Source organism: Cyprinus carpio, chromosome B2 (assembly GCF_018340385.1).
Source record: "Cyprinus carpio isolate SPL01 chromosome B2, ASM1834038v1, whole genome shotgun sequence".
Classification (NCBI taxonomy): Eukaryota; Metazoa; Chordata; class Actinopteri; order Cypriniformes; family Cyprinidae; genus Cyprinus; species Cyprinus carpio.
Window position 1 is genome coordinate 14,407,606 of NC_056598.1, and position 72,089 is coordinate 14,479,694.

A 72,089-nucleotide genomic window follows, 5' to 3' on the forward strand; every position below is an offset into this window, starting at 1 on the left:
TGGTAATATAAGGTAATTTCATGGGTAGGGTTAGGTTTAGGTGTAGGTTCAGGGTTAGTACCTAGTTTTTACCTAGTTATTGTAATTACTATAATAAGTACATAGTATAATCATGAGTAACAGGACTGTAAAATAAAGTGCTACCACAATTTTTTTTTTTTATTTTTGTATTAGGTACGTGATATAATTTGTAAGTACCCTTTATTAGACACTACTGTGGCATTTTTAGTATTACTAGTAAAACTTTTAATTGAAGTAAAAAGTAACCATTCTGAGTCATTAGTAAAAAGGCAACTGTGAGATGTTAAAAAATGTTACTGTTAACTACTGGGAAAGATATTATGTAGCCTCTCATAAATAGACACTAAAATAAGCACTAAAATTATTAATAATATTATAGAGCATTATATACCTAGCCTGTGCATGGCTCCAGACAAAATATTCTCCTATGGTATTTACTGGTTTGGCGTCCTGTAGGCGTATTTGCAGTCCTTTGAAGCACGCCTGAGGTCACTGATCTCTCAGGAGCAAAACACCACATTCTTTTTGTGTGTGCCCAGCAGAGCTGCTCTTTGACTTCTTTGCCCATATAAGGCAGGGGATACCATGGCAACCGTGGACTTGAATAGCTGTGTCAAATCCCTCCGCACCCCCCTCACACGCACACTCTCCCTCACAGGCACGCGGCGCGCGCGCTCTACTGGACACTGGCTCGCGCTATCTCTTGTCCTCTTCAAGCCAGCGCGACTTTTGCACTTCCAAAAGCAGGTAGGGACACTGAAACACTCCCGGGGTTTCGCCGCGGTTATCGGTACGCTAGTTTGTCATTCGGGGCGTCAAAGGTAAGCGAGAATATATATAGTGTTCGCCGAAGTCAGGAGTGAGGTATGTCGCTAAAGCTATGGCTCCACCCCTCCCCCTGCCCGAGGATCGCTGGAGGTTAGGCCGCATGACTGTTACTGGCGCTCATAAAAATACACGAAAGGGGACGTTTAGCTCCGGATCACGGCGAAACCATTAACACGACCTTACGTTATGGTTTCACCCGTTCCGTTTTTGATTCAGCCGTTTTTAATCAGCGCTACAGTAACTGTTAGAGGGACTCCAAAAGTCTGCCCTCATTTCACAACAAACAAGCGCAGCACTTCCTTGAACAATCAATGTTAGTGCAGGAAGGCGCTGATTTTTATACCGATATGTTCTGATTAGTATGTGATTATTGCTTGTTATGGTATGCTTTAAGACGTTTATATTTTGAAATATCAGTGGGTGTGTTTCTGTTTTGTTCCTCGTTACTGGATCTTCGCAAGGAGTTTTGAAAGGTTAGACATTTTAGTCAAATTCTTTGGTGATCTCTGGCTACTAGACTTAAGTGAAATTGTAATTTAAAATATATTGATAATTGATATATTATAAAAGCCACAGAATGTAGAGCAAATCTTGTGAAACCGTCAGGGATCCTGCTCTCTTAGTAAAGAATTATCCAGGCCTGGAAAAGTCATGGAAATATTTTTAGGTGACATATGTTATTAGTTTTGCTCCATTAATTATTAAGTGCTTATTAGGCTAGAAATAACTTTTTTTAGTGCTATGTACATTTAATTCAGGCATCACAAAAGACTGAAATCCTGTAGTCAGAAGGTGTAGAAACCTGTTTCTGTTACTTTGGTTTTGAGTAACTTTTTCCTTTTACAGGCTGACATCTAGATTGGAAACTGACATCTAAACGACACGTTATTCGAGGGGCGACTTACAAAGTTGGAGGACAAAGTGAATATGGTCAGTCTAGGAGGAAGAACAACATGCAAAGCTCACTTTCCGAAGACCAAAGTTGACTGACTCGTGACTCGTGTCTGAGCCTAAATGTGTGAGACGAAGCTGTGGACAGTTACTAGATATAGAGGTTTTCATATCTTCTCATTTTAGAACACACAGCTATCAAAAAAAGGGGGTCAGCTGAAACCGTCTGTGCCGACAGCACGTTTGGGAGTATTTTTCCTTCTCGGTTGTGCTGAGAACTAAGCGATGGCCATGGTGAGAGGGGGGTGGGGAGATCCCAATGGGGAGACTAATGGACTTGGTGACAAGGGGTACCTGAGGGGAGATGAGGACGATGGGTCACCGCAAGGAGGCGGCAGCGACATGGAGGCCGGGGAGGATGATAAAGGATGTGTGGTGGACTGTGTGGTCTGCGGTGACAAATCCAGTGGGAAACACTACGGTGTGTTTACTTGTGAGGGCTGCAAGAGCTTCTTCAAACGGAGTGTCCGACGAAACCTTAACTATACCTGCAGGTAATGGAGGGAAAGTCGACGATATTTATGTATGTGTTAGTTGATGTTCTCTGCATGTTAATTTCAGTCTCACCATTAAGCCATTTTTTTTTTTCTCTTTCAGATCAAACCGAGACTGCCAGATTGACCAACATCATCGCAACCAGTGTCAATACTGCCGCTTAAAGAAGTGTTTCCGGGTGGGAATGCGCAAAGAAGGTAACTGTCTATCCCTCTCATCTAATCAGTGGGAATGGCTTTCTGTCGTTGTTCAGTGCACACAGACTCAGTCAACTGATCCACTTTTTTGATGAATTAAGTTCAAAAGAACATTTATTTGAAACTGAAATCTTTTGAATAAGAGTATTAACAAGAATATTAAAGCTGAATAAGATTATAAATGTTTTTTTTTTTTTTTACACAAATTGCGAGTTGGCTGTCTGAATTGAATGTTACTGGGTACCTAATTTTTTTTTACTGCTTTGTTTTCGCTGACTGCATACAAAAACAAGCATACAATGTAATCAGTGTGGTCCAGTTCACAAACATGACTCTTAGAAACAGGTTGTTTTAATAATTTTTCAAAAAAACTCACAGATTACTGGTTTGAAGCAGTCTGACAAACAAAATGGGTTGCTAAAGCAGAAAGCTGTGGAGATCACTGTTTAATATTTGATAGTTAGAGTGACGCGAGTCTCTAAGAGCTGTATTTTATTTTAAGCTGACCCAGATGGTGTTTGTTTACCACAATTGCCAGTGCACATGATGAAACTTACATTAGGGCGTGATGACCTATATACGTCACTGTTTCAATGTCAACAGTTTTGCTTTTAAAACAGTGATGATTAGAATGTTAAGCTTTTTATTGAACATTTTCATTCCTCATTTATAAAGTCTCTGAAGGTTCAACCAGAACGGTGTTTGCAGGTTCCTTTTTCATTTTTTGAGTGCTTGTGTAATCAGGAATTAGACGTTTCTAATCCCTTAGGTCAGTGCTCTGACTCTCTGCCAGATGTTGCATGTTAGCAAAAGAAAGGAGCGTTGAAATTTAGTAGTGTCATCTATCAAGCATTTCAGCTCCATCACGACTCTCCCCTTCTCTCTTCCCTTTCCCCGTTTAGCAGTTCAGCGTGGACGCATCCCACCTTCGCATTCAAGCCTCAGCCCATCCACGACTCCAGTGGGCGGTAATGCCGGCAGCGGCGTGAGCGAGTTCTACAATGGGCAGCCGGGGTCTGAGCTCATCTCCCAGCTCCTGCGGGCAGAGCCTTACCCTAACAGCCGCTATAGCCATCAGTACAACCAGCAGGTGCAGGGGGGCGGAGGATCCATGGGCATCGACAGCATCTGCGAGCTAGCCGCCAGACTCCTGTTTAGCATCATCGAATGGGCCCGAAACATTCCTTACTTCCCTGAGCTGCCTGTATCTGAGCAGGTGGCCTTGCTGCGGCTCAGCTGGAGCGAACTGTTTATTCTCAACGTTGCCCAATCTGCCCTGCCCCTGCACATGGCCCCACTGCTCGCCGCCGCAGGCTTTCACTCCTCTCCCATGTCTGCTGAGAGGGTGGTGTCCTTCATGGACCAGGTACGCATCTTCCAGGACCAAGTGGAGAAGCTGACCCGCCTGCAAGTGGATTCAGCAGAGTACAGCTGTCTGAAGGCCATTGCGCTTTTCTCACCAGGTATGCCAGACACATTACTGCGATTAAACTGCATTTAACTGAACATAATCGGTTTGAAGATGTAATATATTTGTGTTCTGTACAGAATGGTAGAGAATAGTGAGTATTGTACTGGCGACCTATTTCTAGCATAATGCTAGCACCCTCTACTGGAGAAGACAAAATCCTTTTCAGTGTTTCCTAAGTGATTTATGAAGCACCTTTATACCTAACATATTGTTAAGAATAAGGCAAATTATAGATCAATTACCTTCAGTATGCAGATATTCTGCCCACTAGCATTACACCTTTAGTTAGAGTTTACATTAATTCATATAGCACTTGAATCCAAATGACTCAATGTGCATTCCCAGGGAATTCAACTTATTCAGGGATCACTGTTTTTTTTTTTTTTTCTTTCAATATGTTTGTTTTTCTTAGTCCAACCACAGATTGATCAGAATTTAGGTTCATTACATACTTTATATATAATCATTAAATATAGTCATTATCATCAGCATTAAATGTTTAATTTATCATTTCTATTTGAAAACATGTACATTTTAAAAATGATTTAAACTTACTAATTTGTGTTTATTTTACAAAGAAGAAATTTGCTATAATAAGTTATTGCTGAAAATGATACTGTTATAATGTAAGCTGTTCATTTTTAAACTCTTTAAGTGCTGGCATACATGGCTAAGCATTACTAATAAGTTTTTACTAAATTTGTAATGCATTCTTGCCATTTCTACAAAACCTGCTAGCATGCTAGATAATTTTATTTTGTGACAAGTTTAAATTGGTATAATGTGCAACTTAATGTTTAAGTTATCAAGGTGTAATAACAAATAACAGTGCAGTACTGGCCATCAGTTGAACTCAAACTCATACAGTGAAGCCAGCTTTCCACTATCTCTGACATTCACATACTTTTTTCACATTTTGTCCCTAAGAGGCGGATGCACTGAACCTTCAAATTGGTTGTGAAGCAGCCATTACCTTCCGTTTATTCACTATGGTTAAATAAATGAACAGTACATGTATGAATATACCCACATAAAACAAATGACCAGCGAAAAGTTTAAAAGAAAAACATAGAATGTTGTTTTCTAGGGCTAATGAATGTAAATTATTATGTAATTATAAAATAATTACTTTGGGTATAAGTATGGTTTACACTTTATATTGATAATTTGCAACTTGTCAACTAACTTTAGACTGTTAGGTTAAGATTAGGGTTAGTAGAAGAAGTTACTAGTCAGTAGAATGTGTGTTGATGAATGGTAGTTGACATGTAGTTGCAAAGTTACTTGTAGTTAGGAGAACATTGGAGTGGACTCTCAAAATAGCGTGTTGCCATAATTATTCATTACCACACATTTTACAGAAATAGTATTTAAAGATCAAATGTTTAGTCCAAAAATGGCAGTTCTCGCCTCACAATCCCAGTTTTGTTTAGATTTGATTTTTTTCATTGTAGCCAAAACCAAATCCAATCTGAAAATTCCACATAACTCTATGTACCTCTCATACTACTTTCCATTGGAAATAAGTGACTTGTTGGCAACTTGACTCAGGCCAGCGTTTCTCTATATTGTTGAGCTCTACCATGACCTTGTCCTTGCTAGCATCATGCTTTACCAGTTGAGTTAGAGGGTGTCTAGCTTCATACCTGAATATCTGGTGTTCTTTGTGTTTAGATGCGTGTGGGCTGACAGACCCGGTTCATGTGGAAAGCCTGCAGGAAAAAGCTCAGGTGGCCCTGACCGAGTACGAGCGCATGCAGTACCCCGGGCAGCCCCAGCGCTTCGGACGGCTCCTACTGCGATTGCCCGCTCTGAGGGCCGTGCCCGCCAACCTCATCTCTCAGCTCTTCTTCATGCGCCTGGTGGGCAAAACGCCCATCGAGACGCTCATCCGTGACATGCAGCTGTCTGGCAGCTCCATCAGTTGGCCGTACGCACCCGGACAATAACCATTATCAGATGTGACCATGAAACCAGTCTGAACTGCAAACTATCTCAGTGTGATTTTGTTTTTTCAACCACACATTCACATCTGATATTCACCAGATCACCTAGTGCAACAGGGTCTTGCTGTGGGAGTGGTGGATTCAGTAGTACATGGCAGAAGGCATGGTGTATGCTCTGTGTGAACTGTTTTATGAGGCCCAGAAGCATTCTTAAAAAATGACTTGAGAAATATTGGTTATCTGCTAGCCAAAGGTAAGATGTTAGGTACAGATTCATAGCGAGTTATTAAGTGGAAATTGGGTAAGACCCTAAACACCAAGCTCTGTCAGTTGGGTGTAAACATGAAAGTCACTTTGGACTGTCCCTGGAGGCAGCAGGAAATCAAGTCCACCTCATATTCTGCTCTGCCCTGTCCTTGTGTACCAGAATGCCTGAAGGAGGAGGAAGTAGACATGATGACATCCAAAAACCCAAACAAACCAAACCCAAACAGTCAGAATTGGGACTCAGGCATTTGTTTTGGCAATGATAACTACTTGGCTTGTATTTTTAGCTCTTTTTCCATATTAATGCTAATGCATTTCTATGAGGAGAGACTGAAATTTGCAAAAGCTAGTAGATCATGTTTGGTGCAACCATCTGACAAATGAACTGCAGGCTGTATTTGTACTTTGAGTTAAGGTACAGACTTGTCTCTTCATGAAAGATGCATTTTTAAAAGGGTCATCGGATGCCCATTTTCCACAAGTTGATATGATTCTTTAGGGTCTTAATGAAAATCTGTAACATAGTTTGGTTAAATTTCTCAATGGTAGTGTAAAACAACACCCTTTTCACTTTGTCAAAAACAGCTCTTTTCAGAGCAAGCTGTTTTGTAGCATTTTCTTTTAAATGCTAATGAGCTCTGCTGACCCTGCCCCTCTCTTCCAAGCTGCTCTCTGAGGGACTGTTTACTTGAGCCGCATTCATCATGAAACTTGCTAATTAGCTCATTATTAGGAAAGGCGATTTGCAAAGATTCATAAAAAATTATACTTATACTCACTTCTTCTGTTGGTGAAGCTGGATCACAAATGATTTGCACGAACATAAACACATTTACGAAGATCGGGGATCGCATTCCCTTTAAAAAAAAAACGAATGTAATCCACTGCATCTTCAGCGGCTCAGATGTTGGGATCTGATGACTGTTATGTTCATTATTACATCCAACAACAAAACACCTCAATCACTCAGGAGACATTCTTGTCTACATCTGCTCTGGCGGTGAAACAATGACGGACTGATGACAGCTCACTCAGGGCGGGTCTAAGGTAAGACACCAGTCCAGTCTGTTCTGAAACGCTACTGTCAATCAAACTATCATGCGAGGGGCCTGTCTGTGTGACATCATCCGAGATGATAGGGGAAATTATTTAACGAGATTAAAAAGACACTGGGTGGATTTTTATCATTTTAGGGTGGTTGTGTACACACTGCGTGCCTACACGCATTTCAGTTCAAAAAACTTGTAAAAGTGCATGTAGCATCCGATGACCCCTTTAATGCACACTGCATTTGAGATAGATGATAAATGAAGTAGTCATGCTTTTTTTTTTTCAGATGAAAAACCAGTGAACTTTTTTCATTCAAGTTGTTCATCGACATACTACTGGTTTCTATTTTGCTTTTCTGCTTCTCTTTTTTGCTATTCTTACTAGTTAATGCTAAACTGGTAATAAAGTCACATTATGTATGTTGACCAAAAGAAATACCTCTACAGTCTGTTGTGACTCAAACGGACTTTGTCATTCACAGCTGGGTCAGTTTTTAAATTTATCAGCACACTTGAGCTGCTCACTTTACACTAAAGAGGAGTGATTGGATCTGTCTATGTTTGGCCGTTTTCGGTAAGAAACTGGCATTGCCTGTTTTGTCTTTCGTGGAGCAGTGCTCTGGTGTGGCGTTTCACAGGTGACCGCATGTTGTATTTGGCTCTTGTTGTGAGATGTACGTTTTCTAGCCTTATCATACATGTGAATGACTAATATTACCTCACATTTAGGCCTTGAAATGTATCAGGCGGTCTAATAGACATTAATGCATCAAAACAGCAACATGTACAGTTTTCATTTTATTATCTTTGTCTTTTTAAATACTTGTGTATGACAGCTTGATTAAACAAAAGTATCATACGTTGAATTGTGTGCTGGTGAGTGCTTTTTTTGTCAGTTACCTATCAAATTACAAAGGAAACATTTTCTTTAGGAGTTTTACTTACAAATTGTAAAGAGATAATTTTACAGAAAAATTTAAAATATTTACCTTTCCTGCAACTTTACAGACACAACTCAATCAGCACAGCTCGTAAAAGTCTAGATGTATGCATTCATGTGTACAGTTTTAGACAAAGAAATCCTGGTGATCAGTAATATTAGTCTTCTCTCTCCTTGCAAAGCTTCTGTCATAATTTTTCACCAGTTGTTTGATATGACACAGCTCCTGCCTCAGTTTTTTACACCGGAGCTTCATAGCCTGGTATTCTGGAGACTAGAGAAAGGAAATGGTGCATTAGGGATTGACAGACAAAAATATGAAATGACTGTAATGACTGATTTAGACCATTAGGGCCAATCAGTCTCCTAATACTGATGGACAAAAATCAAGTCTCCATCAAGAATTTTTTTCTTACCCGCTTCAGATCCTTGAGTCGATTATATTCATCAGCTACAGCCTGTGATGCAATATATATATATATATATATGGGTTGTATTAAGTTTATATCATATAAAATATATGTTGTAATTGATGTCTGATAAACTTTCTCAACTTTATTTTACTTTATTGGTTTTTGATGCCTACCTGAAACTTGGTGGATTCCTCGTGGAGGGTGTCCAGTTCTCGGCTCAGTTTATTCATTTGATCACTGATATCATCCATTTCTGCACAGAGGTTCTTGTATTCAGTGAGGGAGATATCAAACTGTTTCTTGTACTGTCTGCGCTCTTCATCGGTTGTAATTTCTGAATGAGAGCTGTAGCAGGAAAAAAAACATGTGACTATCCTGCAAAACAATCTGCTATTAGAACAGTAATAGAAAAACAGATTCTTAACTGAATCAGCTCTTTTAAACAGCACAGCATTAATTGGGTGTGGGGGCATTCTAAATTAGTTACACTGTTAAAGAGTTGGATTCTCATGCTAAACATCGCCAACAAGTTTCAAAAAATTATTTGGACGTATGATGGAGTATTTATGTGCCAAATACACTCCTTAAAGGCTATGTTGCAGGTTAAACACTACTTTCGATTAATGGGTACGTAAAGCAGTCAAAATATGTATATAAAGTTAGAAATGTCTCCAAAATGGTGTTAAAGTCCAGTTTTTGTAGTTTTTGGTTAGTAACGGTTATTTTTTACGCAATTCGGCGATGACGTCACATGAGGTAGACGCGCTGGAAGGTAGCCTCAGCCTTGCAGCTCAGCTACTAGAACTAGTTCTAGCACTCAGTGACTATGGCGTCTAACTGGGATGAGGAAGAGGTGGAAAGACCGACAGTTAACATTTATGATGGCCCACAGCCATATAATTTCGAACCGTTTAGACGTGACAGGGCGAATGAGGAAATACCGAGAGCCGATGGCAATCAAAGACAAATAAATGCATGGTCAGAGGAGAATGACTGGAGAGTTGGTGAAGTGTCCTGGTGAGTTGCTACCATTTAGAAACGCAGCAATGACCGCTGGAGCTAGTAGTCTGTGAACAGCAGTGCATAAAATAACTTTTTTTTTTGTTTCAGTTTATAGCACCCGAATAAAAGTCAACGTTTTCTTTATATCTAGTGACAGTAATTAGCTATGGGCTAGCTTGACAGTCCCACCTGTGAACCCCTAGTGTTTATTTCTAAGCTTTTACCTCCTTCTCCGGTGAAAATGTTGTTTGCAAACGTAGCCAGTGTGATTATTATTGATAGTGCCAACTAGTTTTCCTCGTGATTAATTGTCATTGACACCGTCAGGCTTACCGGTAGAGGGAGTGAGTAGTATGCGTCTGTGTCGCTGTGTTTGGCAGGTGTCTGTGTGGGCGGGGGTGTCGTCCCATGGAAACTGTGGTGGAGAGCTTGTGTTGTAGGGAGGTGAGCGCGTTTTGGTCGCTGGTCGAGGACCTCACCCCGCGGCCAGCAGATGTAACGTGCCTAACGCAGCATCCTGGATTTGAGGCATGCTGCCTGAATCCGTTTGTGCTACACATAGCATACTCACACTTCAGGCAGGATCATGGTCCCCTTCAAGCCAGCACGCACGAGTATGTTCATGGTTTATGTTTACTTTACCAATCTTTTTACACTGAGTCTTTTGAACAACAGCTATAGGTGACAGGAGATGTGTTGCATACACAATAAACATGCATAAGAGACAGGCGTAAAATGACGTTTTCCAACCTACTTACAGTTTTAAACTTAAGAATCTTTCCTACTTATCCCTAGGCAATACCGGTACACTGCGTACAGGCAGGCTATACGCTGGGCTTATGGAGTTTTAGGCAGGAGTATAAGGAAGCCTCTACCCTCTTGTGTGGTTTCAACCATCAGACAACAATTTCAAAGTGGTGACCAGACCTATCAGGGCTTTCAATGGCCTCGTTTGGATGAAAATTAATAAAAATAATTGCTTATTCTGTTGTGATCCCCCAATTGCCCTTAAAATGTTATAAAGTACACAGAACACATGAATTTTGATAAGAAAAAACACAGTTTATTGGCATTGCTTGTAACGGTTACTGAACATTTACTGAACAAGGACGAAGATTACTGACCTGAAACGTTTGCAGTTTCTTTTGTTTCTCTCACTCACACACACACACACGCAAAAGCACATCAAGCAGACACACAGTGAGCCCAGACAACACCGCACACAGAGGTTGACAAGGCACAGGTAAAATGATTGGTAAATTATTTTGAATTACATGCAACAAATTTCATGCAAATAACAGACAGAGGAGCAGACATGCAGCATGCAGGACCCCTTGAATGGGGTACAGCGACAATTATTGCCACTTACAAAGACGGAAAAAAAAAAGTAATAATTTTGTGCAAAGTAAAACCAAAGCAACAGCACACAAAGAAAAAACAAACCATGCAGCATGCAGGAAACCACCACCAAATGAGATGACAGGGACAGAGGGAAAGAAGATAACTAACAACTAAAATAAATACTTACAACTAAATCATTGGGCTTGTCTGTGGAAAAAAAATAATAATGTGAAATTAGGTTTTTTTGTAACGTGACTCCCGGGCTAGGTAGAGGCTGACGGCCTTCTCCTTAGGAACCTGTTCGAAGGATTTGGCGATGGGGGCGGGTGCATCGGAGGACAAATTGTCGCTAACCTCTCGAAGAGCTGCAGGTGAATTGGTGTAGCTTTCCCGAAGGGCCTTCATTAATGATGTTGCATAACCTGCAGACATAATAATAATAATAATACTGTATAAAGATCATTGCCACTGATCACAGATGTCTCGTGCACCATCTCAAAATATGATAGAACTGCATGACACTGCTTACCGTATGAGGCTGCCTCTTTGATGGGAAGCACCACATGGGCACCTTTTCTGAAGCGCGGATACCGCACGCAGTACTTCTCCGTCCCATCACTTCTCCGTGCTGTCTCGCGGTTGGCATTGTGATTATAATGCAGCGCCGCTAAGAGAAGCCTACAAAATAACACATTTGAGAATTTTTTTTACTTGGTGTATGCATGACAAAATACTACAATAGCATGATAATAGGTACTATTATTACTATAAACGGCATAATAATTGGCAGTATTATTCCATTGGATAGCACTGACCTGCTATACATCCCAAGATATGAAAACCCTGTGTGCTTGGGCGCGAAGTGAGGGAGGGAGTGGTAAGCCTCAAGGGAGAAGGTCTGGTGCTGTGGAGACAGCTGTTGAACATCTTTCAGTAAGGCAGTCCTCATTATTATGTTCTCCAACTTTACTGCTGCCAATGAGCCTGCAAAGACCAAGACAGGGAGGCAGACAGACACACATATGAATTATAGCAAACAAACAGTAAACAAAATGTTATGACATTGCCAGTGAATGAAAACATTTCATCACAAAGGTCACATGTCAAAGCATCCAAACAATCACTCAGACAGCAAATACAACAAAACTGTAGAGCGTGCATAATACCACATACTGTGTGTACTGTACCTGGGTCCAACCACTCTTTGTTGCGCTGATCCCCGTCTAGAGGGCCATGGGCACAACTGGAGAAGGCAGGGGTGTCATGGTCATGAATGTCCTGGATGTGGTTGACTAAACTTCTCCATTTGGCCTCCATGACCGCTGGGTTCCCATCTGGGGTTGAGGCTGCAGTCCAATAGAGGTGATTCACTATAGCAGGCCTCCACAACTGTAGTTGGTCACACTCTTTTGAAGCTGCATCCAATGCCTTCCCCAGACCTGTTTTAGAACAAATGGTATTAATTGATATGCACTAACAAAAACTGCTTCAAGGTTCCAACAATGGATACATACTTTTGGCAATGTGCCACACATCGAAATAATGCCGTGTCCCTTCAGGGCTCAGCTCCTCTCTCACCCATTTGGCAACCTAAGGAGAAATAAACAAACTTTTGTGGATGATTGACCTGTGTGGCCCTCAGTGCATCAGCAAACCACAAACATCCAGCTTCAATGCAATTCAGATATTTACATTCTATACTGCATTTTTATTGTAAATACCTGGCGATGACGGTCCGTGATCAGCGTTGCCAAATGCAGGTCCTTTCCCCTCAGCAGGTCAACACTGCGCTTGAGCCCTTCAAGCTCACACCATGAGCTGTTGGGGACCTCTGAGCTCTGCAACATGACATAACAGTGTAAGTGTAGAATCCTGGTGTTGTTGAAGGAGGCGTGAATGACCCGAAGCGTTGCTGGTTCAGGTATTATGATACACTGTACTCTAGTTAGGCAATACACAATAAAGCTCTATGCATCGTTGTACTAGTGGAAAGATGTTATATTAAGATACAATCAGTTTACCAAATTGCAGAGTTCATTTCTTTGTCTAATAACATCAGGTTTACCTGAACAAGCTGAACATCCACCACCTTGTTCACTCTGTCCTCTATCAGAGTAGGATCCATACTTCGCGCAGTGCCCAGGAGAATCTGACCTGGAATTAATTACAAATTTGAATTATGTTTCAAGTTTTTAATAATCAAGGTCTGTAAAGACAATCCACCATGTCATCTGCAAATGCCAACTAAAGCCACCCTACATGATAACAAATAACAAAATCAAAACGTGCAACTGGTCTATGAGCTCTCACACTGGTTTACCTGCAGTCACCAGCAAGAACTAGCCCGCCATCCATTGCCCGTAGGTCACTAAAATTCTTTGCTTGATCGTTTTGCCAGGCCTGAACGATTACAGGGATAGTGTAGCGGCGCTGATGGCGAAAGAAACTGCTCGCACTGATACACTGCAGGCCAAACAGAGTCAACATTCTTAATGTCTGGGTGGCCAAACATCCAGTGAAATGAATGGCCCCACTTAACAGGAGGTTGCAGGTCGGCATGTTCCTGTGGAGCATTGGTTGGTTTTGCCAGAAACGGTGGTAGCCACATGATGCACAGACCTAGATATGTAAAAAAAAAAGAAAAAGAGTAATCAACAGTATATCAGGATTCAATATAAGTTAATTAAGTACTGTACATTACTGGTTTCATGTTTTCAATGAAACACACATGACCAATACAGTATAACACTCAAATATGATGCCATCACAAACCAACAGACTAAAGCCAGCCTGGTACATACATTGTAAAATATCTGGCAAGACAGTCAGAGCTATCAGATTGTAATTAGATATTCTGATTTTCTAATCAGATGGCCTGCTGCGCAAACAAAACCGTACCTGCTTGATCTTAACAAAAGTTCCTTCCTGCTGCACGATGCTACTATCTGACCTCTCACAACAGGCCGGACAGATGGCAAAAAGGCCCATCAGCTCCTCTTGGCAAACAATAAATTTGTCTATGCCACTACAACAACAAAAAATTAGGGAGGGAGGGAGGTGTCATTCAAACTACCAAAGCTACAGTACACAATAAAATGAGCATTCAAAATGGTCTATGTTGGTTTTAAATTATCTCACTTGTGGTGGGGGTCACACGCGTAAGGTGGCTCCTCATCAAACAAGTCCTCCTCATGCATCGGCTCTTCGGGCACCCACGATAAGTCACTAACGACAGAGGCATTATCATCATCTTCATCATCTGTCTGTTCAGGACTAGCGAGGGGAGTGGAGGTTTGTGGGCTGAAAGACGTCTGTGTGCCCACGCTGACCATCTTGGGCTTCAGGTTCACCTGCACAGCTGTGGAGAGGCAGTAAACATACCCAAACATGTGACAATCATGGCAAATCTAAGCGGCTATGTTTTGGTGTAGGCTATGTATTAATTTAATCAATGTGTATGGAAATGTCCTGCTTGCATAGATACTGGCAATGATTTAGACAGAATATCTACCCCTTAAAATATCCAAGACTTACCGCGAGACCATCGGGGGGGCTTCAAATAACACTGTGTCACAGCGTCAGAAGTGTAGGAGGGCAAGGGCTGATCCCCAGTATCGACACTCTCCACAGTGTCTACACTGTCCACGGTCTCCTGCTTTGAGGTATCTGTCATCATTTGCGAAAACAAATATAATAAGTGGTTATAAATGTCTAGAGTACATGTGGTGCATAAACTCTAGGTAGTGAATTTACTGAGAGGTAGCTAAACTTTGAAGTGAGAAGTGGATAAACTGTTTCTGAAATTTCAGAGGTGGGTAAACTATGTTTACTTGCGTTTAGCCTCCACTACATGGTCACGGTCAAATATATGTGAAAGAGAACCGTAGCAGTCTAACACAAAACGCAAACACACTATTGTGAAAGCCACTCGATTATCATCACCACTGATCCAAACATTAAACGTTAGCCATGAAGCTTTCATGACAATTCCCGATGTCCATATTATGGACATTTACTTCAGGGCAGTTTTGTTTTGGCTCATAATTGTGAATCACGAAATATGCTCTTCTAATGTCAGAGTGATCATGCTTGTAGTGGAGGCTGTGTCAAAGGGAACATGGTATGCAAAATACACACAGAGCTAGCTAAAAACGCAGCTTGTAAACATTAACGTTAGCATGATGCTTACCGTGGCAATATATCGCTTGCGGCAGACGGTGTCTCTCGACCTCGGGACAGGACAAGCAGAGAGGTTTGCATTCACAGACGGCACGGCGGTAGGAATTAACTTAGCCATCCTCATACTTTTTAAAGAAAGTGCGACCATCTTGGCATCCCCTGAGTGGTAATCCTCCTCCTTGAAATGCGCGCTGCATATTCTCGAGTAGGCGGTGACAGAGCTAGCTGAAAAATCTGCCCGCCTAATCTTGACAAATTGCACCCAGCTTCGGAAGATCCCTTTGTCCTTGGGGAAACAATGGACCCTATGTCCAGTTTTGCTGGAGTTCTTGCACCCGCCACAAACACAGTAATAAACCATGTTGTCTATTTATTATCTACTCTTTCTCTAAGCTATCTGTTATGCTATGCTATCTCTCACTATCTATTTATGCTATCTCTCACTATCTATTTATGCTATGCTATGCTATTCTATCTATCTATCTATCTATTTATCTATCTATCTATCTATCTCTTTCACTAGCTACTACTCTCACTACTCGTCTCACTCTCTCAATGGTATCAAGGCGGGCTTTCGTTTGTCGTCCAAAAGCGAGTACCTCATGTGACGTCATGCAATGCATTGTTGGAGAAACAAGATTCATCGCTAACCTGTAGCTAACCGCTAAGATATCACCTACTTTTCCTTATTATATTTCTTTTTTGTAATACCCTACAACATCAAATACAATGGATAACTGTTTAAATGTTTATTACCAGCTAGAAAATTGCCAGAAAAGAAAAAAAAAAAAAAAACCTGCAACATAGCCTTTAAGTTTCGGAAAGTTTTTTTCAACCTTTATGACATCATAAAAGGCCAAATTCCTTGTATGGGTACTTCTCCAAGAAGAGCGCATGCACACGTCAACCAGGGGTGCATTTCCCAAAAGGCCACAAGTTCCGTTGTTACCAATAGAGTTCAATGGAACTAATGACCATAGTTAGCTAACAATGCTTTTGGGAAACGCACCCCAGAGCGAGAGCAAGAGCACTCCCATCCACTTCGTCACAGGGCCTACTCGAGAAGAATGTCTCCAACGAAGTGTGTTTTAAGGGAAAGATAACCTTGTTCAGCTTCCCAAAGAACCCAGAGTTTTGTGAACAGTGGCAGCAGTTTGTTTTTTCGGGGCAGCAACGGATTTTCACAAGTGTGTTTGTCTGTTCACTTCATTTTGGTGATGAATGTTTTATAAACAAGGCCCAGTTCATTTGATACTGAAATAGGGCAGTCCCAGCAATAAAACATCCTGGTCATGATTCGGAACTGGAGGCGGTATGTAAAACGGCATCAAATTTCTGTGTTTTGTTGGTAATCGGCACACAAGTACTCCTGACTCTTTAGCTCCGCCCACGGCACTCCTCAGAAAGAATCAATAAGCTGTATCTTTTCTTTTATAAATATGATAAAAAGTAAAGACTCTTTGAAGGATGCAATACTTCTCTATACGTACTCAAGATTAACAAGAGATTGAGCGAAACTGTGTGTAATGTTAAGAATAAGAAGTATTGATGATTGAAACTCACTCCTCCAACTCATATGTGTTTAATTCAGTGGCTGAATCTCCACCAGTGATGTAGCCCGTCTCACAGAGCACATCCTCAGCCTCGTACGTTTCAGGTTTCTCCTCCACCGAGCTGCTCTGCACTTCAACCTCCTCCACAGTGTTGGAGCTCATCCACCGACTCTGGTACAACGGCTCTGGGGAGCAACCGTTCGCATTCTCAGAATACCTTTAAAACAAAGTGCAATCAGAAGGCTAGTGTGCCTTGGTACTTCTAAGAATCTCTTGTCCTGAACATGATCAGAAAGGCGGGCCGTACTCACACATTGCTTTTGTATGCACCCTCGCTGTAGACGCTCACTGTTCCCTCATTGTAGGAGGTGAAGCTGTTCTCTGCTTTCAGATGAGGGGAAGCCTTCTCTGATAAAACCACAGTGGGGGTGTACTGAGTGCTTCGCTGGAATAAACCATGTATAAGTTTTAATGGAGCCGGAAGAACCACAGAACAACATGTAATGAACCAGTTGAAGTCTGACGCTAAAGCTGCCACAGAATGACCTGATGGGAAACTAGATCAGACCGGAGGACAATCAGAGATACCATCACAGATTTCTCTGAACAATACTCTCTTAAGAGACCACTTGAGCAGTTTTATATGACACAGTACACAAAGACATTGTAAATCCATCACAACACAATTATCCCACCCTCATGCATCACTACCTCTAATGAAGCGTAATTATTTCAGCTTTCAGGAAGCACACTTGATGAGAACTGCACATGGCACTGGCTGTACAAAAATGCCTGTGTATTGTCTTAACAGACACAAACAACATCTGAGGTCACTTCCAGGAAAGTCACTGCATAGTCCACAAATTCAGAACGACCCATTTTGAAGTCTCACCTCACAGCGAACCAAATAATATACTCTTAAAGAGCAAAAGGTGAGTTTTAAAGCCTAATAAATAAAACTGTGCTGTTATTTTGATGAGTTTGTATACTAAAGCTATTTTTCTGATAATTACACCAGAAGCTATTGTTTACAAGCTGCAATAAGCAGAAACTTAGCTAAAGCAAGTTAAAGCAAAACATTTGGATGAAAAAATCAGTAATTGCAATTGCAGTAATCTTTATCTATAAAAATAACATGATACTGGAACACAAGTTATCTGTGACTGTCGGGAGGGCTCAGATTCTTAACTGACCTTTATTCTGTATCGGTCATTATGAAGAGAGCAATTCACTTCACAATCATTGTAAATCAATGAATGATTAACACAAAGGCAATTCTGATCATTTGACTGATTTCATTGTACGGCACTGGTGTCACAGGTTTAGACTACACTATATTTAAATTATGTGGCCCTAAGATTAATTTTGCAAAACCTCCTCAAAACATATTGCTACAGTCAAAATAATAATAATAATAAAAACAAATTATTTAAATTAAAAAAACAATTAAGCAGCTCAACTGTTTTCAGCACTGATAATAGTTTTTTAATTTATTTCTATTTTTTGGTGCAGTTTTCAGAAGCAAGTTGTATATTTTCAAAACTAATATCATATAGTACTAATATCACAATCGATCATTAAAATGCACTTTGCACATTTTTTAAACTTTTTAGCATCACAAAAAAAAACTAAAAAAACTTTTCGCAACACAATGTTTTGTGTTTTTCTTTAAGATATAGATTCTGTAGAACTGCATGGTTTGCAATTTCCAAAATGGATAAGTACAGTGAATTATTGTTACAGTACAACATCTAAACAAGGCCTTACCATGGTAGAGACTAGCAAATTACAGTAAGTCACCCTAAGAGGGCAAAACTACAATACAGACTTAGACATATGGTACAGTGAGAACAATTCATGTACTGGCAGAGAATGGTTTTACACAACACCTTATTGGACAGATACAGTAATACAGTACAGTAGCCTGTATTACTGTAATATCTTTAATTCAGCAACATGGCTGATTGTAAACATATATTTTGCATTGTTTGCCATTGAATTAACTGCCTGTTAAAAGTATACTAAACTAAAAGAAGATCATACTGTTGTGTTTTGGTGTTAAACCAAATGTTCTCATTACATATTACAGAAATCTTGTGTTTTGAAGCGGTTACATAACTGAAAATATATATAACTGTAATGAAAACATGAGATCTGGTTTTGAAAGATTGACTGGAAATGTTACAAGTGTGATAAGTTTTTTTTTTTAGTAGGAGTTTTGAAAATGTGCACCTTTCATCTGAAAATTGCAGTAAATGAATAAAAAGAAACTGTAATAAGAAATGTTTCTTGAGCAGCAAATCAACATATTAGATTGATTTCTGAAGTATCATGTGACACTGAAGAATGGAGTAATGTAGCTGAAAATTTTTGACTTTTTTTAAAATATATTAGAATTTTTTTTCTTTTTTTTTGTAACAATATTTCACAATGCCACTACTGTTGCTATCTATGCTTTTTAAGTAAATGTAGCCTTTGTCCTTAGTGAGTATTTATATATGTATATGCCTGAAAATTTGACTGCAAATAGCAATGACCTTAACAAATGTGAACTCACCCAGTTTTGTGAATTCTGGCTCCTGTCAATTCTGAGGATAGGTGGTTCCTCCCAGTAGATATTAGGTTTTCCATGACGCCATATTTTGCTTCGAGTCTTATAGGCAAAATAGGCTGCAACAACCAGGGCAATCATGACAAACAGTCCACATACCAGAGCCACAGCCTAAAATTAAGAAAACATTGATTTAAATCAATTAATGTTACAGTGAAACTACAGCTACAGAGCAATAAGAAGTGAGAATTACACTCTTAGAAATAAAGGTTCCAAAAGGAGGTTTTCACAGCAATGCCACCGAAGAAATATTTTAGGTTCCCCAAAGAACCTTTCAGTCATGTTTTTCTTAGTCTGAAGCACATTTTAATCATCTTAAGTGCTTTTTTTCCACTATAAAGAACAATTTGTGCAATGGAAAGGTTCTATTTATGTTAAAGGTTCTTCATGGAACCACTGATGCAAATAAAGAACCTTTTTTTGTAAGAGTGTATGTCTTGCCATACTGACCTCCTCAGGATCCATGAAGCAGTAGTGATAGAGATATCGATTAAAGGACGGATATGCACCTGGGAAGCCTGTTCCAACTCCAGCGCTGATGCTGGGAGTCCCTAATGAGGTCTGACACATCATCAGGATGGGGTTGTACATGATGCTTTGTGAACTCTGGGCCATGGGATTCACCCCAATGACGAATATGATGTCTATAATACACTGAAGAATCGCCAGAACCACATCCACCACTAAAACTGTCAAGTAAAACGTTTTTCCATGCACACACCATGTCTTTGAGAAACTAACCACTAGGATGGCCAAAGATACTACGAAATTAATGGCTGCCATGGAGATCATGGCTGATTTTGCTGAGTAGGGTGTCATATAAGAGCTCTGATAGCCATAGGTTCCTCCATAGTACCCAGACCCCATCCCATAGCCCCCAGATCCAGCAACGAAGGCCCCGATGCTTCCCTCATAGCCGTGCATGTCCCAAACTAGAGTAGAAGCAACACAGGCAAAAATAACAAAACAGAGCAGAGCAGTCAGTCCCTCCATCGTTTTCACAATGCCAGGTGGGGAGAACCATCTGTAGAAGTGCTGAGGGTTTCCTTCCGTTTGAGGAGCATCAGGCACTGAAGAGTATAAGCCATACTCGCTTCTTTGTGAGTAGAAACTTCTGGATGTGTACATATTTGATGGGGCAATGTAGTGTGGACTGTACTGCGGTGGACTGTCATACTGCTGTGTTTCATACATGATTCATGAGATAATCTGAAAAAAGAAATGAGGTCAAATTTAGATCATGAGATCATCTGGGAACAGATATAGCTTTCTGAAAACCAAAACCATGCTTCATTTTCAGACAAAGAGCTGCAGTCATTTGTTTTAATCATAAAAAAATGATATGGACGAGTATAACTCTTATAATCGTGGCGAGAAGACCATTTGTTGCTATTGTAAACAAAACATGAAAACTAAAATAATTAAATTGAAATATAGCTGTATTTATAACATTAACTGATGTTAACTATAGCTATAACTATGATGTTATTTTTAAAATTATATATATATAGTTGTGCTCATAAATTTACATACCCCTTACAGAATATGCAAATATGTTAATAATTTTAACAAAATAAGAGAGCTCATGAAAATGGCATTATTTTTTTATTTAGTACTGTCCTGAATAAGCTATTTCACATGAGAGATGTTTATATATACTCCACAAGAAAAAATAATAAATGAATTTATAAAAATGACAACGTTCAAAAGTTTACATACCCTTGAATCTTAATACTATGTGCCATTTCCTGGATGATCCACAACTGTTTTTCTGTTTTGTGATAGTTGTTCATAAGTCCTGCATTGGTCCTGAGCAGTGGTTTTGGTTTTTCTTCATTTTATTTGTATTTTTTCAAAAAGTTTTTGTATGATTTTGAGATCCATCTTTTCACACTGAGGACAACTGAGGGACTCATATGCAACTATTACATAAAGTTCAAATGCTCACTGATGCTTCAGAAGGAAAAACCATGCATTAAGAGCAGGGGGTGAAAACTTTTGAACACAATGGAGATGTGTACATTTTTCTTATTTTGCCTAAATATCATATTTTTTCATTTAGTACTGCCCTTCAGAGGCTAAAGAAGATACTTGTTTCTAAGAAGACAAAATAAGTTAAATTTACCCTGATCTTCAAATTCAAAAACTTTTCACCCCCCCGGCTCTTAATACATGGACGATTTTAACGAGTTTAACTGTTCAGAACAAACAAGGGACTCATGAACAAAAATCACAAAAAAAAAAAAAAACTCATGGATCATCCAGGTAACCACATATAGTATTAAGAACCAAGGGTTCCCAAACTTTTGAAGGGGGTTATTATAATAATTTCATCTATTTTTATTTATTTTATTTTTTTTGTCTTGTGGACTATAAACATCTTTTAGGTAAAATATCTTACTCAGGATGGTACTAAATAAAATTTTTTAAATTCATTTTGTATGATCTCTCTTATTTCGTTAAAATTATTTACATTTTCAGATTCTGCAAGGGGTTCCCAAACTTCAAACTTTTACTTGCCACTGTATATATGTACATATACATATACATATATATATATATATATATATATATATGTGTGTGTGTGTGTGTGTGTGTGTGTGTGTGTGTGTGTGTGTGTTTGTGTGTGTGTGTGTGTGTGTGTGTGTGTGTGTGTGTGTTTTTGTGACATATCAGGACACAACTTTGTATAATGACATGGGTATGACACAGGTATTGCAAGGAGAGGGTGACTTATGAGGACATAACCCATGTCCCCATTTTTCAAAATGCTTATAAACCATACAGAATGAGTTTTTTTTTGAGAAAGTAAAAATGCACAAAGTTTCCTGTAAGGGGTAGGGTTAGGTGTAGGGTTGGTGTAGGGCAATAGCACATACAGTTTGTAAAGTATAAAAACCATTATGCCTATGGAATGTCCCCACAATTCACAAAAACAAACATGTGTGTATGTGTGTGTACATCGGTCGACCCCGGGGTAGGTTATATATATTATATATATATATATATATAATATATATATATATATATATATATATATATATATATATATATATATATATATATATATATATATATATATATATATATACATATATAAAAATTAATGTTAACCAAAATAAAGTGTTAAAATTACTAAAACTAAAATATAAATAAAATATAACTAAATAGTAAAATAACAAATCTGGAGAATTAACAATGACAAAAGCACAATTACAAAATCTTACACAAATTAAGATACAACTGGAAAATCTAAAAAAGCTTATTCAAAACAATAATAAAACCTATGACAGTGTATATAAAAATTTATAATAAAACAACACTGAAACTACACATTGCCACTCAACACTTATGTGCTGCCCTCAACTATCACCAACATAATCTCAATTATACATATAATAATGATTTTTAAAATATATAGAAATACTTCTTTTGAATGGTCAATACAGCATTCTAATAAAATCCACAGTAACACAGATGGCACAACAGCGAATGATATTGTTTTTTTATATAACATTTTGTCAATTTTTTTCTATGCAGATGAAACAACTTCACGATAGGACAAAGCATAATTAATTATCACATCATCTACAGAGCAATACACAGCCTTCCTGAATCAGTCAGTGTTTCTGAACAAATTAGTTTAATGACTGATTCAATGACTCATTCATAAAAACTATTGCCCATTTTGTTCCTGAACTGATTAGTGAGTTTGAATGAATCATTTGATGACTCACTCATAAAGACAGTCACTTGTCCAATAACAAGTGTACCTATAACCTCCGTCACTAAAACACTGACAATCTCAAATGCATAAACAGCACGGTTGGCTTATCAAATTTCATAAATTGCATTTAAACTATACATTTTATCATGACATTTGTTCCCTGGGATTACAAACATACAAATGTTAAGGCACAACTCTATCCGTAGATTTACGGGAACTTTCAGAGTTCTGATCTAACAGTATAATTACGATAACACACCTCTTTATAGCACAAATAACATTCACACTCTGGAGTCCAGCTTTAAACATCATTCCCTTCATCAGGCTACTGCAATTCAGAAGAGATGCTCTGAATAATTCAGAGAAACATGAGCAGATGCAGTCATTGGGGGTTTCCATGCTGTAAGTTATCTTTCTTGCATTTCTGTTGCATCCCCCAAGTGCAATATACAGACATTACATGTGAATAAAAGAGGTGAAGAGATGCACTGCTAACAGGAATATTTCAAATACTGTATCCTCTTAGTTAATTATGCTTTAGAGAGATGGTGAGCTGCACACCTGTGGTAACTTGAAAAGAGTGAATAAATAATTCAAGAGCTGAAAATCTACCTAGCAAGCTTTATACAGACTCACAGGTGCATGTTGATGGGACAGCTATTCAAGAATAAAGATTTTTTTCCCAAAAAAAAAGGTTTAGTTTTTGTGTATTTGAATATATTTGAATATAATTGTACAACTTTTATCATTTTAGATTGGTCTGAGCATATAGCTGTCACAAAATCTCATCTGCTTTGTGACAGCTACAATCACATGAAACATTGCAATTGGTATGATTTGACAACATAAGATTAAAAAAGTACTGTGACATGTTGGTGTTTTGCACTTTTGCGTTGACTACAATCCATTCTAAAAAGGTCCATCATTTTGTGGTAAATAATTGAAACATTATGTAACTTACCGTAACACAACAGCCACTGGGCTTTTCCTTCTTCGCCCTGGTCCCGCTTTTCTAAGCTTGACACTTTTCTGTCAAGTGTTGTTTAGTGTTTGAGTTTATCCGTTTGAAGTGAACACCTGTGACAGCTGCTGCTCATGGTGATTTGTGTAAAAGACCTGGGCCTGAAACTCTAAACCCGATCCACCCCGTTGCTACTGACACAATCAGTCTTATTGGCTCTTTAGTAGGTCGAAAGTTAAGGTAAACAGGAAGCTGAGTTAATGATGGTAAGTGTTATGTATATATATATATAATTAAAATTTTAACCTGACAGTGTAAAATAAAGATATATGATTTGTGAAAGTAAAGTTTATAGATTAGTTTGAGCAAAACTGCCATCATTTCTTACAGTAAAAAAGAAAAAAAAAGTAAGCGCCATAATAGTAATTATACAATAAAAAAATTTTTTTAGTAATTGCTGTCCTTTGCAGTGAAATTTTGATCAAAATCACGAATCCTCATCTTGATGTGGCTTAGTTTTCCTTTCAGATATTCACACCGTTCCTTCTTCTCCAGAAAGTATGGGTCCGAAGAAGCACATAATAAGTTAAAATAAATAAAATGAAAATATATATATATATATCTCTTGTATTTCACTTAGTTTTTGTAGAGGTTTAAAGGGATAGTTCACCCAAAAATGAAAATTTGATGTTTATCTGCTTACCCCCAGGGCATCCAAGATGTAGGTGACTTTGTTTCTTCAGTAGAACACAAATGACGATTTTTAACTCCAGCCATTGCAGTCTGTCAGTCGGATAATGCATGGCAATGGTAACAAGATCTATGAGAGTAAAAGAAACATGCACAGACAAATCAAAATTAAACCCTGCGGCTCGTGACGACACATTGATGTCCTGAGACATGAAACGATCGGTTTGTGCGAGAAACCTGTATTTATATCATTTTTTACCTCTAATACACCACTATGTACAACTGCCTTGAGCGCACACACGGCATCCGGTGCGTGAACTGGGTACGCGCTCTGGCGTAGTTTACGCAAGCGCCGGAAGTGATCTCTTGCGTGTATACATCACTCATTGTTTACACAGTGCACAGTCATGGATTGATGGATGACGGATGCCGTGCACGCGCTCAAGGCAGTTGTACATAGTAGTGTATTAGAGGTAAAAAATGATATAAGATATAGTTTCTCACACAAACCGACCGTTTTATGTCTTAGGACATCAATGTGTTATCATGGGTTTAATTTGGATTTGTCTGTGCATGTTTTTTTTACTCTCATAAATTTTGTTACCATTGCCATGCATTATACGACTGACAGACTGCAACATAATTTGTGTTCTACTGAAGAAACAAAGTCACCTACATCTTGGATGCCAGATAAACATCACATTTTCATTTTTGGGTGAACTATCCCTTTAAGGTGGGTTAGTTCAAAAGGTGACTTACATTCTTTTTTTGATCATATTTTTTCAGTAAGCCATTGATTCTCTTACGCTCCTAAATAAAACAACCAAAAACAATTGACACAACTGGTCTGAATAGTCTAATAAAGGTAATATTGAGGGAATGTAAATGACTCCAATATCATATCTCACCTCAGGGTTTCTCTTGTTATTGATGAGTTGGCTCATCATGCTGTCTAATTCCTGAAACTTCATTAAAGTGGCTGTGATCTCCCTGTGCAGGTCCTTGTACTCCTGGTACTGGTCATTAAAAACTGCTTTGTATTGCTCTCTGTCCTCTACTGAATGAACTTCAGGATATTTTCTGCCAAAAAATAAATAAATACATAACATCTTTTAATATTGTCCCATTTCATATTTTTTCTTTAGTATTGACTCCTATTGCATTTATATTAATCCTAACCTAATTTTATTTCTCAAGCCCATCTTATGTTCATCCTATTCTTAACTAATTAACATCCATTTTTGGTATTTTTTATAGACCTACTGTGTGGTTCTTTTGTGATTTTCAACTGCCTGTTTTATGAAAAGTTGGGATAATAAGGGATTTTTCCATCAGTCAGGTTCATTTCAAAGTACACTCCCAGAAATAGCATGAATCAAAAAAACACATGGCACATTATCCATCAAGTTGTCCAAAGCCCTCTCTAAGATTGTCTATATGTAGAGCAGTTGGTTTTAAACCATCTATAGTCACCTAATAACATTTACAGATGAAAAAAAGAGCCTTTCTAGATCCTTCAATGGGTTTAAATGGGTTAATACCTACTGAATATAACCAACGCCTGTTACGTTTGTGTGGTATAAATATATCATTTATTTTTGTTAGACCAGAAATAAACCATAAAGTATACTAACATAATATAATCAGCGACGACTCTGGGTTTAGGAATATGTCCTGTTGGAATAGCTCCAGTTAAAATCTTCCTTTCTTCAGCTCTCTCTGAGACATAAGCCAGTCTGCTCTTATTCACAGAGCTTTGATCCATTTCATCTCTGAATGAAATTTTCTTGGATCTAGTCGAGGAGCTGCCCATATTGGATGTGGATTCCAGAGTTTGCTGCTGTAACTGAAAGATAACAGCCATTACATTTAGTCAAACTGGATAACAACATTGAGGATTTTGTGGAAACTAGGAATTTAATTAGTGTTGTTTGTAGTTAAAAGTGAAGCAAAAACCCTGTGATCACTATTATAACATGTTTTATGAAGTTAAGGACCAAAGTCATCCATATTCTAATGCATGAAATACACCTTTCAAACATTTGGAGTTAAGATTTTCTATTATTTTTGAAAGTCTCTTTTGTAATATTATAACAGTTATATCGCTGTTTATTTTAATTTAATCCTGTGATGGTAAGACTGGATTTTCAGCAACTTCAGTGTCACATGATCATTCAGAAATCAGTCTAATATGCTGATTTGTTGCTCAAGAAATAGTTCATCTTATCATTGTTGTAAACAGTTATACTGCTTAATATTTTTGTGGAAACTGATACTTTTGATGAATGGAAAGTTTAAAAGAGCAGCAGTTATTTGAAAAAAGAAATATTTTGTAACATTATGCATGGCTTTACCGTCAATTTTGATAAATATAATGTATCCTTGCTAAATAAAATTATTAATTTCTTAAAAAAAACAAACAAACAAAAAACTTTTGTGAGCGCATTTACCTGGCTGTTCAGCTGGCTATTCATGGCCTCCTTCTCACGGCGGGCTGCTTCATGCCTCCACATTTTAAGGCACACTAAGAAGCTTATCAAGTACATGACCATGTTAATGAATATAAACGCAGTCCCAGCCATCTGACCCCCCTCGACACGACACAGATTAGACAGGACTGGGTTGATGCCGACCGTCATGAAGCAAAGACCACCACGATTCAGATCGTTCACGTAGACGATACCCGCTGCCATGTACAGCAGCGAAATGACCAGATTCATAACAGCCTCAGTCAGAGGCCACCATTTGGAATCCAGCAGAATCGTTCTGTAATACATTGTTAATCCCAAGACCAGCAGGATAACGGTCAGTAACCATGAGAGTCCAACAATGACCAACACAAAGGCTGTCAAGGGGCCATTGTAACGGTATCCTTGTGCACCAGCCAACCCATAATTTGGCCTGTAATAGTTGGACCACTCACTGTCTCTTTGAATATACGCACATACACAGGCGAAAACCATCCCGCCAAACACCAGTTGAAGGCCAGCAAGCAGTTTTAAAAGGCCGGGCCAAGACTTCAGGTAGGAGTATTTTAACTGGTAAACCTCTAACTTCTCAGCATAGTACTCTGCCGGATGAATACTGGTCAGTTCAGATTCAAGTGTGTCATATTTGTATCCCACTGAACCTGGGGGGAAGTTTGGCTTGGGGTCACCTGTAAGCGCATCCCAATGTTTTCTGTCCAACAATGGAGAAACAGGTGGACTACATCTTGTGCCATTTGGTAGTATTTTAATTCCCCCTGATGATGAGGAATGCGTTTCAGAATCAGTTTTCTTCCGTTTCTTAAACACACCAGTCCAAGATTTCAGTGAGGCACTTTTTTTCGTCTTCTCAGCTTCCTTGTCTGAATGGCTCTGCTCATAAGGGCAGTAGCTTGAGTCCTCGGGATTGTCACCATTGTGAACTTCTGAAGGATCCTCCTCTGCACCGTTGAAATCTTCACTTTGTGAGGATGAGATGTCATCCGAATACGGTCTGGCAAGGTCTGTCATATTGCTGTAGCTGGTGAGAAAATCAGGTTCTAGTAGCTGTAGGCTACACAGTCATCTTAGAGAACAATATCAGACAAACTAAGAATTAAACATAAAAAGATATTTGTTTGTTTTATGTCATTGCCCAGTTTTCAAAAAGTATTTAAAATTCATAAGAATTGTAAATCAAAAGCCTGATGAAAAGATAACAGTAATCTTATATAAAAGATAGGCCTATCAAGATAGTTGGTTGCCAGCCTGTACTGTGTTTTGGAAGCTGGTTATTTGACAAAATGTCATTGGTTTAACTAAATCTGGTATTGACTTTTCAGCAGGTATTGTTTAAAGGTGTATTCATTTTTAAAGTTCATCAGATACAGTCATTAACATTCTTACGATCATCAGCTAAAAGGAAGCTGAACTTTGCTCTTCTGAGAGTTTGTTCTGTAAAACATATCATAATCATCAGCCCTGAATGTGAGGAGCACCATGACAAAACACTCACCTTGTTATCAGAATAGTCTGGTTTGCTGTTAGTGAGTATGGCTGTGCTAAACTGGCTTCACAAAGTAAAAACAAGACTGATAAAAGTGAGTCAGAAGCGCTGCAGCAGGAAGCCGGAGCAGAGATTAAACATTAAACCTCCAGAGGCCAAGTCTGCTGACAGGCACAGGCTGCCATTCAACATTTCACCACAGAAACTGTGTTTGATAACATCCCTCAAAACGAAACTTACCCAAAACTACTCATTTGGTTTTACTGCAATCATGTAAATACTTCAGAATTCATCAACTAAAAGTCTCTATTCCTTGTCATTTGCAGCCATCGAGCCTCATTCTGTTATTTATCACCTAATCACTAGAGGGCAGTAGAGGAGTATTGCTCATGCATCGACGTCAGGCAAGCTACCGATTCAAATGGACTTTAGTGTAAAATAATTTCACTCCTTTCTTGTAAAGAAATGTGTAAGCTGTAACAATCTTTATGAGTCAGTTTGATAGTCAGCAGGAAATACAGGACATTTTATCGCACAGTTACATAGACGCTCCATTTACTGCTGCTATGCGCATCTAGTTGTTAGTCTAGTTAAAACTTTTATCTATGGAGATGAAATGATTCATCAGTATTTTTTAGCAGAAGAGATCACGAGGCCAGTGAACAGTAAGGTCAAAATAAAGTGGAGGAACACTTATTATATGTGAATAGAGGAGTACTGATTTCACTTATCTAGTAAATTCATTAAAAATTTAAACCTAATACAATGAGAGAAATACTTATTGGATTATTAATCAAACATTATGTATTGTACATGAACATATTGCATGTTTGAATTGGTCAAATGGCCATTGTCTTTGGATAAATTCAGTTAAATTAATCAAAAGTTCTAAAAATGAAAAGATAGGCCTACTGTATTTCTTGCCACAGTGTTGAAATCCGGTTGAGCACCTCTAGTCAATCTCTTTAGGGTCCCTTAAATGTCCTATCATGTGCTTAGTGAGCTCCAATACATAAAGTGTCTCAAGCGTTCATGTAGGAACTTATGGACACCTGCCCTTTTTTGAAAGCGGGTTCAGCCAGTGTGGCGATCTGAGGAACCGCAAATCACCAGAATACTTCTGGTATTTAGCTGTGATTAAATAAATCTGTGATAAATTTCAATGGTCATCATGTGTCTGTGCTCTATCAGTGATATGTGTCTGAATTCACCTTGGAAAATGTCCTTGTGCCTGTTTTTGTCCCAAGATAGCTGCCTGTGGTTTATCTTCATTGCTCTTTAAATAAATGTTTGAGGTCTGCTCCACTGTTATTGGGCATATGTCTTACTCTCACATTCAGTCACTACCATGCAGCCTGATGTGGCCCATTTTCTTCACTCTTCTGGGATTGCCTCAGAGATGTCCCTCAGCAACGTTCTCACTCTTAAGGATCTAGGTCTGCCTCCTTCAACAGCACATCAAACACATCAAGAATATATATTTATTTCTAAAAGGATTGATGCATTGCATGTTGACTTAATTGCTAGAACAAGACATTCACACATTTGTCTCAGTTAATTAAAAACTATTGTACTGGAAGTGATTTAATCCAATATCACAATGCCACAGTGTATTCTCAAGAATTTGATATTTATTATCTGAAACATGGGCAGATTTTGTCCATACTGTAGCTTCTTGGGCTATCTCTATGTAAACAAAATAAGAGGATCTCAAAATACGAGACCATGATAACCCATGCCTTTATGTACAGTCTACCTGGGAGGATACAAAATGCAAGTTCATCTCTCTGTTTAATCATTCACAGGTATTTCTCAAAGAAAGGCAATTAGGAAAAAATCTGAAAGAAAATAAAATCATGTAGTCCAATAAAATACATTTTAGTGATTTGGTGTCCCATCTACTCGTGTATGCAGTTTGACATCAGAAGGCATCTGAGTCTTACTTTATAATTGGCACATTACAACATATAGACTTTGTTGACAGTGAAAGTGAGAGAAAGGCATGAACAAGGGTCATAGTCATGTTGTTTAAAACCATGCAATCGTACATCCAATTATTTTTAACCAGGATCTAAATTGCACTTGATTTTGGTCATCAACAGCAGCTTGAATAGTAAAGCAGCCTGTCCTTCTATTTTTGTCTACATTAGGAATTGAATGTTACGACCGGCTTTCTCAGTTCGTCTTTGATCTCTGTTTTATCAAAATGTGCTAAAAGTGTCAAGTATATTTCAACAATGAAAGCTGTGAGAATTCTCTATTTTTTAAGTTCAAATGGGGCTGTTGGTTGGCAAGGTTGCTAATTTTAGGCATCGTTTGTACACAAGAACAGAGGACTGGAAATACATAAGACCTAAACATAGTATTGACGAGACTGAAACAAGTTGGATAGGAGTTGTGATCAAGCCGCCAAATTATGGAAATCTTTTTCTCATTTAATAATATATTAACAAATGTTTTACAAGCAAATCAGAAAAAGCAAATATGCATTATTATAAGTGTTTTGGGGGGAATTTGGCTTCAATCTCACATGAAATGTGCACAAAGTCTGTATCTTTGAGTGAGTGTGCAGCTTAATTTCTATGTAGTCATAAAACATATTAGTTTTTCAGTTGATAAGGGTATAGGCTTTGGTTAGGAATCCAATGTCTTGCAAAATAAAATCATTAAAAATCATAAAAAAATCATTTATGGACATTAAATCAAGCACAAATAATTACTACCCCATGTTTTGCCTGAAATAGTAAAAAAAAAAAAAAAAAAAAGTTATTTAAATTAAGTCAAATTAATAAAAAGAAAACTTTTCTAAAGCAAGTTGCAATGAGTTGGTTCGTAGTCATTTACCATTAGCTTTAAATCTGTGAATTACACCATCAAACACATAACATTGTCGGCTGCTTTAAAGTTACATGATTATTTAAAACCATAGATGTCCAAAAAATACATGTGAACAGGAGAGACAGATTTGAGCTCTAAGCTGCCTTAACGGTATGTTCTGAAAAGTGCAAATGTGAGCCACAATTATGTCTTCCATAAGCATCTCCATCTGCTCTATCAGATGTATTTTCTCAGAGAAGGTCTTCTCATGATTACAGAATGATTTGTTTAGTATTACTCCTACTTTTCACTGATTCGTCAATCTCTTGGTCGGGGAATTCATTTATAGGTAGAACAAGGAATGCATTAAACGTACATTACCACATTACTGCACCGCTATATTTGCAACTCTAAAAATACTATCCAACATTTTAAAAACACTCTCTGTGTAAAAAATAAATGAAATAAAACAAAAAAAGAGCACACACATACATTTGAAAAACCATCCGTAATCCATTCGTCACAATTGCACTGAAACATGCAAGGTTTAAATCTCAGTCCTGTCATACATTTGTGCCTACCACAGCATTTAGCACTCTGTGCTGTCATTTCAGATTCGAAAAAACGCAGCCTCTGGGTAACGTGAAGACTTCTGGAAGCTCAGATTTCGTTAAAATGAAAGTGTTACCAGTTTGAGTAGAAACTATACCTTCTTTTATTTCTTCCTTCCTATATTTCTTTCCTTCCTTCCTTCCTTTCCTGCCTTCTTTGCCTAACTGGTGGAAGTATTGAAAGGCTTTGGAAAATAAGAGAAGACTGCGACAGAGTTAATGGCATCTGTTAAGACAGACAAGTTAAATGTCTTCAAGAGGAATGTATCTGAAAAAGGAATGCAATGCTCATGTTAACATTGTACAAAAACTTGCTCCAAAATTTGTAAATGGACATCCTTTCACAATCTATACATTCAGGCACTGAAAAAAATAACATGCCAATCTGTAACTAAAAAAGGTTAGTTGCACCCAATTTCCCTTAAAGGAGCAAGGGAACTGAATCCTTAAGGTTGGCATTCCTGCATTATTCTACTCAGTAGTAAGGTCATGTGCTCCTGCGTCTCCAGCTGAATGCTGAAGCCATCGCAGAGCACCCAGATGCGTTCGCGGTGCTCATCCTGGCACAGATGTCTTACAGGACCAGTGAATCGCTTCCATGTGGGTGATTCGCTCCTTTGTGGTCTGTGTTGGTTCACTCTGGCAGGCGTTGCTCGGGCCCACCTTCCCGTGGACCCCGTGATCTCGCAGTTTGAAGGACCAGTTTCCTGGACTCACTCCAGCTTCCTGAACTCAGTCTTGTAAATATATGAGGGCTTTACAAAAAAGCTAACTTGAACAGCCATACAATGGCTAAACATAAACCATATATCTACTGTTTTGATAATTCTTCTCTACTTATTAACACGAGTCCTCAATCTCGGCTTGATCATCTTACGTGAATAAGTCTGAGACCTTTGGAAGCGGCGAGCAGGTCCAGGCCCTGCGTTAGCCGCTGTCGGAGGAAGTGTGCGGGGCAGTGGAGGGCGAGCGCCGCCGTCTGGAGGGGGTCCAGGAGTGTTCCGAGCCCAGTGAAGCAGGGCAGAAGCGATGCACGAAGCCGTCCAGGAGGTCCTGCTGCTGCTGAGTTATGGCTTGGGAGATCAGACAGGGCAGAGCCTGCAGGCTGCTGGTGACTGCGTCCAGCTTGTCCTCCAACGTGCCAATACGCTTGTCCAGCTCCTCACTGCGTTCCTGCAGCTCTGACACCAGGTCGTACATCACATTCTGAGTCTAGAAGAGAGCACAGACAAAAATAATTAGATCTAATGAAATCACTCAATCAATAAATCCATCTATCCATTTATTCATACATCTTTTATTGTTTAAAAACCATATTTGTTTATTTATTTTTAACTTTCAGAAGCTAAATAAGATACTTATATATTTCCCAGAGAACAAAATATGTACAATTTACTTAATAGTACAATTGACCACTCTCCTTAGTTACTGTTGCTATGTCTGACAAGCCATGCCTCTCTCACATTACACATCATGTTCTCACACAGTAAAATATATTTTGAGGAGCAAAGAGAAAACTGGCAACATGTTGACAGACAAGACAGAGCAGGTTACTTCTGGTATGAAACAAGATCTCAGCTTTAAATTGTAGTCTTTCTTTTAAGAAATTCAAACAATAAATACCATTTTGTTGCTCTTTTATGTGTTGTGACAGATCATTGTACAAACACGTGAACCGATCGTCTGTTCATATTTACTTAAAGCATAAAATGAACAGAAATGAACATCAGAACATATTTTATTTAAACCATGGAAAGATGTCAATACACAATATTTTTCAAGTTTAAGAATTTAATTAACTCTCCTGTCTGATTTGTTTGTTGGGCAAGATGGCGGATTCGGCATTATGATTGGTCAAATCGCCTGTCAGTCAAGCTCTTTGTGAACTGGCAATTAAGCGTTCAAATATACCTAAGATGCTGGAAAGGCAAAAGCCTGGAGGTTTTCAGTGGGTAGTTAAACTGCTCAGGACAAACAAGAGACTCATAAACAACTATTACAAACCAAAAAAAACCCTTTTGAAAGGGGTCATTTTTAAAATAGATTCAGCTATTATTTATTTTTGTGAACTATATGAAAACATCTTAATTTGTAAAATAACATTCAGGACAGTACTAAAAAAATTAAAAAGTGATTTTTTTTTACAATCCTTCTTATTTTGTTAAAATTAACATTTTACAGAACCTGAAAAGTCTATGTAACCTTTTGACCAAAGCAACTAGCATAACCATTTTTGTTAACTGAAAAATATAATACTACCATAACTGGGGGGGGGGGGGATTAACTAAACTAAAATACTTTTTCATGACACTAAATAAAAATAAAAACCAATTATCTTAAGTCTTTTCAACAAACCTGCATTTAACATGAAAAAGCCACTAGATAGAAGCAACAATGGACTGTGCTTAGAAGTCTAACTCTGTTAAACATTTTTAATTGATTCCAGTTAGCACGTTTTGGGTGTCTCTAAAATATTAAAACAAAAATAAATAAAAAATTAAAACTCAAACCTAGAAAATGATTATAGAAGAAAACAATGAAATTTGAAAAACAAATTAAAAGTAATACTTAAAAACATAAATTATTATTATATATTTTTTAATTATTACCTTTAGGGGTACAATAGCTTGTCACTGGAGCAGTACCCTCGAAGGGACACCTTTGTACATTCTTAACCCCTAAAAGGTTGCATATTACTATCTTAGAGTAGTGATATGTACCCTTAATGTGCTCTTATGTTACTATTATGAACTCTTAAAGGGTAAAGAAGGTACAAAGGTGTCCATTTGAGAGCACCGCCCAAGTGACAAGTTGTTGTACCCTTAATTTTTATAAATTTTTTGTGTGTAATAACTCAAATCAACCTCCCATCAAATCTAAAATCTTTCAATAATAACTGATTTATTTCCCCATTTTTCAGACCATATTATTCTGCTGAAGCTGAAATGATTCTGTTGTTGGTGTAGATGGTTACATGCACAGTATGAAGCCTTTAACGTACCTTCGCCAAGTCCACCAAAGTGTTGGCCTGGTCATTGAGTTTCCTCTGCTCCATTTTCACACTGCGGAGCCTGGGAGGAGGCAGGATTATGGAGGGTTGGGGGGTTGGGAGGAGGGGGACATTAGGGAAGAGTAACAGATTCCTGTCAGGAAGACTTGATAAGGATGAGGGATAGAGAGAGAGTGGCCTGCATGCAAGCATTCACAGTCCTGTTTGCCATACCAGACATGCAAACCCAATCTATGAAATGTAAAGAAGAGAAAACTCTTAACTTAACGTTCAAACATGACACATCTCCTTTTGCCCCTGCAGGCACGCGTCAACCATTCACAAAAAAAGCCATCCGAGAGCCTCGTTTGTGGATGAGGTCAAAGGAAGTGGCAAACAGCTGAGGTAGAGGTATATGTGACACCGCTGAAAATGCTTGTGAGAATGGCATTGCTTGCTGTGGGCTTGGTTCTGAACAAAATTTTAAAAGAATGTGTTAATGAATTTTTTTTTTATTTGTGCCATAGCAACTATGAAAGAGTACAGGGATGACTCTGACCATGAGGAGACATTGTAAGAAAGGTTGCCTTAATATCCTGCCCGTTATGTGTCGTAATTAAAAGAATGCAAGTCCTCCGATCTGATTTGTCATTTGTCATCTAAAGCCAAGGTTTTTGAAAAATGTAGCATTTTTCTTTTACTTTTCAAGCTTAATGAATTTATTTTGGAGTACCCAAAATAAAAATCTGGAGATGCAGGACATGGTCAGCATTCTTTCTAATGCAAAAACTCCATATCATCTTGCATCAAAGCCCTGGATGACCCTAAATGTCGAAGGGAACACGGCATCAGCTGAATACATGTTTAATAGAGGTTAACTGCAAGGCTATTTAATAAAGGCCATGTGTGTTTATGAATGTCCTGAATATCTTGTCCAACATATTCCTCTGGACACACAAGGTGGGGCTCTCAATGCAAGTTAATACAGAGATTTACTTTTGAATAATGGATTCGGTGCAAATGAACAAATCAACAGTTCCAAAGATGCTTCTCCTTCAGAAGGTTACATAAAACCATACAGCATTAAGTAATGTTGCATCTTTTTCATTCTAGATTTAGAATGGAGAGAAGCAATATAGGTAACCAAAATCGGCATTCAGCTTCCAACTCCATGCATGTGAAACAGAGACAGGGGGATGTGGGGAGAAGAACACAGAGGACAAAACTTACTTCTGAGCTCTGCAGTGATAGAGCAGAACGAAGACAAAACACAGTTCAAGTTTAGAAACCACAACATATACACAACATGTGAGCCATTACACTGCACTAAGCATAACCACAAGGTAAGGGTTTGGGAAGGAGAGGGGAGAAGGACAATCATCACATTACAAAGAATAACATGCTGTCTGATTCTCCTCAAGAGTTCAGAACTCGTTGCTAATCTCTTCGACACTTGATTGACAAGGACTCATGATACAATATGGGGATCAGTGATTTTGGGAATTGGATTATCAAATACCTGCCCCTTCTAATTCAAAATATAAAACAGTTCCTTAAAAAAGAGACAAAACCAATAAGTTCAAACATGAAACAGGAGTTTCTTGAATTAGCGAAAACATACAGTTGAACATACACTGAAAAATGTTTGAACTTTTAATCATAATCTTCTGATTTGATAAACTTTATGATCTGATCATAACTGCAGTTTATTTTTTCGCAGTTTAAAGTGTGGAAACATTGTGCTTACTGGTGAATGGCCTGCAAGAACTTGCGCTGATGTTTGCGCACTTTGGCATGATCTATCTTCTTCACTAACTTGGTGTGTTTGTAGATGAGCCATGTTTCCCTGAGTACATTGGCAGCTGTGTTCTTTACCTGGGAGAAAAGCATGAAAATGAAACATTACTTACAGATGAAAATAATGAAACATTCAGAAAAAAGAGTGCATGACCATTAGCCAGTATTTTTTTCCAGATAAACTATAGTTTTTGCACTGAGGGAAGGTTTAAAACGTTTAAAGTTTATCACGATTGGTTAAAAATAAATACTGTACTTAACACAAATGGCTAGTTCTTTCCCAAGTTTGTACAAATAAAGTTCAGTCACTTACTCGTTTACAAAGTTGGGTGTCCATCATGAAATTGTGGACGTGTTTCTCAGCCTTTGTCAGTTCTAACTTTCTGGCTACCACTGCGACTACAAGTGCAGTGCAACCAGCTCCCTGGAAGAAGACATGGTGAATTTGATCTATTTTTTTAACATAAATATTAACATTCAAATGTGACAATCAAATTTCACAAATGTGAACTACATTCTATTTCAGATACAGGTACATTTAATTATAATTCCATTTTAAAGACATACCATGATCCCTGTGAGCAGACAGACCCCTTTCCCACAGTATGTATGAGGGACCATATCTCCATAGCCAATTGATAGGAAAGTTATGGAAATTAGCCACATAGCTCCAAGAAAGTTACTAGTGACTTCCTGTTTGTCATGATACCTAGAATAGTAAGAGCAGAATAGGCAGAGAACCTTGATGAGGCTGTGGACAACAAAGCTTAAATCATGAACCATTGGCCCAACTGACAAAACAATTTCAAACATTTCTGGTGAAATATATGTAGAATTTGGTAAAAATTAAATCAACTTAACATCAGGGTCATTACAGTTCTTCCAGTAATAAGGAAAAAACACACACACAAAGTTACAGAGAAACCTACCAAATCAGTAAATACCTTATCAGATAATATTTTATATATACTTTTTTGTATATGTATAAAATGGTAAATATATTTGATATCCTTTAAAATAATTATTATGTATTTTCAAAAGGAAATTAAACAACGAACACAAGTGGTCAAATAAAGCACCTGTTTTCACTTTGTAAATCTCAATACAATACTTGACTGTGAAATCCAGTCCACAAGTCATTAAGAAGATGATCCAATTCAGCTAAAAGCTAAAAATAAAAAAGTTTCAAACTCCTTAGAGACAAATACAAATGACCTAAATCATGGTCCCCAGACTAGACTATTGCTAGCAACTTATTCACATATCTGCAGGAGGTTGACCTTTTCAGCAGCCTGTCAAGGAAGAGCTAAGCACAGGTCAGAAGACATTTATCTGCACTTAATACAATATGGGAACACTTTTGATGAGGAATAACAGAACAAGACCCAGGCTCCTCAACAGTCATACTGATCAGCCGGACTGAACGCAAACAATTAAAAACATTTATATTGCATTAAAAAGTTAAATGCTCCTAAATGTCCCCTCTGAGACAGCATACTCAAAACACAACAGAGGTCATGCTACTATCAGTTGCGTCTGTCTATAGCACAATTCAACTCTGCAGTCATGCTCTAAGAGCAGGAGCATTGAAATTGTTTTTTTATTATTTAATGTAATGGGAGAGCCCCATTTTCACATGCGAAAAGCATAGTTACCATGCAGGCATTTTTAAGAAGAAATCCACATCCTGCATGCTGTATAAGCCAGTATATTGAGAGCAAAGATACAAACCCTATAATAAAACTGACCAACATATTGAATGAGGACAAATATATCAACGCTTTATAATTTTTTTCATTCAAGTATATGAAAGTTTGTTCTAGTGAGGGATGATTCTCATAAAATTAAGATATTTGCCCATGTGCTACATCACCATTGTGAAACAGCGCACAGTGCTGGCACAAACCATTCTGATATAGGTTCAGTCATTTTCAACTGATCTTTTTTGAAGCTGGTGTCAGACCCTTTTACATCAGACTAGCATTCTACAATTATCTCAACCATTCACTCGCTCTTAGAAGCCTGTTAAACTCTAATAATTCACATGACAATTTTTGGATGAGGTCATATCCGGTGAGGTCTGTCTGTTTGCACACATGAATATGAATATGCAATGCAGGTCTGATCATGACTACGCACAATGTCTTCATCATTAGCTTGCCTTTGCTTTGACAGTGCAGAAGAGCATTAACATTTCCCTCAATGCTGGTAATTCAAAGTAAAATACTACATACTGGCCTTCTAAAGCTCTCAATATACTGTATGCGATACTGGCATAAAATGGAGAAGAGCTGGCACCACCTTCAACTTAGATCAAGAAGTCTATCTGAAAAAGTGTATTTCCCCACATACCCCAGTCATGTCCCGAATTCCCATAAAATCTCTACAGATGGTTGTTTAGCAATCTCATTCCTTTAATGACTCAAACCCTGACAGCATGGTTAGAGGACGCAATGATGGAGCAAATATAAAGACATTTAACCTCATTCACCCATGTTAACTAGGGATGCACAAAATTCTGGTCATCTCAGATAAGCAGAAAATTATTTTATTATTTTAGTTTTATGGCCAATAAAAACTTTATTTTAAATAAATAAATAAATACATTTTGTACTATTTTTTTTTTCCAAAAAAAAAACAAAAAAAAAACAACAACGTATAATGTAAAATGATTTTTTTTTTTATATACACTGATATACAGTATTGTGCAAATCTAAAAATACAAATAAGACAAATGAGTATGCACAACTAAATATTTAATATAATCTTATACAAATAAATTTAAAAAGCACTAATATCGGTTAATAACTGATACCGATATATTTAGCAAAATCTAAAAGTACAAACAGGGAAAATGAGAATGCACATTTAAATATTCAATATAGCCTGATACTAATCAATTTAAAAAACACTAATATTGGTTAATAACTCATATGTTACTTGTGACTAGTGACAATATAGGGCTACTACTACTACTACCAATATATTGTGTAAATTCTAAAAATACAAATTGAGAAGTAAATATGCACAATTAATTATTCAATGTAGCCTGATACAAATGAATAATAAAACACTAATATCAGTTAATAACCTATATGGTACCGATATATTGTGCAAAATCTAAAAATACAAATAGGGGAAGTAAATATGCACAATTAAATGTTTGATATAGCCTGATATTAATAAATAAATTTAAAAAACTATTATCGGTTAATAAACTTTATGGTACCTATATATATACACTGCACAATTAAATTTTACAAAGTACTAACATTGGTTAATAGCCGATATGGTAATGATATATTGTGCATCCCTAATGTTAACTAAAAGTGTTGCACAGTGGCAATGCCACCACATATATTCCCATATTTTAGCTCCCCATTCCCTTACATAGTTGACTTCATTTTCAGCTCACACTGCATGTTAGAGGCTTCAGTGTGACAACAAAACCAGACAAGGTTCAGACACAATATTCCAGTTCTCTGGAGGAAGGTAACATGCTTTGGGCACACAAGTAAAACACAGTCATCAGGACAAGTTTTGTAGAAACAGTCCTTCTAGCAGATCTTTAATTGCGCATATGCTGTTAGCGAGCTGGTGTTTATTCATCTTCTGATTTCCATCCTTAAAACAACACTCCAGTAACTGTGTGCACCAAAGACAACATACATGGAGATACTGTAAAGTATCTTGACAAAATGGAAGGTATTGTACTATAATGTACCTTCTCGATAGCCTGTGAAATGCTCTATTCCTATCTAATCATATCTTGCTTTTCTGTTATCAAACTTTCAGCTACATGAAAAAGTGTTTGAGAAGGAGATGAAGATGGAATGATGCATGGAATCATACGTACATTTGGGGAAAGGGCCTAAGAGAAGGAAACTGCCTGAGTCATGCAAAATATTCAGGGAAAAGTGGGCAGGGAGGGGGCGGAAACAGGAACAAGAGATGTGAAGCGATGAACAGGAGGTACATGAATTCAAGTGTGAATGATAAGCCAACGTTGCAAATAGCAGCAATGTTCCTCCAATGTCCCAGCCCTTCCTTCATTTTCCCATCCCTCCCATTCCAGACGGACTCCGTGCTCGTCCAGTCTCACACCGTTCTGCCCTTTGGGCTGGCCAGTGTGCTTAAAGAAAAGAAAATAGTGCAGTAAAAGGCCCAATTTAGCAGCACTTTGGAGAAACGAGCGCCTCTTTTGAATGACAACAAAGCAGTAAACATGAAGACTACCATGCTGTTTCATAGTTTACCAGAAGTGGGCACCCAGTAATCTAGCATCCTAAAACCTTTCTTTCTCTCGTCTTGAAGGAGACTGTGCTAGAATAGACAGCAACATTCCACCTTTTTGTGCTCAAATTTTCATCTACAAGAGGCCAAGTGTCGTTCAACTGCTTACACACATTTTTCTCTGTGGTAACCGACAAGGTTTAAGTTAAATAAACATGCGAACAAACACATGGCCATGGCCATTACGCCAACCTACATTTGAATACTACAAAGATGCAAAGAAAGCACATGTATCAGGTAAAATATAAAGGTTTGTTTCACCGGTATTTCTATAGCTCTCTTTTGTGCTGGGGGGGTGTATTACAGTTCAATAACAGCTGCTGAAGGAATAATCGGGAAAAAAAAGAGTTGCCCTCAGGCCTGTTTGTAAAGGTGATTTGAAGGAGCTGCTCCATTTTAACACAAACTCCCTCCTCCTCCTCCCTCCCTCCTACTCCTGAGCACTTTAGAAAGAGACGCTTGATTCACAGTGCTGCACAAATCATAGCTGTCGAAACCATTAGTGCATCTGCTATCAACAAACTTCTCTTTTGCGGATGGTGCCACATTCACACATGTTTTTTTCCCTTGTTTTTACCAATAAATTAATTTATTGGAGTTTTTATTTTTCGCTCAAAACTGCCAAATCCCACCCCCCTCCCCTAAGAGCAGCAGTGGCACCAGCTCAATGAACAATGATAGGTTTTCCACGGCTAGAGAACGAGGACTCACATGGCATCCCTATGGAGCAGCATAGAGGGGAAATAGAAAGTACAACAGTGAATTATAACACACACACACTCGAAACCTCCTCCCATGCGTTCATACAGGCACGCATACGCAACGCAAATTACTCACGCAAGAAAAAAACAGAGTGTGGGCAGCATCGTGTCGTGCATTGCAGCCGATGAGACTGGGGTGCAGAGTGCTGGGTAGTGGTATGGTGTAACATCAAAACCTTCACCGCGTTTACCACTCCAAACTCTTCATTATTGCCTGTTCAGTCTCTTATAAACCCACAAAAGTGAAATATTGCCAGAGACTGCTGCTTTTGTGTCTTTCTGAAGTGGACCATTTCTGCCACAGAGATGAGAGTTACTGACACCTCTTCTTGTCAAATCTTTTTTTGGCACAGCATTTCTTTTGTTTGCCTTACACTCTTAAAAACAAAGGTTGTTTACTTGAAATGACTGTTTCTTCAAGAACATTTAACAATCATGGAACCTTTCTATTGCTAGTGGAAAAAGGTCTTCAGATTAGTAAAATATTCTTCACACAAATAAAAAATGGTTCTTTTAAGAACTGTTCACAGAAAGGTTCCCAAATTGGTTATTTTATGGCATCACTACAAAATCCCCCTTTTGGGACCTTTATTTTTAAGAGTGTAGATGGAAAGAGACAACTGTTATATTTTAGGGCTGGATGTTAATACATATATATTTCCCAATTAGATTTAGATTTTTTTTTTTTTTTCATATAAATATAATTATAATACGAATTATATTTATCTGTAAGCTAAGAGTATGAAAACATTTATATATTATACTGTTTTTGATTAACTAAAAAAGTTATTTGTCTATGAATCAGACTACACTGTGCTGTAGATTGATGCAGTTCTATTCATGATACACACCTTTTTAATGTATCAGAGTCTCTGTATACTCCTTTAAAATATGACTTCCTTTGTTGTAGCTTAGATCTAGCAAGAATTTTTAAGAATTTGTTAAAATGAGGATCGCAATTAATCTGAAAATAGCTACTTTTTACTCAGCCCTATTATATATTCATACTAAATTTCTAGTGGCCCATTCACATTGACAGCATTTAGGCAACAGTTTGCAGCTAATATTCACTGCGTCTTATTATTGGTGGGCTGCATAACTGGCCATAGTTTTTGAAAATCTCACCACAAATGAAATGTATATTCAGTAAAAATGTCCGTTTTCTTTCTGCTAATAATTAACATTCTGCAGAGGGAAATGTTTGGAACTGCAGCAGTTCATAAATGGATCATGCAATGAACAAGACAAACAATTATCAGTGTATGAATTAAACTGCTCATGGTAAAATTAATATCTTGCCTACAGTATCTCACAGGAGATGAATCAAGTGAAACTCTGCTGTTCTCCAATTAGGCTAGTTGTTGCTGCATTGCATCACCTCATTCGAGTTTGCATAGATTAACATGGTCGTATCACTGGTGATTAACAACTCTGACTGAAAACGAGTAACTTGGTTGATTCGTCATTACGAGTTGCTGACAGCGTGAATGGGGCTTGAAGTTTCTGCACAGCCCTGTTTATGCAGATATGTTTAACTGTGGTTAAATTGATTCTGGTATAAGGCATGTGTTGGAGAGGTAAAGGTAAGGAGAAGCAGGTAACGCAGGCATGAATGGCAAACACAGAGTACAGATAAAACAGTTAATGATCACTGTCTTTTGAATCTAACCCATTCATCACAGTGCTGCTTTAGCCCAACAAGGCTGTGTATGTCCATTTCCTAATGTGCCTTAATATGTCGAAATCTACTCTGCCTCATGAGATGAGATCATGATGATGCAGTTTTTGAAGTCGGAATCCTCAGGGCTCCTCAAGATTACCAAAACAAACCATTCCGCAAACAAACAATTAGGCAGTCATGAATTATTTAACAATTGCTAATACAGCTTACAAAACATGGACTGGGATTTGTGGTGCAATCGCAGAGCTGATGGGAGAAAAGCTCTTCATACAGGCAGCGTGAGGCTGTTGGAGATGCTCCTGGAGGGAATGAGTGAGTGGGAGATGCAGAGAGAAGGAGAGCAAAAGACAGAAGAAGAGCGCGAGAGAGAGAACGAGTGGAGGGGAGGGGTATAGCTGTGTAGCTCGGGGTCACAGTCGCTGTGGTGCCATACCTCTCACAGACCCGAACGGTCCAGGCCGCGATGATCCAGGAGGAGATGCTGAAGACCAGCAGCACGGTACCCGGGCAGATGGTCATGAGGGTCTTCATGACGAAGCGCGTGTTGAAGTTGATCTTGTTGAGGGCACCTATACTGCGTGAGGATGCGTCGGTGAAGAGCTTGCTGTGAAGGAGCATGACCCGGCCAATCAGGTAGAGGCGGAGGAACATGGGGATGGAAAGGATGATGTCTACATCGGCATCGGCCACGGAGGGCACGTAGGTGAAAGCCAGCCGGGCCGTCCATGTGAACACATACTGGCCCGGAATTGGGTGAATGGCACACACCAGCAGCTCCAGGACAATGAAGAAGATGCGCTCATACGTCATGGCTATCCTCCAGTCATCCGCCCCATTATCCACCATGAACAGCTGTGGGGAGCAGATGAAGAACAGGGTGTATTTAACAGAGCATTTAAGAGGAACTCAGAGCTCCTCTGGAAAACATGTATAAGTCAGGTGATGCCTTAAAGGTGAAGTGTGTCATTTTTTGATGGTAAAAACCTTGTTGTATATAACTTAGTATGTAGAGAAAACTATAAAACCAGGTTAATTCCCTTAAAAGTGTTAACACTCACTGTTAAAAAAAAAGGTATTGTTAAATACAGCAAAAAAACAAATGAAGCCAACATGATGGATTAAGATTTTCAAGTTGTGTCTGACTATTTCATTTTGCCAAACTGAACTGAATTGTTCGCTAAATGCAACAATCTTGTCTAGCCAGTAAATTCATCAAGACCAGGGTTATTATAACTAACTAAAATTAAAACCATAAAAATGTCATTACTTGAAATAAAATAAAATATAAAAAACATATTTGATTTTTGCTATTTGCCGAGACAATATTTGTCATTTTCATTTAGTTTAACTTTATGTACTACAATAACTAAAACTTAAATAAAAGGAATTCAATACATATATATATATATATGTATATGTATATATATGTATATGTATATATATATACACACATATGATATAATATACCCTGATTATATTTTTGTATATGTATATGTTTATTTATATTAATAAATGTTATATAATATAAATTGTTTATTAATAAATATGACTAAATATACTATATCAGTGATTGTAAAATTACATTGGTCAAGACAATAATGCATTTAAGGTTTAACTAAAGTTAAATTAGCAACATTTTAATCTGCCCTATTTGTATTCCTTCATTGTTTATATTAATTGTTTTTATATTATTTTTGTTTTCATTTTAAGCAAAGATGTGTGAGTAATAGTTTGCATAGACTGCAGCACTTCACACATAAACCTCAATAATGACAAAATCAACAACAACGGCATAAAACCCATCAGCAAACAGTGACACAATAATTCTATAAACAGTAACAGCCAAATTTAGTCATGCTGCAATGCACGCTGGGAATGGGCAAACCCTTAACAAATCAGCAATGCTAATCAATATGAAACTGATGGAGTGGGAGTGCTTAGAAAAACCTGCTTTAAAAAGGTTTTCTGTTCATTGATATTTATGACCTATGTTACAAATGTCACCTTAAAATTAGCATTAGATCATTCAAATACAAAACAATCAACTTTTTATTCTTGATACTCAAGAACTAACCTGTATTTCCCGAGCGTGGTACATTATTATAAGACCAAGCAAAATAACAGTGGAAAGGCTGATAAGGCATTTCAGTGCAAATGAATATGAAGATTCCTGCAACAAGAGAAATGAAGCACACCATTAGTATGAACAAACACACCACACAGTCTTGCAGCTAAAGTTATAAAATCATGCTTACTAAATGAAATATTTTTGTATGAATAGACACTGTCTAAACCATCTGCGTCACAATACACTGCAGTGCTTCACCCTGGAGGAGTTAATCCCCACTGTGTCAGGAAAAAAAATTTCACTTTTCATAATATTCCCCATGGCAACAAATGAACCTCTGATTATGTTTGATATTAGGTTTACTCTCTGTATAAACTCCCTATGACATACATGCACAATCAAGCTATGTGGGTGTATTTGGTGATGTGAATACTTGAATGTTTTTCGGCACTGTCCTGTCATCTCAGCTTAAATATGTTGGTGGGAGTGAGGGACTTGTTGGTTGAAATGTTAGTGTTGTACAACAGAATAAGGATTACAGATCGGCATTTTTCATACAGACTGGAGGGAGAGGTAATAAACGATAAGGTAATTGTAGTTCAGGGCATTAAATGCCCATTTAAGCCATCAGTCAATAGTCAGTGACCCTGCATTTTTTTCTTTTTTTTTACCTTACTTTTTTTGTCATTGTAGGCACCAAAACTGTCTATTTTTCTGTAAAACATCTGTCATATCGAAGTAATTATATTCTAAATATACTAAAACCATGACTGAAGTGAATTTCTGGAAGAAACAATCCATATGCAAAGATTCCCAAATCTAAATTTCATGTTCTGCCAGTATGAGAAACTGAGCAAAGCATGCATAATTTATATAACCACAGAAAAGCAATTAAAAGATTTAATTTTAACAGTGAAATTAGACTCTCTTCTCCCTTACCCCTTCTAATTTAACCCCAGGTCCCAATGGTCCCGCTACGAAAAAATTAGGTCTGAAATTGTTATAAATTTCCCGTGTGACTAATTACAGAGTAAACTAATTAATGTACCTGTTGGTCACCGGCAGGTTTTTTTTTAAAAGGTCAGATTCCTAACAAACACATCTGGAGTGCTTTTCTTTCCTGCTGACATTCACATGCCATTGTTCCTTGCTTTTCTTTTTTCTATTTTCCATGCAAGATCAAGCCATGTGATAATTCGGTTAATTCAGCTGAATGTGACAGTAGCAGTGTAGCAGTTCTCTCCCACAGGGCTAGAAATAGCACAACCATCACATATTCCACATCTCAAGGGAACTGAGTGGTCACAGTAACAAACACCTCATTTTGTGGACCCTGCATTAAGAATTGCTTTGGGAGTTGTCTGTAACACAGGCCTACCTCAAAGTTTAAAGTATTTAAACTCTCTAGGACCACCAATACTGCTTGTGAAAATGACTACAAAACAGTAAAGAGATGAGAAGAGGTACATCCCAAAGTAGATCAAAGCAGTTAAGAGGACAAATATTAACGTGATGTCTGTATGTATATGCCAAAGGATATAAAACAGTTTGTGAAGAACCAAAAGACTCTGACCACTAGTGAAAATGGTACTATTTTACATTTTAATATTAAGATTTCTTTGTTACAAATGATATTATCAGTGTTATAATTTGAGTGGAAATTTAAATAGAAAAATAATCATGAATTTCAGTTTTTCTGTTTGTCCCTTTTGCTTTATTGACAGCAGCATATATGCTAAACAGTGTCACATATTTGCCATTTTATTTATTTATTTACAAATGTAATAGAAATAGTACAGACAATTACAGTAACATTTCTTTATATATCTAAAATATTTTATATTATAGATATTTCTTTTTTAATTTCTATTTTTTTGACTTAAATTATATTTTGGTAACACTTCAAGAGTTTATTTTCAAAAACAGATTAAAAAAAAACGGATAAGTTTCAAAAATCTTTTTTTATTATTATTATGTTTTATTATGTTATCATGTTTTTATTGTTACCCTAAGGCAAACCCTAACCATATAGTAAGTACATGTAGTTAATTGACATTACTCAGTACTTAAATATATAATTACACTGTAACAGGGACACCTTAAAATAAAGTGTAACCGTGAGTAGTTACTTATTACATGTCTGATTACATCTGGATTACATAATCAGATTCCAAAAAATGAAGTACTTGTAATTTGATTAAATAACATTTTAAAATACTCATAATCAATGCATGTTCATTGGTTCTCTGACATTGGTTATGCAGTTCCTTCAGAAACCCCAGTTTCGGAAACCTTGATGTCATATAATGTTTCATGCACTTTATATTGTTAATAACAACAACTGGAACACATTTTCTTACTCTTTGTATTTTTATGCTAATATGGTATGAGATTATCCTATATAAATCAATGTGATAAATAAGTTATTTTTAATAGTAATCTAAAAGTAGTCTGATTATATTACCTAAATAGTGTAATATAATGGATCGCTTTACTAACTACAATTTTTGTCAGAGATGAAATAGTGAGAGAGAGAGAGAGAGAGAGAGAGAGAGAGAGAGAGAGAGTTGTGTGAGCCTACCTGCATCTGCGTGTCTTTTTAAACAAGCTGTACTTCAAAAACTGTGATTTTTTTCACCTTGTTGCCGAGGAATATAATGTTGCGATCTACTATCTAGGCCAGTGGTTCCCAACCACGTTCCTGGATGCCCCCAAACACTGCATGTTTTCCATGTCAACTTAATCAAACACACCTGATTCAGATCATCATCTCATTAGTAGAGACTCCAAGACCTGAATTGGGTGTGTCAGAGAAATGAGAGATTCAAAATGTGCAGTGTTGGGGGGCCTCCAGGAAGGTGGTTGGGAACCACTGATCTAGGCCATTTTATTAATAAAGGTCGCGGGGCACCGTTGACATCATGTTTGTGTGTGACCATCTCCGACCTCTATGTGTGTGTGTGTGTGTGTGTGTGTGTGTGTATGTGTGTGTGTGCGAGTGATGTGTGTTGGTTTGTGTGTAGGCCTGTCACAATAATTATTCGTTCTCAACTTAACGCGCAATATATGAACATGACCTCAATACATTTTGGTGACGCAATATATCGCCCATTATATTTACTTAAAAATTAACTTAAAAGTCACTGTTTTGTACATTCCACTTGCGCCTGTGTCTATTGCAGCTTCTCGTACATAATGTGTTGTAGTCAGTTCATTTGCAGAACTTTGTGCATACGGACATCTGACTGCTAAGTAGTGATTGTGCTTTTCAGCAATAGTGTGCACCCTTAATTTATAGGGAAAAGAAGTTCCATACAAGTCATTTTTCTTTTTTTCTACTTGTTACTTTGCACTTTTTGTTAGAAAATGTTTGTTTACACATATACAGTGGCATAAAATGGTCTTTTTAAATGACAATAATATCGCTTATCACAATTATTTCTGGGGCAATATATCACACAACAAAAAGCTGTTTTCGTGACAGGGCTATTTGTGTTTAGCAATTAAAGCAGTGCATTAATATAGAACGGTGATTAAACTGACTTGGAACTACCTGTGCATTAATAGGTTTTACTGCATACCTGCCAGCCAATCAGAATCCAGTATTCAGACAGACCATGGTATAATTAATATTATTCAATACTTGATTTTATAGTTACACTATAACAAGGACACTTTAAAATAAAAGTTACACATTATTTTACACTGTCCTTGTTACAGTGCAACTGTACATTTAAATACTGAGTAATATCAATTAACAACATGTAGTGTTAAGAATAGGGCTTGGTTATTGCATGTAATTATGCATAATTTACTATAGTAAGCAGATGTAGTGTGTGTAACAAGGTCACTGTAAAATAAAGTATTACCAAATTAAGTATAACCAAGATTTTAATCTGACAATTTCACTGTTTTCAAACTTTTGGATCTCACTGCTTATCTTGAGACTTTTTTGTGTATTTATATGAAAAATGCAAAAAAGGAAGCACCTACCTTAGTGTAAACCCCCCAGGACAGTTCAGTCTCTGTTACCATGACAACGATCCCAAACATACCGAATATGAGGGCATAGTCACTAAGCCGTTTGCGCTTCTCAAAAAGTGCCCTCCTGTGGCCCAACTTGTAGCCAATATCTTTATTTTTTTTCTGTGGTGCGTTGCCACTCTCTCGGACCAGGCTCTCATTGGACGCCTTGCTGGTGTCCTCGCCACTGCCCTTAGAGACGACCACTTCCAGGCCGGAGCTGTGGAGAGTCTGGAGCGGCTGGGTCTCAGAGTCATGCTCTGCTAGGTTGCGTCGTGAAGCCGCCAGGCTGCCCAGTGGTCTTACCACTCCTCCATTGTACTTGCAGCTGTTCATGGCTATCTGAGGGAGTGAGTGACTGCTCTCGGAGAGGGAGGGCTTGGATCCAGCATGGCTCAGCTTTGTTCGCTCAGCATGTGCCTGTCAGCAAAAATCACATACAGACAAACAGGTGTCAGCAGCATATACACTGAAACCCAGCATTAATCTACTCTGTTGGCCCTGCTCCATGACCAGATTAACCCGAGGCACATTTCATCAGAAAACCTACTGTAGCATCTTCACGCCACAGTTTAGCAATGACTAAATCCTTATTGTACAGTAAACAATCAATTGATGAATAAAGCCTAAATTTATACATATAGTATTATATTAATCATCTACTTTTGTAATGAGCAAACTGTGAGGTCTGCTAAACAGTCAAGGGAAAAAAAACAAATAGAAAAGATAGGATATTAGTAAAAACAATAGTATTTCGGTAACACTTTATTTTAAGGTGTCCTTGTTACATGTTACATGAACTTGCTATTATAGTAACACTTAATTATGCATAATTACATGCAAGTAACCCTAAACCTAACCCTAACTATATAGTAAGTACATGTAGTTAATTAATATTAATCAGTACTTAAATGTATAATTTCACTGTAACAAGGACACCTTAAATTTAAAAAAGTGTAACCAGTATTCCTTTTTAGTTCATTACTCTGAAAGAATGTGATAGCAGAAATTACCCACACAAAACAGATGTACAGCAATCGTGATGGTTTGCGGCCTAAATATCCCTATGTGGGGAGGTATAATGACGTTTGGATGTTTCACTGTTTGCCTGGAGTGAGGAGTGGGCTTTCTGAAAGTCGTGCTACTGGTGTTCTCTCACACTCCTGAATCAGGGTGTCTCTCACAGGTGAGCAAGTAGCAGACAATGGAAAACCCTGAGTGGAACTAAAATGTTTGGAATACTTTCAATTAGGTCTGATGAAATCATGATTTCGCGCTGTTGATTAGTTGTCATACAAGTAGTTGTGATTAATGATTTAATTGTCTGTTTTGTTGATGTCACAGTGTAAGACTAATCCATTATATTTTAATATTTTAGGCTATCTGGAATCATAGAAAAGGCTCTTATGAATTACTTTAGTGCTGTGAAAATTTCTATATATAGAATATATATTCTATAATTTCTATGTATATATATATATACACGCACTAGCCACTTTGTTAGGTACACCTTGCTAGTACCGGGTTGGACCCCCTTTTGGCTTCAAAACTGCCTTAATTCTTCATGGCATAGATTCAACAAGGTGTTTTTGCTGCAGATTTGTCGGCTGCACATCCATGATGCAAATCTCCCGTTCCACCACATCCCAAAGCTGCTCTATTGGATTGAGATCTGGTGTCTGTGGAGGCCATTTGAGTAAAGTGAACTCATTGTCATGTTCAAGAAAAACAAGATGATTTGAGCTTTGTGACATAGTGCATTATCCTGCTGGAAGTAGCCATCAGAAGATGGGTATACTGTAGTCATAAAGGGATGGACATGGTCAGCAACAATACTCAGATAGGCTTTGGCATTTAAACAATGCTTAACTGGTACTAAGGGCCCAAAAGTGTGCTAAGAAAATATCCCCCACACCATTACACCACCAGCCTGAACCGCTGAGACAAGGCAGGATGGATTCATGCTTTCATGTTCTTTACGCCAAATTCTGACCCTACCATCTGAATGTTGCAGCAGAAAGAACCAGACCAGGAAACATCAGACCAGGAAATGTTTTTCCAATCTTCTATTGTCCATTTTTGGTGAGGCTGTGCGAATTGAAGCCTCCGTTTCCTGTTCTTAGCTGACAGGAGCGGCAAACGGTGTGGTCTTTTGCTACTGTAGACCATCTGCTTCAGGGTTCGATGTGTTGTGTGTTCAGAGATGGTCTTCTGCATACCTTGGTTGTAACGAGTGGTTATTTGAGTTACTGTTGCCTTTCTATCATCTCTAACCAGTCTGCCTTTCTCCTCTGACCTCTGACATCAACAAGGCATTTTCGGCCACACAACTGCCACTCACTGGATATTTTCTCTTTTTTGGACCATTCTCTGTAAACCCTAGAGATGGTTGTGCGTGACAATCTCAGTAGATCAGCAGTTTTACTCAGACCAGCCCGTCTGGCACCAACAACCATTCCACATTCAAAGTCACTTAAATCCCCTTTCTTCCCCATTCTGATGCTCGGTTTGAACTTCAGCAAGTCGTCTTCACCACATCCAGATGCCTAAATGCATTGAGCTGCTGCCATGTGATTGGCTGATAAAGTGGCCAGTGAGTGTGAGTGTGTGTGTGTGTGTGTGTGTGTGTGTGTGTGTTTGTGTGTGTGTGTGTGTGTATACATACATATATATATATATATATATATATATATATATATATATATATATATATATATATATATATATATATATATATATATATATATATTCTCTTTTGGTTTAACTTTAATCTTCTTGGTCCTCTTTATATTCAAACTGTAGCCAAGCAAATCTGTGTGTAATAAAATATAAATATAATATTTTACAGCAATGTTTTTTTTCTTCTGTCTCCACAGAAATAAAATAAAAAACTCATCTCCTCACCCAGTGACAACATGTCATTCAAAACTGTAAGGACATAAAATGTTTGGCTTTATGCAAATTATTACATTCCTTTAGATGCTTTAATTTCCATGAAAAATAAACTAAAATATGATCACAATCTAAAATAATTGTGCAGATGATTAATCAATAATTGCAAAAGGCCTACTTCTTTTTATTTAGAAGCAATATCAAGGCTACACTGATATTAAAATTCCGACTAATACTTTTTTTAATTTTTAATATTATGACAAATAAATGATAGATGGCTGATAGGCCTATTAAAATCATGTACAATTTCTCATAAATTAAAAAATGGTCACTAAAAAATACAAATCAATCATCTGAAATGCTAAACATGATTTTAGGCATTAAAACATTACATCACATTACATCACATTACATTTTTAATGATTAACATCTGCGTTAAATGATGGCAAATATAATATAAATGGAAAAATAGAGGAAATTAGTATGTACAATTAAATATACAATATTGGTTGATACTGGTAATCAATGACAATATAATAATGAATAAAACTTTCAAAGCTCATGTACTGAATATCAGTGACAGGTAATTATCACAGATATTAGGCGTTACAGAACATAGTATTGTAATCCTTTTATTGCATTGCTTTGGACGTGCCTGCATTCCTCAATTAAAGTGTAAAACGGCCAAATCTACCTTTAGCAGAAGTTTTATTACAAATTACTATGACAAATGTGTGTTAGCTGTCAGTTTGCATGGGGTAATCACAACCCAATCTATTTCAACAGAAGCTATTTATTAGCACAAATTTTCTATTGGTTTAAATGGCTTTTGAGGAAATGCTGCAAATTCAAAACCCCATACACACTGAAAACTTTGTGTATGGAATTCTGATCAAATAAACAGAATGTATAAGTATGCGCTTTGCATATACTTTGATTACAACCAATTAGACTGATGAAGAATGCAAAATGTAACATCACAGAAACACAGTGGCTAGACACAATGGGTTTCGAGTTTAACAACTTGGTCTTACATACAACTGCCATTTCAAATCACTTCTTTCATAAATGTTCTGAACTTAATACAACACCACATTCCAAACAGTCCATAAGCTAATGTAAGTTTGAGTGTGTCATATTTTTAATGTCAGTACTATTAATAGTAGGCTCTAAACACAGAAGAGGCCACTTTGAAATTGATGGTATTAAAATCACTGCAACTGCTGCAGCGTTGGTGACAGGAGAATATGCCAACAGAATCATCTACCTTTGTATAAGAGCTATAATGCAAAAACACATCACTAGTAGGCATGTCTTCAAAAAGGATACATTTTGTACCGGAGGATGAGGAGAGGGTACTTGCAGTGCATTATACAAATTCACACCATTCTTTGTGCTTAGATGTGTTACGCAACCTTTCAGTGTTTCCTTCTAAAGCAACTAGGACTGACCTGGCAACATCACATTCAAAAAGTATTTATTGTTTAATTTTTTTTTTTAATTTGTAACATTCTGATTTCAGATTTAATCACTTACAGTACAGGTCAAAAGTTTGGAAACATTACTATTTTTGATGTTTTTGAAAGAAGTCTCTTCTGCTCATCAAGCCTGCATTTATTTGATCGAAAATACAGAAAAAACAGTAATATTGTGAAATATTATTACAACTTAAAATAATAGTTTTCTATTTGGATATACTTTAAAAAAATAATTTATTCCTGTGATGCAAAGCTGAATTTTCAGCATCATTACTCCAGCCTTCATTGTCACATGTAACATCCAGTCTATCACATGATCATTTAGAAATCATTCTAATATTCTGATTTATTATGAGTGTTGGAAACAGTTCTGCTGTCTAATATATTTGATGAATAAAAGGTTAAAAAGAACTGCATTTATTCAAAATAAAAAAAAATTCTAATAATATATATTCTAATAATATATTTTCTTTACTATCACTTTTTATCAATTTAACACATCCTTGCTGAATAAAAGTATTGATTTTATTTAAAAAATTAAATAAAAAAAATTAAAATTAAAAAATTACTGACCCCAATTTACTGACCAGTAGTGTATATTGTTATTACAAAATATTTATATTTTAAAAACATAGCTTCTTTTTTTTTTCACCAGAACTGTTTCCAACTTTGATAATGAATCATCATATTAGAATGATTTCTAAAGGATCATGTGATAATGATCCTAAAAATTCAGCTTTGCATCACAGAAATAAATGATAATTTAAAGTATAATAAATTTAAAAACAATTATTTTAAATTGTAATAATATATCACAATATTACATTTTTTTTTCTGTATTTTTGATCAAATAAATGCAGGCTTGATGAGTAGAAGAAACTTCTTTCAAAAACATTAAAAATAGTAATGTTTCCAAACTTTTGACCTGTGTACTTTTCGAGACATTTCCATATCTTGATATTTGCATATTTAAGGGGGTGTTTACACAACACCATTTTAAATTAAAAACTGAAAACTTTGTATGTGTTTTGGGCGTTGCCTTACACATCAATGACCTTTTTGGGGTATAAAAAGGCAAATCTTTAAAAACGGGTTTCAAAGTGCAAGTTTTTGAAAATAATACCGTTATCATCTCCTTGTAAACTACAAGAACGCAAATTTTTAAAAACAGTGAAGGCATGCAGATTACGTGTTTAGTCTATAGGCATGTGTGTGTATGTGCAGGTGTAGTGTTTCTCTACAAAGTGACATCACCACCTACTGGCCTGGCATGCATAATACAGCATTATTCTTTAGTCCAGTGGTTCCCAAACCTGTCCTGAAAGACCCCCTGCCCTGCATATTTTGTATGTCTCCCTAATTAGACACACCCAATTTAGTTCTTGCAGTCTCTACAAACAAGCTGATGAGTGGAATCAAGTGTGTTAGATAAGGGAGATATACAAAAGGTGCAGGGCAGGGGGGCCTCCAGAACAGGTTTGGGAAGAACTGCTTTAGTCGTTTTCACAGATTCATGTGAATCCAAAAAAATATTCTGACAACATTGTCGTCTGCATGAGAAATTTTCCAAAAACACGAAGGGACATTTTTGTCAGTTTTTAGTACAATGTTGTCATTTAAATGCATTCTTAATCTAAAAAAATAAAATAGTTTCTGATTGCAGCTGAGGTGAAATGTTTTCTCATACCCCGTGTAACACATAACCTGTTATCACAATGGCATTTTGACTATTAGGTATCAGAATGAAAAGTAATAATTCTGTTTTCACCAGGCTCATTCGTATGTTTTTATGCAATCGCCTGTGGAAAGAATGTGGCCACTGGCCAAAGACACTAAACGCATTTGTGATTATTTTCTGTACGATGGACTGTTGTGGCTGAATGTCCTTCATTAAACCTTTAGAGTAAACTGATCCCATTTAAATGGACCTTTTCCTTGTGGGAGGAAATTAGGTGGCTTGGAAGATAAAAAAGAAAAAAAGACTTTAATAGAAGATGGGACCTTTAAAGGGTTAAAGATAGCCTTTTCCTCTTCTTCCTTCTTATAAATGTCTTCCTGAAGCAGTCTTTTCTGGCTTTTTGAACAACAGCATTAAACCCTGAGGTGGTATGACCCTTAATAAACAGGAGAACCTCTGTGAGCAATGCTGCGGCTCTCTAATATATCAAAGACACATGCTGCTATAATAAGATTATTCATTAAAATTTTCTTCTGATATCTCACTCTCTCTCTCTGTCTTTTTTTTTTTTTTTTTACATACACTAAAGATGTCACAAATAATGCAGAGAACTGCACATCTATTTTCTTTTGACAAAGAGAAGCCATGGCAGTTTTAGACATTGGTGCTTAATCATATCAAACACTGCTTCTAGACTTCAGTTTGATATCAGTAACTTTGTGTTAATACGGAGATAGGGCTGATATGACACTAAATTGCTGATTGTTTTCTTTCAGGTCTTTAATTTTTCATCATGGGTTTATCAGATGTTTCGCATGACATTACTTCAACACCAGAGCAAGGATCACTGAGCAAGCAAAGAAAGGCCAGCCAAAAGGAAACTCTTAACACTGACAAGAAGGAAGAATGAAGAAGTATTTACAAGTAAAGCACAGAAGTATATGTTAAGCCTTTTAGAGCACAATGTCTGTGCTTGTGGAAATGTGGATCAAACAGGCCACAATAGCAAACTACTATTATGTTTCAGTTTGTGTCACAGGATATTGTAACTGATCAGTCCCTCTCAGCCAAAACAGTTTTTGTTTAAGCCATTAGCCAGAACAGAGTGGTTAAACAAAATGTTACAAACGCATTGGTAAGGATATCAGCATAAACGAGTGAATAGCTTTTTTATAAAAAGCACCACAGGACAGCAGTCAAAATGTTATGCATGTTGATTCAAAGTTATGTATGAGGAAAAGAATGGCTTTTAAATGCATGTAATTTAACAAGCACACAAAACGTGTTATTAAATGTCTGATTGAAAAAAACAACTATACATGATGTCTTCACTCTTTTCTGTTGGGAAAACTGCCAGTGTGTCTGCAGAGTACAGCTGGACACATCTTGAGTGGAGCAATCATGATCTAAGGATCAAAGCTTCATTTAATGATACAATTAAATGAAATGGAGCATAAATAAACGGACGTGTGGGACAGATGTTGAAGGTTATTTGTTGGAGTTCCTCAGATGAAAAATAATGGATAGTTTATGTATTCCAAAAGTCCTATTGTTTTGTTACCGGAGCAACACATCTTCCATTAACAAAGCCTGTACACAATAGAGCACAGTATTCAGAAGTACTAAAGGTCTCTGACTCCACCCTGCCCGCTATATTCTGCCCAACTGATAAAACTCTCTAAATGAATTTCCTTTGACTGCATACTCTCATTAGTATCCTTCCTTTCAACTATCTAGCATCAGATATCAAGAGTTTTTTTTTTTTTTTTTTTTTTTGAAAAGGTCAGTTTATTTTTCTTCCTTTGTTAGCTTTCTTCCTGCCGTGCCGGTGCTGCACTTGGGTTAAATCCAACCTTGAAACTCTGGAAACAGCTCAAAAAACAGTGTGCTTGGAGAGATTGGTGAACCATACTAAAACATTTTAGTGAAATGTGCAGTGTGTAACTTGTTGAGGAAACTCATTTTGACTTTTTTTTCATGTACTTCATGTTCTGTATTATTTTTATATTTTACAAATCCATTTGGTGACACTGGTGCACAAATTACACTCTTTAAGGTCAATTATTAACCATGATGCAGAAAGACGAGAATCTAAACAAGGAAAGGTGATTTGCATTAGAGATATCTGTGATACAGTATGTTTTACTGAAGGGACATGGTTTTCTGATAAAGAACAATGATAAAGACTACTGTAGGAAATGGATTTGTGCTGATTTTGAGCTTATCCACATTTTAATCACCACATTATTTGTCTATATATTCTATACGTATAAAGCCTTGCTCTGTGGGACTTGGCTACTACCACCTAAGGAGATAAGCCACTGTGATCGATCTAATAAAGGTATTTCGGGACCTGAGAGAGAGCAAGAGAATGGAGACATGAATGGAGCCTCAGTAAGTGGCATCAGATAACAGGGTCAGAAAAATAAATGGAGCCTTGGGAGCTGTTCAAGTCTTTTGAATGATCTGCAGATGAAGGCACTGGCGCAACAAATAATGAGGGCATCGCACACTGTAAAAGTGGCACAGAGTCATGCAACACAGTTATGTGCAGTACACTGTAAAAAATATTTTTTGAAGTTAAAGATTACTGGAGTACTTTTTGGAAGGAAATGTCTTTCTACTTCATGTTAATTTTAATGTGTTACTGTTTCTTTTATTAACTTTGAAATTTACTAGCAATTTCTGAGTGAAAATTGTTTCTACACCACATTTGTTTCAGCATAGATTCACTTTGTTTTAATTGTGTTCATGTAAGAAGAGATTCAAGTATCTGAGTATGATATCATAACTTAGTTACAAGCGAAACTGGATCTCATTTTAGACTATGTTCTGTCCTGTGACAGACAAGTGCTCAGAGGAAAGGATGAGTGAAAATTGATATCAAATCCATTAAAATTCAATCAAAAACTTTTGAGCCTTTTTCTACAATTTCAGTACTGGATTACTTACTGCATTTCTTTGCCTTTGTATGGCTGTAAAGATTAGTTGAAATAAATTTTTAAGAATTTAATTTAAGGCTTGTATGAAATTGTTGAATTTTCAAGCGGCAATAATGTTGTCCAACCTTTCCATAGTTGCATTTTTTTTCCACTTGAATTGTCACGTTTAACTATTTTAATACAGATTTGGGCACCGCAATAAGACCCGAATTCATAAGAACACAAATATCAAGTTTTATATGCCCTACGTTGTCAAATTAAATGTCTATGTGTTTGTGTGTCTGTGTGTGCGTGTTAGAAGGAAAGAGAGAGAGAGAGAGCGTGAGAGAGAGAGATGTGAAAAGCACAGTGGGTTTTTATGTCCGCGCGAGTGTATGCATGAGATGCAGTGTGCTTGATGTCATCATGTTGATAGGCTGCTTTCGAATACATGTTTTAGCAAATTAAATTAGCTTAACATGACGATTACCTATTCATTTCACAGAACAACAACATACGACAGGTGTGGCCGCATATAACGCAGCCGCTTATATTCTATACGAGTGGTATATTGAAAGCTCTGCTGGTGGCCACACATAAATAACCCACCTTGTGTTTGCCTGCGCGATTTTTCCTGTCCTCCTTGTCGTGGGGCTCTGGCCACAGTTGACTGCTGGAGCCGTACGGGGGGCTGCTGTTTTCACTACTCGACACCGACGAGTTCCTCTCTAGCGCTCGCTCGCATCGATAAGGCTGACAGAGTGCGGTTTTCCCCTCCTGGTATCTGCTGCCGCCGCTGCTGCTGTCTCTGTCACTCCGCTGATGCTGATGCTGATGCTGCGACAGCGGCGCCTGCTTGTTTCCGCACACTTGCCCGGATCCGCCGATGCAGTAGCTGATGGGCAAACTGCTGCCCAACAGTAACTGAGCCTGAGGCTCAATTAATTGCCTCTCCTTCTCGGCTTCCTCGCATGCATTTATCTGTCCTTGACCAGAGTTTGGCAAGAGTGGCTCAAAGGAGGGGTCCCTTTGTTGATTATAACAGGGTTGCTGCAGCAACTGGTTTTGGTCTCGACGCCCCCCCTCCCCGGCGATGTCTTGTTTGTAATTAGCACTCTTTTGGCGCGTATCCCGCGTATTAGAAATGCGCGAAGGCAGAGGCGGCGGCGGCAGATCGGATGGGGAGGGCTGCGGGGAAACGGAAGATCTGTGCTGAGGAGGAGAATGGCTGCTCTGTGAGAGCCCCTCCAAATGGCACTGAGAGGCAGGTGAGGCCCCTGGAAACGGATGCGGCTGACGGTCACCGTGGCCGTTCAAAGGCAGGCACTCGCCGTTCCTGGCGCCGCGGTCCGGACAGGACTGTGCATGTCGGCTGTGATGTGAGGAGGTGGATCGCTCCTTTATCGATGGCGGTGGGGGCGGCAGACTAAAGAGCGGGGCGACTGGACGAGTTCCTTCCTTTTGACTGTCACGAGTGTCCGCGTCGTTGCTGTGCTGCTGCTGGTGGACAGCTCCCGCGTGCCGATGCCGCATCCCCTCAATATCCGCGTCTTGTTGTGGTCGCTCCTTTGCCTTGTAAAGCACCGACACCCATTCATTGCGATGTGCCCCAAAAGAACCGAGCTGCCTCGTCTCATTGGTGGGCTCGAGCGAGACCTGCCTCGTGACGTCTTCGCCGAGATGAACACCGCCCTCGTGTGAAAACCGCTTTATGTTTACAGTTGATAAGATTAAACCTGAGATGCGAATTGGGTATTAGCAAGGTCATGCACGCGGCGAAAGATGGATGTCTTGGCGGGATTGACTTTTTCATGCCTGTGCCACTGAATGACGATATTAAAAAGAACGAGCATCAAACACTTCAGGGGACACGTGCACCTCTTTGATAAATTGCTTTATGTTATTAATATGGCGTAATGTAGGCTACGTCCAAACCTGCGCGTACATACAGTGCCTTGCGAAAGTATTTATACCCCTTCATTTTTTTCACGCTTTGTTATGTTGCTTCCTTATGTTAAACTGCTTTTAATTACTTTTTTACTCTACAACACATACACCAAAATAGTAAAAAAAAAAAAAAGATTTTTAACATATTTGCAATAAAAAAAATAAAATACTTAAGTGATTCCATTGCATAAGTATTCATACCCTTATCTGGGACAGTTGAAATTTAGCTCAGGAGCATTCATATTGCTCATGTTACTACACTTCAAGTGAAGTTAACCTGTGGCAAATTTAATTGAATGGGTATTATTTGGAAAGGCACATGTCTTAATAAAAGGTCTAACAGCTGATAATGCATATCAGAGCAAAAACCAAGCCCTGAGGTCAAAATAACGGTCTGTAGAGCTCAGAAACAGGTTTGCGTCAAGTCACACATCTGGAGAAGAGTTCAGAAAAGCATTCTGCTTCATTGAAGGTTCACATAAGCATGTAGTCTCTGTTACCCTTAATGGAAGAAGTTTGAAACAACCAGGACTCTCCCTAGAGCTGGGCTCCTGGCCAAACTGAGCAACTGATGGAGAAGGGCTTTGGTTTGAGTGGTGACTAAGAACCTGATGGTCACTCTAGGTGACCTCCATGATCATATGTGGAGATAGAAGAAATCTATAGAAGGACAAACATCACTGCAACACTCCACCGATCTGGGCTTTATGGAGGTGTGGCAAAAATCAATCCTCTCTTCAGTGAAGACACATGAAAACACACTTAGTATTTGCAGAAAAGCACCTCAAGGACCCTCAGACTGTGAGAAACTAGATTCTCTGGTCTGAGGAACCTCAATTCCAAGCATCGTGTTTGAAGGAAATCATCACCTGAAGAGTACCATCCCAAAAGTAAAGTGTGCTGGTAGAAGCCTCATGCTGTGGGGCTGTTTTTCAGCGGCAGGGACTGAGGGACTCATCGGAGTAGAATAAACACTCAATGCACCAAAATATTGAGATTAGCTTTAATGAAAACCTAGTCTAGAGCATTCAGAAGCTCAGACTGGGCAAAGGGTTCAGCTTCCAACAGGACAATGACCCTAAGCACACAGCAAGAGTGGCTTATAGACAACTCTGTGAATGTCCTTGAGTGGCCCAGCCACAGCCTGAGCTTGAACCCAATCAAATATTTCTGGAGAAACCTGAAAATGTGTGTGTGTGTGTGTGTGTGTGTGTCCAACCAACCTGACAGAGCTTGAGAGGACAAGAGATGTGGAAAAGGATGGCAGATAATTGCCAAATGCTGATGAGCAAAGCTTCTCGCATCAAACAAAAAAGACTTGAGACTGTAAAGGGTCGTACACACCGGGACGAATATCGGCGCGCGTTATTCGCCAGCGTTTTTCAACGCGTGTTTTTTGTGTTCACACCCAATCGATTTTCGCTGACGATGAGCCGAGTGAACATGCAAATTCATTCCCTGACATTAGATGGCGCTTAATGTAAAACAGAAATACTAGAAATACTAGTTCTCTTTTATCAAGATTTTTGTAATCGCTGTCGCGTTTGTCATATAGTTCTTTGTGTTCCGACACCAACGAGACCAGCAACTCTACATTCATCTTGCCTTGCATTTCTTCGTCTTATTTCTTCCCGGCAGTGTAGACACTACTTGGCGTATATCTTCTTCGCCGTTACGTATGTGTGCTCAGCAAGACAGTTTTGTGTTTGAGCGCCCCCAAGTTGTGTTTTACTGTAACTTCAGAAGCTCCAGACACGTGTGCAAAAGCGCCATTCTCATTGGTCGTATAGTTTTTGACGCGGTGCGTCAAACCAAAAAAACAAACCCGAGGCGTTTTTTTAAAAATGACGCTTTTACGCGTAGCGTTTTTCGCGTCGGTGTGCACATTCACATTGGCGCCCTTTGTTTAGTCACGAGGCGTTAAACGTCGGCGAATATCGCGCGCAAAATTCGTCCCGGTGTGAACAGGCCTTAAAGGTTGTTGATTTTAATATTTAGCTAAGGGTATGAATACTTATGCAATGTACTTATTTCAGTTTTTTTTATTTTAATAAATTTCCGAAGCTTTGACAATTCTGTTTTTGCTTTGTCAATATGGTGTATGGAGTGTAGATTGCTGTGGGAAAAAAGTAATTTAAAGCAGGTTAACAAGAGGCAGCAACATAACAAAACGTGAAAAAAATGAAGGGGTATGAATACTTTCGCAAGGCACTGTACAATGGTAACCAAGTGTTGAGCGGAAGGCGATAGTTAAGCAATATATCACACAAGCATATTCAGTGTGATATAGCATTTATAGCTACTGTAAGTGTTCAAATTATCACATTTTAATGGAACAATAGATTAAAACAATGAGTGAATCATTCAGACATCATCTGTGAATCCGTTTAACCAAGTGTAGAAAAAATTGCTCACAAAGATCATTAGCAAGAGGGTATTAGCCAACAAAAATATCCATTTAATTGAAAAATCGAATAGCCTATTCATTACAGAAATGTACAGGCTATGTAGGCTATTTTTCATTACTTGTAAGATTTTATTCATTAACATGATGTTTCACTATACCTACATTCACTGATATTTCTAGGTTTTCCATGGCTGCGGGAACTTATAGCCTAATTCTAAAACTGCTTTTTAGACAAAAATTCTATTCCAAAAAACTGCTGCTCACTACTCCGCACTGCTCACGTCTAGAATGCCATGAAACCAGAAAGAAGACTGATACAGTGCTGTTATTCCAAATCAATAAGCTCTGCGACTGGAACTGACTGATGTATAATGTGGAATAAATCACACTTGAAAAATACAAGGACGACTAATGAATGGATCTTCTATTTAAACACAAGGTGCTCCGTCCTTGACTGACACACACTTATCAGAAACACTTTAGTGGTTCATTCTAGAATAAATGTATTATGCTGTCAACAAGTAGTCAGTTTTGCATAAAACATAAGATAATGCATATTGAGGAAAGACCAAAAATACATTAAAGAGTTGGTCACTGGAAAAAATTAAGAAGTTTTTATCTGATTCACTGCTGTCATATACCACAGAAACATTTTCAGTCAGAATCATTTAAGCACATGCGATTGTTAAATATCTCAACAAGTGCAGACAAACAGTTCTCAAAATAAAGAAAAAAAATTATAAAAATGTAAAAAAAATAAAAATAAATATCCACCTACACATACTCCAGCTTGTGCAAACGAGGTCTCGGTATAATTTTCAATCTGCAATCACAGAATGCCAATTCATCATTCAATTTCTGTGTGATAAATTCTACATTTTACATGTTAGAGATGAAAGACTTCAAGCATTTGTGAACGCACAGATATAAATAACTTTCCTCATTAATATCAATGATAGTATACTGAGGACATCCTATTATGCTGGATGATAATGAGAATGGTGATGAATGTTGGAAAGAATGAGGATAAAGATGCTCTCTTTGGTCCTGAAATAACCACAACCATGAGAGCTGTGGATCAGGTATTGGTTACATTGTGAGGACTAAATTGCCACAAGGATAGTGAAACTGTCACCATGTGGAAAAAAAAAACAACTAAATAAAACAACATAAGAAATAACTTTAAATTAAATTATATAAATACAGAAAGATTTGTGTGGCATTAAGGTTAATGGAACAGAATTTGCAGTCAAAAAGAAAACGTCATAGAAAGCCCCAACAGTACGAAAAAAAGTGGTTTAACATGGCTGTTATTTTTGACAGACATGCCTTTAAAAATTCAGGCCAAATTACTTATTTTATCAACCTTATTATTATATGATATATTATATATTATTATATGATTGTATGCTAACAGAGCATTTCAGAAACTCATTTCTGGCATGCAGTTATTTGATCATCTAATTAAAATTAAAATTATTTTAAAATAATATGCTCCTATAAATCTGCCCATTTATTAATAGAATAATGCAACTAAATAGAAACAGAAATATTGCTGATATCACCAAACTATAAAATTAGAAATTGCAATTGAAATGTTTAACTGTTGTAATATTTCGATACATATTATTATATTTATAATATTTGAAGATTTTGAGTAAAAACTAAATGTTCAAATCCCATTATTTCATATTGGTCGAGGTTTAGTCACAGAGTATGTTAGATGGCATATAATGCACAATAAATGTCAAAGCATTTTGCAATCCTGTCTATAATTTTTGATAGATACACATTTAGTTATTATATACCATGCAGTGTTATACACACCGTTATCAAAATTATCAGTAAAAAACAGCTGTGAAGTTTTGTATTGTATTTTTTCAAATATGGATAGAGAAGAATTTATCAGCGAAGGTCGATTTACTGTAGTGCATCCCAAAATGAAGTACGACAGCCTGCTTGCATGAAAACGTAAACTGAATCTTTCTCTCTCACACACAGATACACACACATATGTAATGCTTCAAATGCCTCTAATTTGAATAAGAATCAGGCAGACATTGCTGTCAGAGTTTGCAATGGACGGTATGCACAATACAACATGCAGCACACAGTCTCTCATGTCTGACTGACTGAGAGACATTACCTCTGAAACATGCATCACAGGGCAATACAATCTATGGAATATAATGAGATTGATAGGACAAATCAGCTCTTTCACATAAGGATATTTTAAGGGGAAATGAAGGAGCTGAACCGAGCTGACAGAAGTCGTGATCCACAAAGATTATTATAAATGCCTAGTAGGAGAGGACGAGCGCCAGACATGTTTGCTTTTCAAAACAGAAATTACATTCATTTTGCTTAAGCACATATTAAAATTTTACATTTAATGCCAGTATACAAAAAAGCAAGAAATTTAAATTTGAAAGATTTGTTTGTTAAAAACAGACAGCCTTGATGTATTTGTATTGTAGCTTGAATCATGCAAGACCCTTTCAGTTCTATCAGTTACACTGGTTAAGAAATGTATTTTTTATTTTATTTATTAACAAATTAATTTTGCTTTTTGCTGCTTTATTAATGTTGCAGTTTTCAAGAACGATGAGGAGAGAATATTTTAATACTTATCAGCTTGCTATGTGAAATAGGTTTAGCTATTAATGCCACTATAGTTTCAAAACTAAATAAGGCCAAAAATTAAAAGGAGATAAAAACACAAATTAAAAAAATAAATAAAGTATAAGGGGGAAAATAACCCTAACCAAATGTGATTATAAAACAAACGTACTAAAAGTCACTTGGATGTATGGAGGGGTGCATGGAGGGTGTCACATATTTTCCATCTTCCCTGACAAAGGTTGTCTGTATAAATGAAAGGGCAACACGAAGATAGGTCAGAATAAATCATCACAAAGATATGCTTCAAAGGCCTTGAGAAACCTTCTTTCATCACCTCTGGTCTGCCATTTTAAGGCTAATACTAACAGAGGGAACCACACGAAATACCAAATCTGAGGCGGTGAGCTGTGGCATTAAAACTTGAATGTCCAGTAAGTTACAGAATCTCCACTTTCTTACCTTACACTTTACACATCTTCATTCAGATCCTTTTGAACGCTCTTGACAATGACATCAGCACAATAAATAAGATCATATGAAATAAATGCATATAAACCAGTTCAAAATAATAAGCGGACGCAAATTTCCCGAATAAAAAAAAGGTAGTCCACACCGACACAATTCCTCGTTGTCCTGTGTGGACAGATTCTCGGTCTAGTGACGGGCATGCCCTCCAGCGCGTGAATATGCATGCGACCGATGGCGCGAGCGCTCTCCGTGAATCCTCTTCACTTTCATCTCCAGAAATTGAACGTTTGCTTCTTGAAAGGTACCATATCTCAAAACGGAGTATAATAGAAAACACTTACCCCGCAGTTAATTAAGCTATACACGTCGTGACTAATTGAGGAAAAAGCAAAAATCCACACGAACGTGTGTTTCACGTGCAGCAACTAGTATATTGGTCGCGAGATCCACACTGGACCGTCACGCCGTAGTATTGATCGAGGATCGTGAGAGGAGGGTTATTTGACCTTGTGACGTGTTGTAAATTGATGGGGGGATCCCTGTTCTATTTTTAGATCTTGGTTGTTGAGAGACTAGCGGGGGTGGATGAATAGGGTGGGGGCTCGGGGGTTCCCGTGCACGCACGAACCGCAGCAAAACTGATCATAGAATGATGCTCATGCAGCTTTCGGAATAGAAGGATTCTACATATGGACGCACCGTTGATGGAGACACCATTTTGCTGTTCTCTGATAAGGACTATTGTTGCCTTTACATCCTTATGGTTTTTATAAATGCATGGAGCTAATTTAATAAGAAATACATTTTTGTAGCACGTGGATGAACTTGTTTCAGCGTGTTTGAATGCTTTTTAACAAAGCAGTGATGTTTGTATTCAATCCTGGGTTATCATGTTGTTATTTTTATTGCGCATAAAATGCTTATTATGTTTTCATTCCTGTCATATTTTTGAGGGTCATTAGGGGTCATTATAATGTGCATCTTTGCTGATACATCACATCCTGTGTAGATTTACACACACTGCTGCTGCTGGAGTCTGTACTGTGTGTACTGGCGCATATGCGCAGTGCAGAAGTGTGTGTTGTAGCCTATGTCTCAGAATGACTGACATTTTGTATTTGTTTGCAGCCTGACAGTATATTTAATCTGGAAGATACTTTAGTATGGGACATCAGCTCAATGGCGTGTGAACTGTTTTACTGGAAATTGTCAAGTCAAGTACAGGCCCAGTCATCACAGTGTTTTGTCTGCAGAAGATCTAGCAACAATTTCTGCTCATTTCAATTGAATTTGTAGGTTTAGAATGCATTTCAGCCCAATATTACACAACACAACTGTAGCATATACAGTTAAGGTGCATCAGAGTCGAGAGTAAAGCATCACTCTTTTTTTTTTTTTTCAATTATCTTTAAGAGGATTAGGAACGTTTGTGCATGAGGTTTTGCCCAGAAGCCAATATATGACATACAAGCAGCCTGTCACTTAAAACAGAATTTATTGGGATTCAGTTGTTTGTGTTAAATAACTTCAAAGTGACTTTATTACCAAAGAGGGTGCAAATATTTTGATGGGGAAACAGCAGGGTGTCACAGTCTGATGAGGCTGAGAATAAAACTGGAATCAGTCGTTAACATGACTGCATCAGCAGATAGGCAGGAGTGAAAGAGTGTGAACCGAATGTTTAGATTTTTTATTTGATAACAATGCCATACTTGATTAAAACCCATCTGATTTCACCATCCCATAATTGCAGTCTCCTTTCACTGAAGACATGGTATGGATACAGTGACTTATATGTATGTCTAGCCTTGATTATCTGCAATGCATAGTGAGACAGAGGAAGACCTTCTGCATGACTTTGACACAGATTTGGGCAGGTTCTTTTCAGTGTCATGGTTGGTGTTCTTTTCTTGTTAGAGTAATACCTTCATTCTCCTCACATAAAGCCTCAGCATCAGTAATGCTCTCATTTTTGGAGTGAAATCTGCTTTCACACAAGATTATGTGTACTATGCAGGAATTTATGATGTCCTAATTAAGCCCTCTCCATGACTTTCACAGCTGCACATCTGAAGGAGAATGAGAGTCAGTCATCTTAAAATTCACCTCACTGCAGTGAAAGCCATTCAAGAACATTTCTGATATCATTCAATGTCTTTTCATGAACTATTGACAGACATCCTGATTTTCTATTGTAGACTTTCTAGATATAACCAAGATAGTTAAAAGGATACTTCGACAAACCATAAAAGTTCTGTCATAATTTACTCACCCTCATGTTATTCTCAACCTTTAGGACTTTCTTTCTTCTGTGAAACACAAAATAATATATTTTGAACAGTTTTTTATTGTCCATACAATGTCATTGAACTTTCATTATACAAACTAAAACACTGATTATTTTCAGAGGAAAGAAACTTATAAAGGTTTGGAACAACCTGACTTTAGGAGTAAAACTATTCTTTTAAAATAAATAATTTGATGGGTAAATACTTGTAAAACCTGCAAATTGTAACAATATCAATTATTGCAATTCCAGGGCCTGTAAGAGTGCATTTCACCAATATTATTGTTGAAGTGCAATAAAATGTAAAAATCAAGGCAAATTTGAACAGTAAATGTAAATTTATTTGGTTGGTTCTGCATGGAAGCTCTGAAAACCAGATCCATGAGTCACATGCAATTCTCTTTTTTTTTCTTTTTTCATTTTGTAGACTTTTCACTTTCAATGTACATATATATTGTATAAACCTCTCAATTCCATGGATTGGCACCTGATGTATCAATAGAAATCCTCCCTAGCAATCTCTATATAGGCCTAATGACTCTACGAATACTTATTCAGTAATCATGAACATCTAGAAAAGCCGTGTTGAATTCATTGGTCTAATACTGTACAAAGATTTCCTTGAAATAACAATTATGATAAAAGTCAGCTGCACTGAGGTTTATTTTTACTTTTATTTTACAGAAAAAACATGTATCCCTGGCAGCAATTCGAAGAGTCATAGGTTATAGCTGATGATATAATATTCAGCACTTTACCGCAGTAGCTTCCTGCACTAATCTGTAACATATGCATGCAAGACAGCATCCAATTAATATTAATGGATTGTGTTCTCTTGATTACTGAGAGGGACCACACGTGGTGATCAAGTCTCAGTAGTAAAGCAGAGCCTATTAACAGATCTCCTGCGAGGGTATCCCTCACAGTGTGTGCACTATATCATTGCAAGTAATACTTGTTAGTATGTCAGGCAGTGAGCCAGTTTGTGTATACAATCAAAATTTTTGTTGAATTCAGTGAGCTGCATTTTCTGCATTAAATAGCAACAATCTAACTGGGCTCAGTACAGTTTATAAGCATACAGCTTGCTCACCGAGCAGCTACTAAAGGAATACATGTGTGAAACAGGGATCTCTGTTGCTCTGGTGTTTAACACGGTCACTTGTGAGGCATGAACGTTGCAGCGGCCTGTAATGGCGTTGCAGCTCAGCACCACTGCAGTACACCTCCACTGCAGCCTTAATTATGCATGGCAGCTGTAGTGAGAACACCCACTCACTCACAGGGGAAGTGCAGGGGCAGGAAAGCAGATAAGAGGAGTGTAGAGTGGGAGTGGGTGAAGTCTGTTTGTGCTGCCAAAGAGATGTAAGACTTGAAAAAACTGAGACTGTATATGCTGATATGCTCTTTCAAATACAGTAATCAGCTTTTCACAAGATGCCTTCTTTCTTTAATAAATGAGGCTAAACAGGGCTCCATACTAATATGAGAGCAGTAGAACCAGTTCCACCAAAACTCGCACCAGCACCCGATTTGGTAGCACCAGTGGAGGGGGAGGAGACAAACTAATAATAATCACAATATTACTATTGTATTTCATAGAAAAAGTCCAGTTACTAATAATATTTGTCTCATGGAAATTGATTTTTGACAGTAAAGCACTGAGTTTGAGTTGGGATGCTTGTAATTTTACCTGTTTATAACAGTAACATCTTTACGAATGTAAAAACATGAAAAAATGTAAATGTTTTAACACCTATGAGTAGAGTCTGTACAGACTGATTCTGCTTTGTATTTGACTTTCCACAAGTAAGACCACTACTATTGTAAAAAAAATACTATTAACTATTAAAACTATTTTTATGAAAAATATAACTGCAGAAAACTGCCATAGCTTATTAAAATTACTGTAAATAACATGACTCTTGTAATATATTTAATACAAAATACATGACTATATTAATATTAGCATTCAACATGAATACCACATTTTGGGCAAAACAACATGGTTACAGTAGTGTGACTACAGTAAATCAATAGTACATGTCATATTCTAGTCACAAATGTGACCATTTGCAGTCTGGGCACTGCTGAAGGATTTTATAGTCATAATAGTGACTATCACAATAGTCATAATCATAATAGGCCTAACCTTGCTGAACCAAAGAGCTCTGATGATACTTGCGTGGTTCACGGTGAAACTGGATATTTCTGAGATTACAGAATTATAGCTAATTACACATTTATCATGGCCAAATTTAACTGATGATTTCAGAAAACAATAATTCACAACATCTGCTATTAATTTATACAGCTATATCCCTCTAAGGTACATCATAAGTCCCTTATCTTCATTTGTCCTGGACTCTTGAATAAATGACAGCGGCCAAGGAGGAAGATGAAGATGTGCTATCAAGAGCAGCTGTGGCACAGCAGCTGGTCTGACAATGTGTATGTGGCCAGAATACACATCTACTCGTCTAAGGTGCCAGAAGAAGGTAATTGCTTCTGTGCGTGCAAAAATGTTAGCATTGATTATTACAAAACTATATAATTTTTAAATCTTTGTGGCATTTTTAAACAGCGTCCATGGATTTTTGTTTTATTTAAGTTTCCTTTTGCCTTATTATAAGCAAATTACTTTGATTTAAATGTGTTGAATGATTTAGTTCACTGTAAACAGCAAATCGTTATCTGGATGCTTTTTTTTTAAGTCTAATGTAGAAAGTGATTTTAAAGCAGGCTAATGCTTTCACTACTAGTGGTGCCCCCTCTAGTGGTAAGTTTGTAATATTGCATGTTGAGCTACTACATTAGTTTTCAGACAAATTATACCTGCATAAATAAAACTATTTTCATTCAATTACATACATATATCTTCTACCAGTAATATTTATGGTATCTTATATATAATATCTTCTACCAGTAATATTGATGGAACCTTTTACAGTAATTCTCATTTGTGCATTAACTAACAATAAGAAATACATTTGTTACAGTGTTTATTAATAAAAATACTGTCCATTTTTAGTTCATGTTAGCTCAGGTCTGTTAAATCATAGGCTATATTAAAATGTACTGTTTTTTGATTATAATAGTGTATTAGTGAATGCTAAAATTCACTTTTAACTTAAAATTTACAATATTAATAAATGCTTTGGAAGTATTTTTATTTTTAGTTCATGTTAGGTACCTAATGTTAACAAATGAAGCCATGTTACCATAATGGTAACTTAGATACAATGTTTAATGAAGCATAATTTAATGTACCACATGCAGCTTCAGAAGTACTTTAGGGCAGAAGACATCTGAGCTCTATATCCGTCCTTAGCAGTATTGAATCAGTTCACTCATGGTACATCCTGAAGTACAGCAGACGCCCGCTGGCCCCACATCACGGCGGGTCCTGGAGGACATGCTGAGATCCTGCACAGTGGTGGAGTGTTCCAGAAGCTCTGCTGGTGGGCTTGTGTGCTGATGGGGGGCTGGACGCTCTGTCACGCTCTCAGGGGAGTCATGCTCCCTCCACTGCTCGTCCTCAGCAGTCAGGGTCTCTTTCTGATGCGCAGTGAGATCTCTGTCGAGCCAGTTTTGTAGATTCCCTGAAAAAGGATATGGTGTATCAACATGAGATGTTTCAACACAGAGATTAAAAGGTAAATGAATTGATAACTACATGAATGTCTGAAGAAGGCAAATCTGCTATGAGGGATTGCAAAGTGAAGGTCTGAATCA

At 37.6% G+C, this 72,089-nt stretch overlaps 3 protein-coding genes across 12 annotated transcripts; 1 reads left to right on the plus strand and 2 right to left on the minus strand.

The window, feature by feature from the left end:
• Positions 1-612: 612 nt before the first annotated feature.
• LOC109047352 (nuclear receptor subfamily 2 group F member 6-like) lies at positions 613-6,364 on the plus strand. 3 transcript variants are annotated; one of them, XM_019065051.2, is made up of 5 exons: positions 613-768; positions 1,696-2,294; positions 2,398-2,492; positions 3,395-3,955; positions 5,638-6,364. In XM_019065051.2, exons 2-5 carry the CDS (start codon positions 2,026-2,028, stop codon positions 5,910-5,912), a joined length of 1,200 nt encoding a protein of 399 aa, XP_018920596.1. In that variant the 5' UTR covers positions 613-768; positions 1,696-2,025; the 3' UTR covers positions 5,913-6,364. The 3 variants fall into 3 exon arrangements, with proteins under 3 accessions (XP_018920596.1, XP_018920598.1, XP_018920597.1); XM_019065053.2 differs by having other exon boundaries at positions 3,398-3,955; XM_019065052.2 differs by lacking the exon at positions 613-768 and adding an exon at positions 775-1,322.
• A 1,646-nt stretch (positions 6,365-8,010) lies between these two features.
• On the minus strand, positions 8,011-28,826 carry LOC109050807. Its single transcript, XM_042719154.1, is given in 13 exon segments — positions 8,011-8,439; positions 8,582-8,623; positions 8,752-8,923; positions 16,664-16,870; positions 16,965-17,098; positions 19,211-19,375; positions 19,715-20,473; positions 24,418-24,522; positions 25,405-25,452; positions 25,551-25,722; positions 26,277-26,488; positions 27,093-28,149; positions 28,624-28,826. Coding segments are annotated over 12 exon segments (3,210 nt in total). The 5' UTR covers positions 28,140-28,149; positions 28,624-28,826; the 3' UTR covers positions 8,011-8,292.
• A 1,399-nt stretch (positions 28,827-30,225) lies between these two features.
• On the minus strand, positions 30,226-60,428 carry LOC109099404 (small conductance calcium-activated potassium channel protein 2-like). Of its 8 annotated transcripts, XM_042718217.1 has the most exons (11): positions 59,233-60,423; positions 49,625-50,074; positions 45,638-45,733; positions 43,997-44,415; positions 41,833-41,841; positions 37,396-37,537; positions 37,142-37,252; positions 36,779-36,906; positions 36,262-36,270; positions 35,044-35,113; positions 30,226-33,254 (listed from the first exon to the last, which is right to left on the minus strand). In XM_042718217.1, the coding sequence occupies exons 1-11, from the start codon at positions 60,154-60,156 to the stop codon at positions 32,970-32,972; spliced, it is 2,643 nt and encodes an 880-aa protein (XP_042574151.1). In that variant the 5' UTR covers positions 60,157-60,423; the 3' UTR covers positions 30,226-32,969. The 8 variants fall into 8 exon arrangements, 6 of the variants coding, with proteins under 6 accessions (XP_042574151.1, XP_042574153.1, XP_042574152.1 ...); XM_042718219.1 differs by lacking the exon at positions 36,262-36,270; XM_042718218.1 differs by lacking the exon at positions 41,833-41,841 and having other exon boundaries at positions 59,233-60,421.
• Between the last annotated feature and the right edge of the window lie 11,661 nt (positions 60,429-72,089).

Excerpts from the sequence above, each read along its gene's own strand:
- LOC109099404 (XM_042718217.1), bottom strand. The coding sequence starts at position 60,156 with ATGCGGCATCGGCACGCGGGAGCTGTCCACCAGCAGCAGCACAGCAAC. Across the intron at positions 50,075-59,232 it reads ATCGCGCAGGCAAACACAAG|GCACATGCTGAGCGAACAAA; the intron begins GTGGGTTATTTA and ends TTTTGCTGACAG. Across the intron at positions 45,734-49,624 it reads CCTGGGGGGTTTACACTAAG|GAATCTTCATATTCATTTGC; the intron begins GTAGGTGCTTCC and ends CTCTTGTTGCAG.
- LOC109047352 (XM_019065051.2), top strand. The coding sequence starts at position 2,026 with ATGGCCATGGTGAGAGGGGGGTGGGGAGATCCCAATGGGGAGACTAAT. Across the intron at positions 2,493-3,394 it reads GGTGGGAATGCGCAAAGAAG|CAGTTCAGCGTGGACGCATC; the intron begins GTAACTGTCTAT and ends TTCCCCGTTTAG. Across the intron at positions 3,956-5,637 it reads CATTGCGCTTTTCTCACCAG|ATGCGTGTGGGCTGACAGAC; the intron begins GTATGCCAGACA and ends CTTTGTGTTTAG.